Genomic DNA, 72,089 nt, shown 5'->3' with positions numbered 1-72,089 from the left:
TTCCAAAATTTGGGACCTGGGCAGTCACACAGATAATTATTACACAAAGAACCACTTATTCAAGATGGTGCAGTGTCAGGTAATGATTAAAAGTACAGGATCCATGGCTTTACACAGTGGCTCACGCCTGTAATACCAGCACTTTGGGAGGCTGAGGCAGACGGATCATTTGAGATCAGGAGTTCCAGACCAACCTGGCCAATATGGTGAAACCTCGTCTCTACCAAAAAAGACAAAAATTAGCTGGGAGTGGTTGTGGGCACCTGTAATTCTAGCTACTCAGGAGGCTGAGGCAGGATAATTGCTTGAACCCAGGAGGCGGAGGTTGTAGTGAGCGGAGATCTCACCACTACACTTCAGCCTGGGTGACAGACTGAGACCCTGTCTCAAGAAAAAGAAAAAAAAGAAAAAAGAGTATGGGATCCAGAATCTGTGTGGCCTGGGCTCCATGTAGGCAGGGGCACTGACTCCTTGGGGACTCCAGGCACAATACTACATTTAGCAAAGATTTTGTTTCCTCGTCTGAAAAACTGGGGTGTATTTGCCATTCTTTCTTCACAATGTCATTGTGAGGATTATGTGATGCTTGCAAACAGCTTAATACATGTGATGACAGTGATGATGATGAAGAGCCAACCAAACTATCAGAGTGGGGCTTGGCCACGGGAACCCTTTGGGCCACTGGTTTTCAAAGTTTCAGCATACTGGCATCACGTGGGGCAAGGCCAACTTTGTGGGTATATGGTCTGTGTAATCCCACAGGGCCTCATTCAAAAAAGGGCCCTGCACTCAGTTTAATGGTCTGCTGTTACCACCTTTAACGCTCTTAAAATTTTAATATAAGAGCTCCATATTTTCAGTTCTCAATGGAACCTACAAATCTTGTAGCTGTCCTGCCTGCAGAATGTTTAAAAATTTTCATACCTGAGTCCCACTTTCCATCAGTTAAACCAGAATCTCTGAGGTTGAGACCACAGATTCTTATTTTTTAAAGCTTCACAGGAAGCCTTACATATAGCAAAGTTGAGAAGCAGTGCCTTAGTTTTCTGGTTCATTGATAGCAGTCCAGGAAATTTCTTGCCTCAGTGACCTATATAACCTTGGTGGGAGAAACATTGTTTTGATATGAGTTTCTCAATGCAAGAGAATTAACATAAATTATCCAACTTTGAAACCCATCTAGCACTAAGCTACACACACTGGGATGCCCACCATTCGCCACCTGGTGACAGATCTTAGAAAACTTTACTCTCTTTAATCTGCGAAATGGGTCTGTAACACCTACATCCTAGGTGGTTGTGAGAATTAAATGAGATAATGCATATTAAATGCTCACCAAAAAACCTGACACATAGTGTGTTCAATAAATGTGAGCTATTGTAAATGTTATGATTCCTACAGGTTTCTTTTGGTTTGATTTATACACAGATCCTTGGATGACCTAAAGACTCCTATCATGGGAATATCAAGATTATTTGTTTCAAAGGACATTCTTAATTATTCATCAGAGTATAGAAGTATAGAAGGCATTTAGTCAGAGGAAGATGTATAATGGTCCGAGGCAAGCCACATCACAGCATGGGGGCAAGTTGTGAATAATTTACTTATGCTGCCAAGCTGTCAAATGACTATAGGGTTTTCCAAGGCAGCATCGGACCTAGTTTCTCAGACCCTCCTCCTTTAAGGAAGACATGGCTAATTGGAAGGAAAAAAAATGTCCTCAGTCCTCATGCTCTGTGCACATCAGCACATGCCATCTGTCACTCTTCTTCTCTCAGGCACTACCCCCGCCAACAACATCTATCCGTCATCAACTGATGCACGTACACTTGTTCCTTGATCATTATTTTCCTGTTTATTCTTAAGTTCTTCATTTTTAATGATAAAACAACAAAATGGATCCTATAAGTCACTTTGTTTAGAGCCTCAAATACTGCTATGATGCACATAGATAGGTTTTAAGCCTTAGAAGGGAATGAGGACAAAAGGAAATAGAAATATTATTGTCTCAAGGCATAAACAAGCCATAAACTTATGGGCTTAATTTTGCAGTAGGAAATTTTAATATCCTATTTCCCTCCATTTGAGAAATAACTGGCATTTTTTGAGTACCCTAGGGAGAAAAAAGTTATGAATGACTTTTACTGGAAATTATAAAGAGCTGTGTAAACACTAATTTAATTAGAATGCAATAAGAAAGCCAAAATCCAGAAATTATTTGCCTGACACCTGGTTGACATGTTTATTTGGCATGTTAATTCTTAAGCTGGCAAAACTTCAGAATGACTTGGCAAGCCTTTAAAAAATCATTTAAAGCGGTGGGTCTACCCATGATCAATTAAATTAGAACCCTTAGAGATGAAGTCTGGGGCATCAATATTTCAAAAATATTTCCCCAGTTGATTCTAACATGTAGCAGGGTTGACGACATGAAATCCCCACTAGAAATGAGAGAGGTCCTTGTAGAAACATCCGGGGGTGCTGCATGCTTTAAGAACCTAGGAAAGTACAAAAGCAGTAAAAACAAACAAATGAACCAACCAACCAACCCAACCAACCAACCAAACCAAAGAACCTAACAATAAAAAATAGCCCTATTTGATATTATGGTTGAATTGTATCTGTAAGCAAACAACAACGGTTGTATTTGGTTTCAAAAAATATATACATGAATGTACTTCCAACCTTGTAGGCACAAATAAAAATCCTTTCTTAGTGGAACTTTCTCATACTCAAAGCAACTTCAGGGTTCCCAGCTCCCTGACCCTAAGGGTATCATGACCTTAGAGAAAATTCAGGGCAAAACACATTGTGGCTTTGATTATTCATAACTTTGTCTCACAGTACTAGACTTCCTCCACTTAGCTAGATGTTTAGAAATCCCCTTGCGTACCTCAGCTAGACCTGAGCTTCCCTGAAAAGCAGCTTCATTAATCCTCCTTTATTTCCCAGCCAAGCGTGGGATGCTTTTTTTCACTGTTTGTGTAACACAACCCCCCACCCCAACTCACTGATGCATTCATGTTCCTGGGTGACACCATACTCCTCCCAGGGATGTAAGTGTGTAGCATGTTCTTCTGAAGGAAACTCTTGCCCTGAGTCCCTACCTTTAGAAAACTGCCTGTACATTGTAGAGGGGATTGCAGAGGACACGCTTACCCTAATTCCTCAGAGTTTGATCAGTCTAGAACCTGCCAGCTTCATCTGCTGTGCCTTTTCTGGCCCCTGTCGGATTCTGGAACAAAGCAGTCCCCTAAGCTGCAAAGGCAGCCCTTCTAGGCTGACTCTATATAGAGAGACATTATAAAGGGGGAGAGAGAAGGGAGGAAGGACAGAGGAGAAAAAGCATTTAATCACTCAGTAACCCCTGACAGTGGGCTACCCAATATAAACAATCAGATTAACACTGTTTGAAGTCTTTTCATTCAGGAGCGAATGATGCTTAGTTACTTAAGTCAGATCATGTCACTCCTCCTCTCAGAAATCCCCAATCGTCTCCCAACCCACTTAGAAGACAGTCCAAAGTCCTTACCATGGCCCACAGACTCCAGGGGGTCTGTACTCCCTGTTTCTTGGTTTTCATCCCTTCAGCGTCCCCGGCTGTTCAGTGAAATTCAACCTTGTTGGCTTCCGCTGTTCCCGGGAAGCGCCAAGTGCTTTGGGGCCTTTGTGAGTGCTATTCTCTAGGTCTGCAAGGATTATCCCCCAGAATTCAGCAGGGTTTCTCTTTCCCTTCCTTTAGGGATAGAGAAGCTGAGCCTCCTTTATTTTTAAAACTATTTTTTGGCATTTTATTTGCAATAATTATAGATTCACAGAAAGTCACAGATAGTGATTAATTAAATTAGTCTCTAATAAAGTTAAATATGATGTGTCGGAAGATCTCTAAAATGACACTCCTTAGCAGATTTTTTCTCTAAAACACCAAGAACAGCTGTCCTACATTTCTGCTTGAATATCTCAGCATAATAATTGATTGTAAGATCCAACAGGGCAAGGATTCTATCTGCTGTTTTCCACGCCAATTTCTCCCCGCACCCATTTCTCCCCAGCACCCAAAGCAGTGCTCAATATACATTTGTTGAATATATGCAAAATTGAAACCTTCCCCCTTCTTCAGCCAACCATCAATTTGGAAGTTAATCCTGACTTTTCCCTTTTCTTTATGACATACATGGAATTATATAGCTATCCTTGTGGATTGTATACCATTGATATCTATGAAATCTGTCTCTCTCCAATCCTATGGTCATCAATCTAGGTTAGGCTTTGAACATCTCTCACTTGAATTATTACAAATATCTCCTACTGATCTTCCTACCCTGAGTTTAGCTCCCCTCTAATTCGTTCTTTAGCTTGCAGCTAGAGTTAAGTTTTTTTTTTTTAAAGTAGATCTGATTGTATTATTTATTTATTTATTTTGGCTTAAAACCTGTTAAAGACTTCCTATAAAGTCCAAACTCTCTAAGATGGCTAATATGAATTGAATGATTGGATGAAATACTATAAATTCAATACTTTTCCTTTCTCGCATCAAATTCTGTACTTCAGACATACTGGCATTGAGCTCTGTCTTAGCTTGGAACCTTTGCAGAGTGAAGTTTTTCCTGCTGTGTGACGAGGCTTATTCCCTCGTCCACATCCATACGAGTAACTACTACTACTTGCTCTCATCCCCTCTTCAAGACTGGGCTATGTACCTTGTTGAAGTGCCTCCCCGAAACATACATATTAGTTTGTAATCCCGGTGAAGGTAAGGGTAGTGTCTAACTTGTTCTCCATTGTCTCACTAGCACCTAATACTGTCCCTGGTACATAGCAGGGATTTAGCAAATGTTTTCTGATCAATTGACCCTTGTTCAGGTATAAGGGAATGATTAGGGTATGTGGTGCCTAGGAGGGCACGCTGTGTTGTTTAAGTTTAAATACTGATACGGTTTGGCTCTATGTCCTAACCCAAATCTCTTCTGGAATTGTAATCACCTGCCGAGAGAGAAAAGTGATTGGATTATGGAAGTGGTTTCCCCTGTGCTGTGGTCATGATAGTGAATGAGTCTCACGAGATCTGATGATTTTAAAAGTTGCAGTTTTTCCTGTGCTCATGCTCACTTCTCTTCTGCGGCCTTGTGAAGAAGGTTCCTTACTTCCCCTTTGCCTTCTGCCTTGATTGTAAGTTTCCTGAGGCCTCCCCAGCCATGTGGAACTGTGAGTCAATTAAACCTCTTTTCTTTATAATTTACCCAGTCTCTGGCATTTCTTGATAGCAGTGTGAGAATGGGCTAATACAAATACCTAGCACTTAGAACAAGCCCTAAATATACATAACAGTTTGTTTCCTTAGGCGACTGTGTAGACTGCATGCATGTATCCCCAGGGCCTAATACTGGACCTAGCACATTGTAAATGCTTAGAAAATGTTTGTGAAATGAATGTTGTATATATTATGGCAGCACTATTTTTAGCCGCATTCTAGCTCAGTTCTGATAGAAAGACAAAATAGTGGCAAGAATGAGAGCTTATATAAAGGAAAAATTCAAATTATTTTGCTTTCTTTAATGTGGACAACTGATTGTAGTAGAAATGGTTTTAGTACCTCATTTACCAAGTAATCTCCAGTTTTACCAAATTTTCCTTTTCAAGATATACTAAGTATTTTTTAAGGGACACACAATGTAAATATGGTATTCGCAGGTAACACACACACACACACACACACACACACACACACACACACTATTCTAGAGTTTTAGAAAGGTAGTATGGTATAGTGGTTAAGAGGCTGAGCCTAGGAGTCAGACAGACTTAGAATTAGATGTTGCTTTTATCAATTACTAGAAGTGGAAACTTAGTTAAATTACTGACTTCCCCAAGTCTCATTTTATTAAATTGTAAGATGGGAATAATAATAATATTACCAAAATTTTAAAAGGATCAAGTGAGATAAATGCTATACATAGCACTTGGTATATTAAATACATAGTATTTCAGTAATTGCACCTCATATTATTATTTTCATTATTATTTAAAGATATTTCAGTTACCCTTCATGTAATTGAATTCCTGTTAAGCAATAGCTCATCCTTTGTGTTTCTGGGTTTTTGTTTTGTTTTGTTTTGTTTGAGATGGATTCTCGCTCTGTTGCCCAGGCTGGAGTGCAATGGTGTGATCTCAGCTCACCGCAACCTCCGCCTCCCAGGTTCAAGTTATTCTTCTGCCTCAGCCTCCCAAGTAGCTGGAACTACAGGCATGCACCACCATGCCTGGCTAATTTTTCTATTTTTAGTAGAGATGGGGTTTCATCATATTGGCTATATTGGTGTCAAACTCCTGACCTCATGATCCACCTGCCTTGGCCTCCTAAAGTGCTGGGATTACAGTCATCCTTTGTTTTAATACCTCCCTGAAGCTATCTAGGCATCCATTCATTCACTTTGAATTGCCTTAATACCAACTTGCAAAATGTCTAAGATTTTAAGGAAGAAAATGTGAAGAACTGGCCTATAATAGTCCTAGTCAACAGAACTTCTGATGCAGAAACACAAAGATTATGCATTCTGGAAACAGAAACCCTGTGGAGATATCTGTAATGGAAACTTTAAAGTTATCAATATTGGAAACTTTATGGTGTGGGTTTTAGCTGTTTTCACATAAACAACAGACTAAGATTTGTTTTGCTATGGGATAATTGTGTAGATATTTTGTGAATACTACCTCAGAAGATGAATGCTTAGGAATGACCAGTGGATGTATTATGCATGAATGATGACAGAATGCTACACACCATTCTGTCCCTTTCACTCTCTTGAGAAAAGTGGAAAAAGCCAAAACTCGCCACATAAAATGTATTAGATATATGCATATATTCACACTATGAAATTGTATACATTAAATATACACAATTTTTATATATCAATTATATACCAATAGGGCTGTTAAAAAAAAAAAGAATTTTCACCAAATTAAATTTTAAAAATGTGTCAACTGATGCTCAGCAAGAAAGAGTAAAGAAACTGACTTCCCAAAAGGCATTCTCTAAGTATCGAGTAATGAATCATTTAGAAGGAACATCTGTTGCATCTTGAAATGGACTACTGGGAGAAAAACATTCTCTGGAAAACAGAGAATTTGAACCTGTGTCAGAGAGTTTTACAAACAGTTTCCAAGACTACAATAAAAAAGAGAATTAGATTTAGCACTCATGGCTACCAAACCAACATTCTATGCCATCATGGCAACATTATGGTTTTTATTCTATTATGAGTTCTGATCTTTAAAATTCTCCTGAAATAATCAGAAATGAACGTTTAATATTATCTTGTAATTTTTAAAATTATAATTAAATGAAATCTCCTGACAAATGCCCTCGAGTCAGGACAGAGACAGAAAGTGTTATGGGTAGAAATGCATCTTGCAGTGGTCCTTTAAACTTGTGGGTGGCTAGTGTCAAATTCTGTTTTCTGATGAATGGTATTTCAGAAGGGATCTAGCGTACTTGAATGATCAGCTTAGGGGAAAAAGTTCATTAATCTTTTGTTTGAAATTTGATTTGTCTGTAAATAACCAAATGTGTAAACATAATTAAGCCTGTTATTTATTGACACTTCCATGATCCAGGCACTTTTTATACACACTATTTCATTTTATCACCCCTAATTTATAGATGGAAGCTCTGAGATGAAGAGCTGGATTTTAAAACTAGTGGCAGAATCAGGGTTTAAGTCCAGCCTGTTTGATTCTAAAACCAGGCATCTTTTACTTCATCACTTTGCTTCCTCAAATCATTCCTTTTTCACGTGTGTGAATGTTCAAGGCTATAGCATTATTTAACAATTGCTAATCAGTATATTCATATTATAATTCTACATATTTACTTTCCTTTGCTTTGTCCTATGTTCATTTTTAACACCTGCATAGTGTCTTTAGAAGTATACATTAAATATCTACAGCTGTATATATCCTATGTCAATAAAATGGTTTACAGATTAAATAATTAGAAAATGTGATCCGATTTTATGTCTAAGTTACCCAAACTCATGTTTCTAAGTTATATTCCTCTCTCCTTCCCTTCCTTCTTTCTTTCCTCCTTCCTTTTCTTCCCTCTTTCTCTTCCTCCCTTCTTCTCTCCTTCCTTTGGTCATTCTGATCCATTAAATGTTACATATGCACGTACAAACATGTATGTCTAGAAATGTAGCAAAGCACTCCAGCTGTGCATGTTTACAAGTGTTAAAGTGTACCGTGTCATGGAAGGACACTTTCCAAAAAAATCGCAGGTTCGTAGAACATGAATAAATGATACATGGTTGGCTGGGTGCACTGGCTCATGCCTGTAATCCCAACACTTTGGGAGGCTGAGGCAGGAGGATTGCTTGAACCCAGAAGCTTGAGATCAGCCTGGGTAAAATAGTGAGACCCTGTCTCTGAAAAAGAAAAAGAAAATAACTCGGCATTGTGGTGCCTGCCTGTAGTCTCAGCTACTCACGAGACTGAGGTGGGAGGATTGCTTGAGCCTAGTAGTTCAAGGCTATAGTGAGCCTTGATCACACCACTGTACTCCAGCCTGGGCAACAGTGAAATGCTGTCTCAAAAAAATAAAAATAAAAATAAAAAATAAAGGAAGGAAGGTTGAGTTCAGAGCTTGGCTTGGAAGGGAAAGTAGATAATTGCCTATAATATGGTATAGGACATTGGAGAGCCCATTTAATTGCCTCCACATTTGAAATGTCTATATTAAAGTTTTTCTCCTTTCGACTAAGCTGTTGCTGAATTCTAAAGCAATTTAGTGAAACAAATCATTCTGAGAATAGTCTTTGTGGTGCAAGGAGTAAAGCCCCATTCATTTAAAAAGGCCTGAAATCTGAAACATTAATTTTACAAATATTTATGGAGCCCGTGCTATACAGTAAACACTGAGTATTCAATGACAGAACTGATCCCTGTCTTTATGGAGCTTACAGTCCAGTTGAAACAAGTATTTTTAAAATTTAGTCAGAGGGAGGAACCAGGGTGAAACTAGAGAGCTATTGTATTAGTTTGTTTCCCGCTGCTGATAAAGACGTACTCAGGACTGTGCAATTTACAAAAGAAAGGTTTAATTGGACTTACAGTTCCACGTGGCTGGGGAAGCCTCACAGTCATGGCAGAAGGCAAGGAGGAGCAAGTCCCATCTTTCATGGATGGCAGCAGGCAAAGAGAGAATGAGGAAGTCACAAAAGCAGAAACCCCTGATAAAACCATCAGATCTTGTGAGACTTATTTGGTACCATGAGAACACTATGGGGGAAACTGCCTCCATGATTCAATGATCTCCCATCAGGTCCCTCCCATAACACATGGGAATTATGGGAGTACAATTCAAGATGAGATTTGGATGGGGACACACAGCCAAATCATATCAGTTATCGTGGTTGGATGGCCATGGTTGGGGTCCCTTTGTTGGCATGGACAAAGAGAAGGAGCAGAGGGGAGGGACTCTTGGGGGAAGATAGCAAACTGATGCTAAGACGAACATGGCCTTCTTCCTAGTTTTACCTGTTACTAGCTCTGACCATGTGACACACATAGTATAAAATACGAACATGCATCTCTGAACCATGGTAGACTGGATCAATACTGCTTCCTTGTTCACTCTGTGGTTGGGCACTCCTGGGCCGGGCCAAGAGTAAAAAACCCTTCTACTTTTAGATGTGTACTATCTAAAGGAAATAAGTTATGTCTAGTAAGTTGACTGGAAGCTCTTTACTCCTTTTCCTTCTGCAGAAGCAGATATTTATTATTGAGATAAAATATACATATATAATTTACCATCTTTATTACTTTTAAGTGTACAGTTCATTGGTAATAAATACATATATATACTCCCCACTCCATCCTCTCTTCTTCTTCCTTTCCCCAGCCTCTTGTAACTGTCAGTATACACTCTATCTTCATGAGATCCACTTTTTATAGCTCCTACATATGAGTAAGAACATGCAAGATTTTATCCAGTTTTCTATTTGGAAACATTTCACTAGCCATTGAACTAGAACCTTTAGGGCTTATTCATGACATACCACATAAACAGTTGAAAAATACTCTCAAATTTCTGGAAAAGGTACAAAGAGGGAGAGAATTGCAATGGAAAATGGAAAAGAAGGAAGGGTCAACATATGTACAAACTAATTGTAAAAAAAGCAAAATGAAATGGATTCCAATGAAAATGGATTATCATGGATATCTGTGCTCTGGTTCTGGGCTAAAGTTTTAGAAAAAAGAAAAATAACCTTTTTCTTCTGATAAATAATTAGGAGGACATACGTTAAAACTTGAAGAAATTAAGGTATTATTGAAAGGGAATTTTCTCTTGCCTTTTTCCATTAGAATATCTGTGTAAAATGATTTACTAGGATCACTGGTACAAAGGGTTCTGATTCTTTGTGTTTGGTTAGAAATTTCTTTCATTCATGTAAATATCACCTGAAAACTAAATAATTAAACTTTTATGCAATAAAAGACATCATAAAGGCCAGGCATAGTGGCTCACGCCTGTAATCCCAGCACTTTGGGAGGCTGAGGTGGGCGGATCACCTGAAGTCAGGAGTTCGAGACCAGCCTGACCAACATGGAGAAACCCAGTCTCTACTAAAAATACAAAATTAGCGGGGCGTGGTAGCATATGCCTGTAATCCCAGCTACTAGGGAGCCTGAGGCAGGAGAATCACTTGAACCATTGCACTCCAGCCTGGGCAACAAGAGCGAAACTCCATCTCAAAAAAAAAAAAAGAAAAAAAAAAGATATAAAAGCACTTTAAAAGACTACCAAATAAAAGAAAATATGCTACAAATATACAAGGGATATTTAAAATATACCAAAAAAAATTCTATAAAGTTTAAAAAAATCTCAAGCAATTAAAAAAATGGACAAACGTCGTGAAAAAACTTACAGAAAATATACAAGTAGAGGATAGGGAGAAATAAAGAAGCTGCAATTTAGAATAATGTGCAGTGGCTCATGCCTGTAATCCTGGCATTTTCAGAGGCTGAGGAGGGCAGATCACTTGAGGTGAGGAGTTCGAAACCAGCCTGGCCAACATGGTGAAACCCAGGCTTTACTAAATATATTTTTAAAAGTTAGCTGGGTGTGATGGCAGACACCTGTAATCCCAGCTACTCAGGAGGCTGAGGCACGAGAATTGCTTGAACCCAGGAGGCAGAGGTTGTGGTGAGCCTAGATCACACCATTGCACTCCAGCATGGGCAACAAGAGGGAAACTCCATCTCAAAAAATAAATAAAGTAATGTGACTTTTGACCTTTCATTTAGAAAAATCTTAAAAGACTGATACTATCTAGGATGGGTGAAAGTATAGAGGAATGATTACTCTCATGTATTCTTGGTTGGGGGTATGAATAGATGTAGTGTTTTTGGAGGTCAATTTGGCAATAAAATTAAAAATGCATATGCCATTTGATTCAGCAATTTCTTTTTTAAGGCTTATATCCTATAGGACTGCTGGAAGAAATGCAAGAAAACACAACAAACTTCATGAAAACGTTTACTGAAGCATTGTTTGTGGTAGTAAAATGCTAGGATAACCCATGTGTCATTGATAGATGTATGTAAGTAAATCATGGTGCATCCACACAATAGAATAATATGCAGTTGACCAATGTTCTTCAACCTGAGTGATGTATGGATCTTCTCTAAGAGATTTTTAAAAATTATTTCCAAAGGAAACATGAAGACTATCTTTAAGTACAGACATTAGATACTATAAAATTAACTTAAATAAGAAAAATCAAGTTACAGATTTGCGTGTTTGGTACAACATTCTTTAAGAAAGCAAACAAGCTATATATCTATTCTGTTTCTCTCTCTCTGAATATATAGAAAAGGCTAAAAAGTGCATATCACACTGTTAATAGTAATTACCTTTTTTTGCTCTACATGAGTCTGATTTTTAAAAATTTATTTCAATAATATTGTGTTCCTCACCTACTTCTTTAATTAATTAACCAATTTTTAAAAATTAGAGATGGGGGTCTCACTATGGTCTGGTCTCGAACTCCTGGCCTCAAGCGATCCTCCTGCCTCGCAATCCTCCTGCCTCAGCCTTTCAAAGTGCTGGGATTATAGGCGTAAACCACCATGCCAGGCTGTTATTTAATTTTAAAAATGAAAATATTTTAGAAAAAGAAACAAAAACCCTCTTATCGTAGGATTTATTTTAAAAATTTACCTTGGAATGAAATTTATGGAATTTAAGAAGTAGACCAAGCCATACTTAATCCAAATACATAAATGTAAAATGAATTTTTCATTAGTGATCTCTGAAACCAAGTATGACTCAAATCAATGTGCACGAGAAAGTCAAACATTCTTTGTTAGTTTTTTTGAGGCATTGTCATGCTAGCTTTCTCTAAAATATTTATTCATTCAGCAATTTATCTGTATTACATTTCATGTAGTGCTGTGGACAGAAAATGTTCAGCATTTGCTATATTTGTATAGGAAAAATGCTCCATGAGATAGTTTAATAGTAGGAATCAAGGTACCTCAAAACTCAATATAGTTCAGGCCCCAGGAATAAACCAGAGTAGAGGATAGGAAGGGTTAAATCCCATGTGAGCCTTTGATTCTGACATCACAATTAAATTATACAAATTCCTAACTTGTGTTAGATTTTGGAGTTTGCAAAAACCTACATACACGTTATTCCTGTTTGTGTTCCTTGCAATCTTTTAAGATAAGGGGCGTAAGAATTAATATCTCCATTTTACAACTGAAGCTGAAAAATTAGAGGACGTCAATGAATGAAAAATCTGAGTAGCTTATCCTGCCAAGTGGCAGATTAGTCAAACACCAGGAATCTGGGAAAGAAGTGAAGTGTACTCAAAGAAGGATGCTTGGACCAATCTGGAAAAAAAAAAAAAAAAATCAGTTCAACTGAGTAACATTTCACAATAAGAGTTAGGTTATATCAAAAATTCAGTCAATTTTTCAATACAGACAAGGTTAACACTAGTAGTGGTAGTGATGTGGTGGGCAGCTATCAACTTGTGAAGGGATCAGATTTGCCTGCCCAAGGAGGTTTCTTCTTTCATAGTTTCTGAAAATTCCCTTGGAGTCACTTATATTGTCATTGTCTCCAGGTGGATGTGACAAATAAATTAATGGCTTATTGGATGGTATGAAACCTTAATCACCTTTTCTCCTTTTTAAAATGGCATTTAAAACTTGTAGAAATATTGCAAGAAGAGAACAAGAAATTACTGTACCCATTTGAGAGTATGTTGAAGACATCATGCTCCTTTACCCCTAAATATTTCATCATGCATTTCCTAAGAATGTAAATTGTCTTAAATAACCATAGTACATTTGTCAAAATGAAGAAGTTTAACATTGATACAGTACTTTTAATTTTCTGAAGTGCCCTCAAACTGTCATACAGATTTTTTTAACCATGTCTAGGATTCAGTCAAGTATTACCTTTACCTATTTTTGTCTCAATAATAAATCAGCTATTCCAAAAATGTTCCAGTCTTTGTATCCATTGAGTATTTGTACAAGGTATCATAACACATAAATACAGACTAGTGTCCAAATCCCTCCTCACAGTAGATGAAAGGATGGCTAGGACTGGTCCCACCAAGGTACCCTCTTAGGTGCCAGTGTCACAGTTTAGAGAATCAGTATTTGCTAAATCTTAAGGCAAGGATTCTACCTGCTGCAGCATGGTCAGCAATCATTTTGTGAAGCAGTTAAGGTAGATTAATATCCATCATCTACAGTTGAAGAGAGACCTAGATATTAAGTGACAAAAAAAAGATTTCAACCCATGTTTTTAGTATCTCAATCCGGTTGCTTACTGATTTCCACATCACCTGTCTATTCCTTTCCTAAAAATATCTTAACAAATTTTCTACCCATTAACATTCTGTGAAGTTGTTATACTTCTTTATATTTTATGCTTTTGTCCATGAAATTCCCTTTTCCTGAAAATACTTTCTTTTGATTCTTTTCTCTTTCTCGAGATTTTATTCATTTTAAAAACCTTTCTCGAACGTTGCTTTCTCTGTAAAGACTGTCCTGGCGTCTTCAGAAAGAATGTACCACTTAGTCTGCATGGCTCTAAAGCACTTTGCAGATCTCTGTGTTTAAAAAAATTATTTCAGTGTTAACTATATATATGTCAATTCACAATAGAGAATGGAATGGCCTTGTTCTAGTACAGTGCCTGGCATATCATAGGTGTTTAATAAATTATTACTTAATAAATGAACTTTCATTATTTATACATTCACTGACTCCAGTTGGTATGGGTCTATGAACTGGAGAAAGTGTAATCTAAACTAACCCTCAGAAGCTAATACTCTCAGGCAGCTGACATCTGAAAGATTTATAAACTAATTCATTGCCTTAAATCACAAAGTCTTATAAGAAACTGGCCTTTAAAGTCCAGCATGGCATGCTTTAATCAGATGACATCAATTTGACCATTTGGGAAATGGAGTTTAGCTTGAACAATCATTTACAATAATTTAGACTTGGTTATATGCAGTCTATTGAATCATTCAGATTCAATTCTATTTTTAATGTTGGAGGCTGCTAACCTAGTGGGGGTCCTAGAGGGAAACCAAATTTGTGTACACATGGGGAGTTAAGTTCATGGACATGCAGCTGTGACAGGGTAGAGTCACCAGCAATTGATTTTCATGAGGGAGGGGCCTAAAAGCCTCATTGTAGTCAGCTCACACACAATGAAGGAAAAGTTAAAAGATGAAATCTTTGCGTGAGTGCACTGGGAGTATTTTGAATTTAGCAAGAGTGTAACTTTTGGCTCAACACTCCTGACACTGATTCAGTAATCTGTAAACTCAATACGACCATTTTTTTTGGTCATACTACTTGTATACTGATGACAGAAATACTTTTATACTTTTAGAAAGTTGCTCTCCCAAGTTGCACCAAATATAACAGTGACTCTGCAATTTTCTACATATGTAAGCTACTCCCAGGTAATTCTTAGGCCACTACTGTTACTGATGTAGGAACGGGCTCCTGACTTTAGTTAACTCAATCAGACTAATGTGAAAGACATATTCTATCCTTGAACAGTGATTCCTCTCTCCTCCTCTGGATATTAACAAGAGACCATATTATTCCAGTGGCTGCTGGTTGCCATCTTATGAGTCAACCACTTCAGACAGCAGACAAGAGAGCAATCAGGTAAGAGAAAGGAATAAAGAGCATCCAAATCAGTAAAGAGTGAACTTTCCAAATCAGTAAACAGCAAATTTTCACTGTTCGCCAATCATATGATCACATACCTAAAAATCCCTAAAGACTCATCCAAAAACTCCTAGATCTGACAAATGAATTCAGTAAAGTTGCAGGATATAAAATCAATATACACAAATCAGTAGCACTGCTATATACCAACAGTGACCAAGTTGAGAATCAAATCAAGAACTCAGCCCTTTTTACATTAGCTGCAAAAATAAAATATTTAGAAATAATACCTAGCCAAAGAGATAAAAGACCTCTATAAGGAAAACGACAAAACACTGCTGAAAGAAATCATAGATGATACAAACAAATGGAAACACATCACATGTTCTTGGATGAGTAGAATCAATATTGTAAAAATGATCATGCTGCCAAAAGCAATCTACAAATTCAATGCAATTCCCATCAAAATACCATTAACATTCTTCACAGAACTAGAAAAACAGGCCTAAAATTCAAATAAAACAAAAGAAGAGCCCTCAGAGCCAAAGCAAGACTAAGAAAAAAGAACAAATCTGGAGGCATCACATTACCCAACTTCAAACTATACTATAAGGCTATAGTCACCAAAACAGAATGCTACTGGCCTGAAAATAGGCACATAGATCAATGGACCAGAATAGAGGACCTGGAAGTAAATCGAAATAGTTACAGTCAGTTGACTTTTGACAAAGCAAACAAAATCTTGAAATGAGGAAAGGATACCCTGTTCAACAAATGGTGCTGGGATAATTGGCAAGCCACATGTAGAAGAATGAAACTGGATTCCCTTCTCTCACCTTATACAAAAATCAACTCAGGATGAGTCAAAGACTTAAATCTAAGACCTGAAACCATGAAAATTCTAGAAGATAACATTGGAAAAACCCTTCTAGACACTGGCTTAGGTAAAAACTTAATGAGAAAGAACCCAAAAGCAAATGCAACAAAAACAAAGATAAATAGATGAGACTTAATTAAACTAAAAAGATTCTGCACAGCAAAATAAATAATCAGCAGATTAAACAGACAGTCCACCGAGTGAGAGAAAATCTTCACAAACTATGCATTTGACAAAGGACTAATATCCAGAATCTACAAGAAAGTCAAACAAATCAGCAAGAAAAAACAAGTAATCCCATCAAAAGGAGGGTAAGGACATGAGCAGACAATTCTCAAAAGAAGATATACAAATGGCCAACAAACATGTGAAAATATTGCTAACATCACTAATTATCAGGGAAATGCAAATCAAAACCACAATGTGATACCACCTTATTCCTGCAAGAATGGCGATAATTAAAAAATGAAAAAATAACAGATGTTATTGTGGATGTGGTGAAAAGGGAACACTTTTACACTGCTGGTAGGAATGTAAGCTAGTACAACCACTATGAAAAATGATGTGGAAATTCCTTAGAAAACTAAAAGTAGATATACCATTTGACCTAGCAATCCCACTACTAGGTATCTACCCAGAGAAAAATAAGTCATTATATGAAAAAGACATTTGCACATGCATGTTTATAGCATCTCAATTCACAATTGCAAAAATACAGAACCACCCCAAATGCCCATCAGTCAACGAGTGGATAAAGAAAATGTGTGTGTGTGTGTGTGTGTGTGTGTGTGTGTGTGTGTGTCTGTGTGTATGTATACACCATGGAATTCTACTCAGCCATAAAAATGAATGAAATAATGGTATTCACTGTAACCTGGATGGGGTTGAGACCATTAAGTAACTCAGGAATGGAAAACCAAACATTATGTATTCTCACTTGTAAGTGGGAGCTAAACTCTGAGGACACAAAGGCATAAGCATGATACAGTGGACTTTGGGGACTTGCGGGCAGTGTGGTAGGGCGATGAGAGATATAAGACTACACATTGGCTACAGTGTACAGTGTACACTGCTTGGGTGATACATGTACCAAAATCTCAGAAATCATTACTAAAGAACTTATCCATGTAACCAAACACTACCTGTTCCCCAAAAACTATTGAATTTTTATTTTAAGCAGTGGCTATAGAGTCATTCAGAACTGGCTCAATTGGTGCCTCTGCTGGAGCTGGCCAGTCCTAAATTGAAAGAGCAGATGGCATGCATGTCTTTCATATTCTGCTTCCTCTAAATTCTACACTTGGATTCCCAAGGACTATTGTCTTAGCTAAGTCAATGTTCCCGAGTGCACAACCACTGTATCCCAAAGGGGTGGTTCCAGAGAAATTTACAAAATCAGCAGCATGCAGTGTTAGAACCAGCCTTTCCACATAAACTCTTAGGCTATGTTCTTAAGACTGGGTCAAAAGCCTAGACAGCTACGCTTTTTGTCAAAGTAAATTTATTTCAGGTGCCCTGTTCCTATTTCTTGCCAATGAAACCGGATTGGAGCAATTCCAGAAAGCCCCATCAGACCTTCTTCCTAAATTCTTCTTTCAGGCAACAGTGTTGAGGCTGTGTTCCTTTGACTTTCAGAAGTTCTCTGGGTTCCCAAGTAACTCTTCTGAGACCATGATCTGCTCCAGTTGCAAAAGGTTTTGGTTTCCTACACCATAACAACCGAAAGGGCTAAGGGCTACTCAACTGAGTCCTGGTTTGATAAAAATAAAGGGCTTTAAAAATTTCTATACAAACAATACAACCTCAAATTACACACATATGCATGTATTGCATGTATATAAAATCAGAATATTACACAAATGCTGCTTTATATCTTAAGTATTACTACTATATAATTTTAGTGATCCCATAATTTTCCATCTATAGAATTATCATAATTTACTAATCTTCTAATGTTGAATTTTTAGATTATTTCTAATTGCTATCTATTATAAATATTCCTCCCAATGAACACCAGAGGCATATGTTTAAATGCTCTTAATTGTATCTTCAAAGACCTCTTTAATTTGAAAGACTGAACTCAAGGAAATCCAGAACATTGCAAAATAAATTTGGAGATTGGTTTGGAGTATGTCACCAAGTCTAACAGGGAAATTGTGAGCCAGAACCATGCAACTATTCCTCTTTGTTGCAAACAATACCCAAGTAAGGGGCCCTAATTCCTCTTCCTTGGCTGTTCATTTTCCCCTGGTATGTTGGATTCCATTTGCCTCTCAAATCCCCTTTCTCAGCCTTTAGTTCCTCCTCCATGCTTTCGCCAAGGGGGCTCTTGACCAAGACCTTCCCCATTTCTGCCAGGTAGGCATGGGGCATTTCCGAGAGCCCAGTTCAGTGCCTCCCTGCTTCTTTCTCAGCCTTTTAGAACTTCCAATTTACACCAGCCCTGATTTCTGGAGAAGCACAGAAAGGTGAACACAGAGAAATTTGTAAATGTTCCTAGTAGGGTAGGAGTTAAGAGCAGGATCAAGAGCAGTATTGAGGTCAGGGAGTTGACAGTCCACTTTCACAGTAGAGATCCCACACCTTTCCTATGCACCTTCCAGCCATGACAGTTTATTTCCTATCTCTGACTCAGGCTATGCTTCAGCACCTGCCCCGGTGCTGCACATTTCATTTATTTTTATCTTCTGTTTGCAAGTGTACGGGCTCCTATGTTTTACTGAGATCAATTGGATTCTGACCCTATTCCTCCTTCTAACCCTTCTCAGATCTCCTGAAGACCCAGGAGCCTGTTCTGTCTCTGGCTGTCTTAGTAATGAAGAGGCTGTGGTGTTGCTCAGTCATTTATTCAGTCATTCATATTCATAGAAAAGCATAAAAACAATTTTCTTAATTACAGTACTTGATGCTGCGATGTGTCTCCCAATTTTCTGTGTGCAGTTTCCTCTGTGTAACAGGCACTCTGCATGAATTTGACACCTTTAATTGCTGGAGAAATTTCTCCAGGAGAGGTAATAAACAAAGAGGGAAATAAGCTTCCAGGATTCCATTTAAAGAATGTTTACTTGACTCTGGTCTTACTGGGTTGGGGAAGCCTGGCTGAGCTGCTGCTTTGTGATTTGCATATACAAACTTAAGCTTTTGGTTTGCATTCTTCATTTGCTTATGAAAGTTCTGTTTATTTACCTGCAGGTGGAGATTTAGACCTTACTCTCTCCTGAGATCACTGTGAAAGGAGGGAATAAATAATTTGATGGTCTCTAAAACATGGAAAGAGAAAGGTTGCAGCCTTTCACCACAAAACTGAATTTTGTGAATCTATCAGTTAACAGCTGTGGAAAGTGGAGTGTGGGTTCTGTGGCTTCCCTCCAAATGCACTAAAAAAAAAAAAAAAGTCAACAGGTCTAGGTTTGTTGGGTAGAATGGTTTGTAATCTCAGTCCAGTCTACAGGATTTCAACATAACATCTGGAAGGCAGAATAAAGACCAGTGAATACGTTTGTTTTTAGGATCTTAACAGTTAAATCTTCCTGTTTGATTTCAAAATTCCACCTCACCTTTATCAGATGTTAGTTGGCCAACTAAGTAGATTACTTTTCTTTTTAGTCATTTGTAGTCTAATGACAGCCAAATATGTTTTGTTTCATTTTGGCTCTGCCCCTCACTCATGTCATCTGAATGCTTGAGGCTGTTGCTAATTGAAAGACATTCTGAAGTCATAAGTGATGATGTCTGATGTTAGATGGTGTTAGTACTTCTTGTTTGGGTAGGGTTGAACTCAGATTTGAAGTAAGCTAGGGATCCCTTGAGTTTTTCTTTCCTTTGACATTTACTCTTCTTCCAGGTTCCAAAAAGAAGAGGGAAACTAGCACATCTACTTTGTTTCTCAAACAGCCTGTTTTCAATACAATTGTAATTTTCACTGAACCAATACTGCAATTCAGTCTGCTGTTCTGGCGAGCCAGTGCCTGCCATTATTTACCTTTGTGAGTTGACTTACATTAGTGGGGAAGATATGCTAGAGATGGAAGTTTTTTGTGAGTGAGTGTCTGAGAGCAGAGGTAGAGGAGGCAGAGGACAGGGTGGACCCAGGCTGGATTCGGTCTTCTAGCAAGAGAGCATTTGTAGGTGGAAACTGAGAGCCTATTTTCATAAGAGTCATTCTTATACACAGTACAAAAGCAGTGACATCAGGACCAAGGTTATGACAAAAGATGGTATAACATAGAAGATAGGGGATATTTACATGGAGCAGGGAAATAAGTGCAGTTCTTTATGACAATGGAAATTTTTGCAAGTTTTGAAGTCAGAAGAGATGATTCCTTGGGCAAAGCTGCATTATCATGAGGGGAACCAGAAACCATAGCAGCAAGAAATGCTGTTCTTTTGTGGCTTTGAGTCAAAGAGGAGGCTGAGGTTGAAGAACAAGATAAGCCCTGAGCAGTGTGATACCCACCCTGTAGGAAATACCTGAAGGGGGGCTGAGGTTCTCTGTTTTAGGTAGGGAGGTTAGCCACCCAGTGAAATTGCATGTTAACCCTAATGTGAATTAGTTTGTGTCCATAGGCTGGTGAAGTCCAGGGGAATACAAACTACATTTCCTCCTATTTCACACAGTACAAATACACATTTGGGGCTTCAGATTTCAATTCACTTGAAAACAGAGGCATTAGATTTTGCCTTAGGGCACTTTGCATTAATGCTAAATTATTGGCAGAGATCATTCTTTTTTGCTGTATTTCCATTATTTCAGCACATTTGCATCGGATGATTTTTTCTAAAGTCTGACGAGATATACTTTTCTATTTTGTGTTGTTTCAGAAATGGAAGCTTGCAGAATGTGAAATCCTACTGGGGTAATAAACAAATGCAGAAATTGCTTCTGGCAGATGATAGTGTGTGGAATGAGTTAGTTGCCTTTTTTTAACAAGATGGGTGAGAGTGGAAGATGAGGGATGTCTAAAAGGCAACTTGTGAACTTATAGAAATTTTGATGAGACTTCTAGAAAGTGAACTTATAGTGAGAACAGTAGGGGGAAAAAGTGTGCCAAGAGTAACCCTAAAAGCATTTTTAAAGAGCATTTAAGTCATTGTTTAGCAACTTAAATATTCAAATAATATCTGCTTATCTGTCTGGCTGGGTTGATCTGTTTCTCTAGCTCTCTATCTGTTCATCAATATATCCATTAATCCTCCTTAAATATATAAAGTCAATCTTTAATTGAATAAAGATCTTTACTTCAATCTGCAATAACAGATATAGAGAAAGTATAGTTTTATGTTTCTGCGTTTTTAATGTTAAAAATTGTAAATTTAAGTTCTGACATAGATTGCTTTTTTTTGGTCAAAGCAGTGATAAATTGAATAAACTTTTAGAATCTTTTCTGGGAAATATTCCCTAATTAGGAAAATACTGCTTGATTAAAGTAAGAAGAATCTCTATTAATAAGCCCACTTTGTCCCTCCCTGATGTTTTAGGACTATGTTTTAAATAACGCTCTGTGAAGGATCAGAAAGAGAATGAATAGGAAAAAAATAATGATAGAGAAGGAGGTAGAGAAGAAAGAGAAAAATGATGAGAAAGATCAGAAGACATTTTAAAGCTGCCTTGAGGCCATGATGGTAAATAAGCTTGTAGCTCCTGTGACATTTTGATGCAGCAGCTTGTCCCAGTAGTTTTGGAGCAGGCACTTTTGACTCAATCTAAGAAAAGAAAATTATTAAATCATTGGTATATTTTATTACCAAAAAAAATGTTTGAAACAAATATTCTCACCGCATCTTTAAGTTTTACCTCTTTGAGTTGTGTATTGGGCATGAGTTAGGGGTTGAGATGGTTTGGAAGAGGAGAATAAAACTCAAGGCTGAGGAGAGGAAGAGAGGGCTATTAGACATCACCTCTATACAAAGCACATAAAACCAAGACAGAAATGCTTATTAATTTTCCATTCTCAGAAGGCACAGTCATTTGTTTTAAGCACAGACACGTTTTAGTCTTGGAGAATTCCCTAGAATTATAAATGGTCTCCATCTGACTACTTATTTGTTGCCTTCAATTGATTATGTGTTTGACATTTTCCCTACTGGATTGAATTCTTTCTCTGCTTCCACAGATAGATGACCATCACCTCAACACTTTCCTTTTAGTGTCTGCTTTACGTAGGCAGCAGTTTTGATGCTAGGTCCCAAATCCTGTAGCTCTTCTGTTTGACTATATCTTGTCAATCATAATCCATGGCAATGTTAATTTTGATAAAAATCCCAAACATGCAACTGACATAAGAAATTAAAGAATAGCATTTTATACTAATCATCTTCATTGCCATTTCTGATCAACAAGCAGAATGGCATTGTGAGATACAGCCTAGATGATCAATAAGTGATGGCAAACTCAGCAACCACCCAATTTGCCCAAGTTGTAGTTTGCCATCTGGCCATAGAAATCAGTGTTTTCACATCCTTCATATCTTGGCATTAAAAGATGTGTTCAATATTCCAAGCAAAGGGACAGATTCTGTCAATTGTCTCAGATCCTTCTGGTGGCCAATTGCATTCCTCCCCAAGAAAATGACTGATTGCAAATGAAATAATGGTACTCATGTGAAATATTTAATATTAAACTCTTAAAAACCATTCCCCCAATAAATCTAACCCAGAATATGCTATTTGGGAGACTTCTTATTGATCTTTTTTAAATTCTATTTTTCTTCTCTTTATCTGTCTGCTGGGATAATGTCTCAAAATAGTTTTGTACACATCTATCCAACCATAACAAATAGGACTTAGAAGCTAAACAAACAACTATTCTAATTGTTGGATTATTGCCTGTTCTTCAGGGTTTTTTCAGCTCAAGAGTTAGTCTTCCTTAAAAGTTAGAAGTTGTCACAACCATGTAAACCTGTCGTAATAGCCAAGGTCATGAGACATTTAACATTCAAGGTATGGAGTATGGGGTGAAAGTTGAAATCCATTTAATTATCAGTGATAGAGTTTCTCTGAGGATAACTTGGCAAAGCCAGAGTCATTAGGAACTGTTAATGAAATGAAATTAGAAACTGCTAATGAAATGGGGTCAATTTGTGTCCATTTCATATTGGAGAAGCATAACCAAAGTCATGCATGGTAGGTAAGTTATATATTTTAGTTGATGAGTAAATGCGTGTATGAAGTGAAGAAAGAAAGATGTTTGTGTTCACTCTGTGCTTCCTATGATTTAGAATTCTGAAAATTCTGTAATTTGGTTGTGTGTGTGTGTATATTTGGAGTTGAGATGGACTTTTCTGGCTTTTATTGCTACATAAGAAAATATGAAACTAACTGACTTCAGGGATAGTCATTCAAAAAGATCCTTGCAATAAAAGCCCTGCTACACTCGAATTATGGTTTAAGAATTATGAACATTGTTAGTCATTTTGAAAAGAGAATTTAAATAATTTTGCCATTTGGTTAATTAAAAAAAAAACTTTAGTGCCAAAACAATCTGGGGCCTTATCAGAGAAATATTCTAGATCAAACTACTTTTCTTGTGGACTTCTATTACCAACATTTATTTATTTAGTAAACATGTTCTTTTGGAACAATTTTAGATTTATAGAAAAGTTGCCAAGATACTACTACCATTATTCTAAACCAGAAAAAAAGTTAAGCAAAATAGTGTTATTATTACTATCATGCTTTATATTTTCAGAAAAAAATTCTTAGTTTGAAAACAAGACATAACCCAGCTAAATTTATTTCTTTCTTAATTTCTTTCTTTCTTAATTTCCTTTCCTTTCCCTTTCTCTCTCTCTCTTTCTCTCTTTTTGTCTTTCTTTCTCCTTCCTTCCTTCCTTCCTTCCTTCCTTCCTTCCTTCCTTTTCTTTCTTTCTTTCTTTCTTCCTTTTTCTTTGTTTCTCCCTCCCTCCCTCCGTCTCTTTCTTCTTTCCTTCCTTTCCTTCTTTCTTCTCACTTCTTTCCTTCCTTTCCTTCTTTCTTCTCACTTGGTCGCCCACACTGGAGTGCAGTGGTGCAATCATGGCTCACTGCAGCCTCAACCTCCTGGGATCAAGCTATTCTCCCATCTCAGCCTCCTGAGGAGCTGGGTCTACAGGCACATGCCACCATACCTGGCAGCTTTTTAAATTTTTGGTAGAGATGGGGGGTCTCACTATGTTGCCCAGGTTGGTCTCAAACTTCTGAGCTAAAGTGATCCTTCGGCCTTTGCTTACTAAAGTGCTGGGATTACAAGAGTGAGCCACTGCACTTGGCCCTAAATTTCCTTTTTGAATGAGCATTACTTGACTTTAGCGCTATTCCACTCTTGATATTCTATTGTAAACAAGTAAATTTTCCAGTTTCTATCTCACTTCTCTGTCTCCACACAATCTTATCCCTTCTCATTACTTTAGCTCAGGCATTTTTTGAATGTCTCCTTTCTGCCTACTCCACCCCATACCTTCTCTGCCCTTTCACATTTCGCTACCATTTAACATTCAGCACATATCCCACTGCCTCCTCAAAGTCTTTTCTTGCTAGCTGCTATGTTCTGAAGATTTGTGGCTCCTTACCACCACCAAATTCATACGTTGAAATCTAATTACCAGTGTGCCAGTATTAGGAGGTAGGGCCTTTGGGAGATGATTAAATCTTGAGGATAGAGCTCTGATGAACAGGATTAGTGTCCTTATAAAATAGGCCCAAGGTAGCTCCTTTGGCTCTTCTGCCATGTGAGGACATAATAGGAAAACACCATCTATGAACCTAGGAAGCAGCCCTCACCAGACTCCAAATGTACCAGTGCCTTGGAGTTGAACTTTCCAGACTCTAGAACGGTGAGACATACATTGTTGTTGTTTATAAGCTTCCCTGCTCTAATATTTTGTTGTAGCAGGTAACAAAATAAGATACTAGGTTAGACTGGAGTAATTTATCTCTCTCTTCTGAAATTTCATGACCATTATTGTTTACGTTAATAATTGGGGAGTTTATCAGGTACTTCCTTTTTTCTTCTCTTGGTGTCTTAGACTGCTAGTTAAACCTTGTACTGTCACCTAAATTTAAAATGTTTGTATTTGGTCTCTTCAGCCAGATTGTAAGATTCTTGAGGACAGTTCTTATTTCCTCTTTTGTCTTATTGTAGCACTAAGGAAGGTGCCTTGTACCCAGCATTTATCAACAAATATTTATGGCTTCAGATGGTTGGAATTCTTTTTATTGAGTTTAATTAGTAATTGTTAGGAAATGTTGAGTGCAAACTATGGGCCTTGTATCTTATAACTACTTTTAAAAGTAATTTAATTTAATTCTCATAATTCATGAATTAGATGTGTTTTTATCTCTATTTTACAGATGAAATTACTACATTCTAAGAGTAAAATACTTATAAATTACACAGGGGAGAATTTGAACAAAGTTGAGCTGAAATAAGAAGATCCTTTATGGTTCAGGGATATGGAGAAACAACTATATTTCTCTGCAATTCATAAAATTTGTTCTATATTAAAAGTGTTTTAGCTGACATACATATGCGATGTTACCTCTTCAATAGTTTAGAAGGCAACTTCTGATTGGAAATGCAAAAGGTCCCCGACTTTCCATAGTTTGACTCATAATACTTATGATTTTTTGACTTTACTGTGGTATGAAAGCAATACAGATTCAGTAGAAACTGTACTTTGGTACAATATCCAATAAATTACAGGAGATATTCAGCACTCTTTCATAAATAGGCTTTGTGTTAGATGATTTTGCTTAACTATACGCTACTGTCAGTGTTCTGAGCATGTTTAATGCAGGCTAGGTTAAGCTATGATGTTCAGTAGTTTAGGTGTATTAAATACATCTTCATCCTAGAGTATTTTCAACTTTGTGAAAAGGAGGAAGTTCAAATAGTGGGACGAGAAAGGAGGAAAAGTTGGTGAAGGGTATATGAGTTGGCTTCCAGTATGAAGAAATAGGGGCTCAGTAATGCTGAGGACCTTTTGAAGAATCATTTGGAAGATGCCTCAGAAATATTCTATTAGAAGATAAGAGCCTGGAACATTTTTCTATTGGTTTTTATTTCCCACTTTTTGATTGGTGTCCCTAGGGGCATTAACTCCCTTGAAGTCCTTGGCTACCTGTCCTTATACTGAGTGGTGTAACACAGCTTGGGAGAACTCTGCCACTTCAGTTTGCTGAAGATGGGAGAATGACAATGCATATGGAATGATCTACCACAGCTGTGCTGAAATCATGGGACCAAAGAGGAGATGTGGCATGAGGAGCCACAAGTGGCTACTACCATTGGTTTATTTGTATAGATTTGTCTACATTATCTCGGCTTTTAGAATAAATGTATCAGTAGAATGGGAAGTTATGTGGAGTGGATGGGATGGACACATTCAATTTATTATTAAAATTAAAATGTCTATTTGCATATTACTTACAATTATTTCGAAAAACCACCAATGGTACATGTGGATGGCACTGAATTAAAATGAAGTCTTTGGGGAAAGTGGTTTAAGGCCCAATCACACCAAAAATGAAATAATTTGGAAGAAAAAGAAAGCTAAAGAGCCAGGTCTTTCAGTTTGATGCTTTATTGCTCACCATACAATATTGGAACAGACACACAGTTTCTCACAGTAAAGCACATAATACTGCACTTTCTTAAAAAAGAGTGTTTGCCCCACAAGGACACAATGATTAATTCCCAGATGATGAAGTGAGTCGGCATACAATTTTCTAAAGCTGATAGAAGGAAGCCAAAACATTCCAAGGCACATTATAAGCAACATGCAAGTCAACAATGTTATCACAGTAGCCTGAAGCTAATCACTACGTGTTTCTCAATTTCATGTTTAATGTTGAAGTTTACGTTCATGAAGAGCCTAGGTCCCTGAGCTAGCTCTGATCTCTATGTGTAGTGTAATTGGATAAATCCAGAGTCATTTAGGACCCCTGAATAATATACACATATATAAATATTTTAAATATGTGATGACAATATAATATAGAAAAAAGATAAATATATATACATATATTTTTCACTTGGAAAATTAGGACTATAAGAATACTTTTAGAATTACAACATAAGACAAATAGTATACTGTATTTTCTATAGATAATGAGATTCACAAAGGTTAGAAAATATACATAGCAGATGTATATACATTTCTACTTTATATTCTTGTGTATGAGTGAACATTTCCTCACCACATGTAAGTACGGGTTGGCCCCTTACTTCCTTTGTCAGGTTTTTTTTTTTTTTTGGACTAGCTGCCTTCCTTAATCAATCCCTGATGAATGGATTTGCTCTGGATACACAATCTTAATATCAAGAGCCTTGCTTTAAGATTTATTTATGTCTCCTTTCCTTTACTCATCTTATTTTTCTCACATGGCTCATCTTTAACTGTCTAAATCAAATCTATCCTTGAAGGACATCCTACCTTCTCTACAAAGCCCTCCTTAACGACTCCAAGCCCCATGGATGCCCCCTTCCCTCTGAAGAACTCTAGTGTTTATAGTCTGAAATCATATAATTTGGCTTCCAATTATGTGTTATATTTTTTCTGGCATATATCTGTGTTAATATGTTATCACTAAATTGTAATCTCCTTGAAAGCAGAAACAATGTTTTAGTCTTCCTTTTTCTCATTAAATTGGATGATGGACATGAGAGTACCATTGAAATTGTCATGCATGTTACATACATAAGGAATTGTTCTGACCATCGTCTGGCACACTTCATGCAGTGCCTTTCAATGAGCCAGGAGAACTATCTAAAAAATAAAACAAGCACAATGAGTTATCTGATTATGAAGATAGGGCTATAGGCAAACTGGATATTATCAAAAGTTTAGAATGTATTTCTGAGCTGGGATTGATTTATTCATTCATTCTACAGATATTTAGGGACATCATCCAATAGATAATAAATAAGTAAATAATAGTTTAGATAATCTGTAGAATATGAAGATGAAATAGACTTACCCTCAAGGATTTTTCCATTTAGTTGCTTATTAAGAATTATGTGATAAGCAAGAGCCTTGAAGGCTCTATCTAAGGGCCTGAACTCAGTGATTTTCAAGGTGTACTCAGAAGACTATAGGTATCAAAATCATCTAATAAATGAGAATTTCTTAGGGCAAGACCAAAAGAAAGTGCATTTTAAGATAAGCTCCCAGGTAACTCTTATGTATATGAAAGCAGGAATGTTTTATGATTCTTAGCTAGGGATTAAATATTTGGCCTCCTTACTACAGCATCTTGTGCCATTTCAGGAATATAATGTTCTTATTGACTTCTGAATTCAGAACTCTGATTAAATGGAGTCTTACTCTGCTGCCTTGTATTTATTTCTTTTTTTTTTCTTACAAAACTCAGCCTTTATCAATATCAGTCCATAGCATTTTTGAGGAAGTTCATACTCTCTTTTCTGGAAGTCAGAGAACAGACACATGCGTAAGAATTAAGTTCATTATTCTGTGAGGAATGAAACAACCACTTACAGGTGCTGCTTCAGGGCTCAAATACACTGAAAGAGCTCCAGCTCACTCCTCTTTATCCCACTCTTTTAACTTTCATAATTTGCAAAGTACTTTCATTTCCATTATTCCAGTTGAGAGCCTGTAGTATGGACTTAACCCAGATGCTTCTTCATGAGGCCAGGCAGGCAATCAGTGTGAATTCACTGTTTATCGGCCATTAAAACTATCCTTTGTTTCCTTGCTGGATCCAGGTTTGAAAATTCTGGACAATGTACTGCCTTAGCTGTATTATTTCATTTAGCTCTTTTATTTTTCCAGATGTCACTTCCAAAATATGAATTAATAACTTTATGTTGGCTTTATCATGAATGTGCTTGGTGTAGAAGAATGTAAATAGGCCCGACGATATTGTACACAAACATTCCTGATCCCTCTTTTCAAAAGAGGTTACAGTAGTTGCCCCTTATACACAGTTTGGTTTGGTTTTCTGCGGTGTCAGTTACCTGCAGTCAACCTCTACACAAAAATATTGCATGGAAAATTCCAGAAATAAACAATGTATAAGTTTTAAATTGAGAGGCATTCTGAGTGGCATGATAAAATCTTGTGCCATCCCACCCATAACGTGAATCATCTCTGTCCAGTGTATTCATGCTGTGCACTCTGCCTGCCTGCTGCTAGTCATTTAGTAGCCATCTTGGTTATCAGATCGAAAAAACATAGTATATACAGAGTTTGGTACTATCCATGGTTTCAGGCATCCACTAGGGGTCTTGAAATGGATCCCCGGAGGACATGGAGGAGCACTGTGTTTGAATATTAGAAGCAGAACCCTGTAGACTTAGTTTATGTCAGCAATGTCATCATTTGGTGTTAACCATGTCAGTAACAAAATTGTTCTCCAATATGAAACTCCTGTAAATGAGGTTTGCTGCTGAGTAATGAGATTATACTTATAGACTAAACATATCAGAAAAATAGTACAGGGTCTTATCTGAACTTATTTTCCTGTGTAATCAGTGAAGAATTAACAGATACTTCTCATTAGAGTCCATAAAGTAGAATGAGAATATGTAAAATTGATCCTTATATTAAAAGTCATCTTATGATATTTCAAATGGACCATTAACAATTGCTTCTTTAAATTATATTTCTTGACATCTCAGATTTGTATTCTAAATACTGCCAAACAGTTATATCTTCAGGTGATGACATGTTGGTCTTCTTCTTCTCGTAGGATTGTGAGCTTCACAAGAATGGGAAGAGTCTTTTGTCTGCTGAAACAAATTTCTGCAGCAATTTTGCACATATTGAGTGTTCTTTGATTAGTTTCTGACCAAAACCTCCAAAATGCCAAGCTTGTACTTTCTTCTGTGAGGGAAAAAGCCATATTAAACTTTTCAAATCTATACATGATTCCTACCATGTCAATGAGGACATAAAGAGAACTCTAATTTAAAGCATCAGTTTTTCTATGTTTAAAAGTGATTTCATGAAAATGAAAGTTTGCAAAATAACGGCATACTTTTATACATAAATATGTTTGAAAGAACATTTGTATTTTTACTTAAGGTATGTCATATCCAGGTTTAGTCTTGAATGAAGTTAGATGAATCTTCCTCCTATGAGGAAAGTGATGATTGTGGAGTGATGAGAGTTTGATGGGGAGAGGGAAAAGAGAGAAAAATACTTATGACCACAGAGCTCTGTAAGATTCCTTAATGTGTATTATTCTGAAAGCTTGTGTTGACTCAGTCAAATCTTGGTTTTGATGGCTATTTATTGTAAACAGCTACGGATACATAAGAAATAAATTGCAGATACATAAGAGATATTCATGTTTGCTTCCCCCTAGGGGAATGAGTGACTTAAAACATTTGGAAACATTTTGTATTGACTCTGGAACTGACTAGTTCCTCTTAGGTGTACTCTCATTCACATTGAGTTTCCCTACTTCATATATAAATATTCCAATTCCTGTTTTAATTGCAAATGGAAGATGATATTAAATATAATATTCATAGAATTCATACATTGGTGGGTTAGCCACATAAAATCTTTTCCTTCAGAAAGTTAATGTTTTCTCTTTATCATGTTTACAGATTTAACATAGTTTAGGATGATATAAATTCTTGTATTCTTTAAGAGCCAACCAAAACTATGTCGACCCAGCTTTTACTAAGACATATTGTTCTTATTATTCCAACATAATCTTCTGAAAATAAAACACTTCAAATATCCATTAAGACTTAGTTGCACTAAACTAAGTTTTATGACTGTAGCTTTTCCTTTGACATTGCTAATTGTTTAGCCAAATCAGCCATTGATTTTGGTATATTATCAAGGTGTGTTGTTCTGTACATTCAATTTTGTTTTAAGAATGACTATAGAGTTTGGACTTTTCTTATTTTTCTTCAGCATTTAGAATATTTGCCTTGAATGTTAAGGTCTAGAAATATACTCACAGCCCTTAGTTCCTAAGAGGGAATTTATGTTTGTTGATTTTATTCATGATCTGTGCCCTTTACTCAATTACCTCAGGTGTGAGATCTAACCAAAGACCCTCAGCAATTAATGAAATTGGAAGTTACAAAAGAACACAGGGAATTTTTATTAAGGAGGGCTCTTAATAACATCATTTCACCAGCAAATTTTAATCTAGCTCTTTATTTCTCATTTAGTGGTATATTAAGTTTTGATTATTTATGGAAATATTTTATGATTGAGTATAGTGTGATAAAGAATATTTTAAAAAGTTATGTCTCTTCTGTGTAAATTCAAATATCTATTGGACATTACACAGGAACATTTAATTTTAAAATGGCATTTGCTTTAGAGTTAAAACACTGTGAACTGAGTTCTTATGAATTTCCCATGTGGTCTAAAACTAACAGATTATTGGCAAATAACTTTTTAAAAATTAGAGTAGAAGAATTCAGCCCATACATTAAATTTCCAAAGATAAGAAGGGCATCTTTGTATTCTGTGTATATCATGTTAAACTAATTGTATTTTTTAACACTTGATATGATCATTCTGCAAAATCCATAACTTTTTATTAATTAGGAATTAGGTCACAGGAATACTGGTCTTATCGTCAGAGAAATCGCAGCTGTAGTGAAATTGTGATGAAGATAATGTTGATTGACTACCTACCAGCATACCTGAGACATAGTAGATGCTCAATGCTATTATTTCCTTTCTGTAATGAAAAAATCTCACATATTACAATCCCCTTTTTCACCAATTTATGAACATGTGGGTATGTGTTTATAAACACTTACACATGTGCTTGTGTGATTTGGGGTTGCGTCACTCTGGTGCTCTATTTATACGATGCCAAGATTAATATTTATACCAGAATGAAAAGTCAGTTAACATAGATTGCTTACTGTCATGCAAGTCTGGTTTTAGGGTATTTCCTGCAAATATTTGCTTGCATTCGTTTACTGTTATAGTAACAGGATAAAAATGTCTTGCTGGAGTAGATAAGGCCAATTTTCAAAAAAAGCATACTCTAGAATAAGGTTCTGGACAGCAGAGTCTCCATGAAACAGCACTTAAAAACAAGTTTCAAAAGTAAAATGGTATATTCTTTATTAAGAAGGTGGGAGGTGTAATTATCATTAGCAATTAGGTTCTAGAAAAGTCCATAAAATAGGGATATAGGCTGGAGAGGGAAAATGCCAGCCTATGGGGCATGTACAGGTATGGGTATTTTTGATCTAGTCATTAAAAAATCAGTGATGACTGAACCATCACCAAGGGCAATTTTTGCCCTTGGAAATTCTGGTTGGCCAAATCTAGTAGGTAGGAGATTCAGGTAGGAGCTGACAAGTGTCTTGGACAGATTCATTCACAAGTCTCTAATAATCACTGGCATAGCAGATATCAGTCATAAATATAAAGATGATATATTGATAATATGATGAAATCAGTTTTAACTCTGCTGAAAATAAAGCCAACAGAATTTTGCATTGCTTTTAGAATCTGTAAACAAAATATCACTAGCATTTGAGAAGAACAAAAAAAGAACCTACAAACGACAAGCAGGAAGGAAAGACAATTGCAGCCAAGGTAAAATCCATAGACTACAATTCTCAGTGGGAGGTCTTCATCTGGAAGAGGGATACTAGGATTTTGGCTGACTTAGAAATTCTAACAATGAACGTTTGAAAATGTTTCAGACTTTTGAGCTAGATTTTGCTTGAATGATTTGCTTGACATGGCTGAGTAGTTTATAAACAAGAATGTTCAAAAAGACTTTCTTGCTTAAAAGCTTCAGAGAAGAAGCAAAATCTCATTATAAATACTTGCTTTTGTCTTGGCTATACTTTTGAAAATTAATTGTACGTTAGTTTGTATCTTCACAGTTACTTAATCTGGTTTTTTACCTTGTTCCATACATCATGTGGGAGGCTGGAAGAGTTGATAAGAGTTGGATTTATCTTAAAGTCTACATTTCTCCTTAATTAATAATTTCAGATATTTTGAAGTTTATTTTCCATTAAAGTTGAATGATGATTTTCTACCTTCTAAGATATAAAAATCATCTCAGAATTTTATAAACATTATGGCAATTTTTAAAATACAGTTAACATGTATGTCCAAAATCTTATTTTTACTCAATACAATGTTTCTGTAATATTTTCCCCTTTACTTTCAGATATTCATGAACTAGCCCTGTACTATGTTAAAATGAATACTAAATGCAAACATTTAAAAATCTGTGCCTTGTCAAATTATCGAATGTATAAATAACCTGGGGGGTTGAAAAGTGATATTTGATATGGTTACTATGAATAATGTAGATTGATGTCTAGATTTTATTCAAACTCTGTAAGCCCAGAAAATATAGTGAATTTCTTAAGTTAAACGAAAAGGGCTAAACTTTAAGTTTCCATCATTTAGCTATTTCACAGATATGCTCCATTTTTAGTGATACTAGTTTGTAAGAAGGAAAGTCTGAATCATCTTCATGGGTTACAGTATCTAGGGTCAGGACTTGTTAGAGCATCGACAAAGACTGATCTGCTCTGTCTTCACATATGACTATTGGCCATGTTCTCCCTTTTGCTGATGGCTGTACAGATTCTCATTTTCTTTGTGGTCCATTTTCTTCTAATTCATGAATCAACTTTGGCTAAAGGATACCTCAGAAGCCAAGCAGGTGTCATCAAAAGACACTTTTGTGGCAGACAGGTAAGTGTCAGTGACAGTGATATCATCAAGCTCTGTGCTGAAATGGTCTGACTCCTTGATGACACTGTAATTTAGGGCCACACTGTAGTTAGCAGGTTTCTCTGTTGGCTTCTGCTTGCAGTTGCAGAGCTTTCTGAAGGCTGCACGGAACTTCTGGGACATGAGATTGTAAATCACCGGGTTGATGGCACTGTTGAGATAAATGCAAATTCTGCAAAAGAGCAAAAACCAATTTTCTTGGAAAGGACTGGAGAGAAATGAGTTGACAACCACAAGAGTCCTGTAGGGCATCCATAAAAGGGCAAACAGAATTACAACCACCGCCAGCATCTTGGTGACCTATGGAGAAATAGAGAGAAATGCTGTACAAACACAAATGAAAACAAAACAAAACACCTTTTCTTCTCTCACCCAAACCTTTAGTTCCCAAAATGTAGTCTGAGACAAGGAGGTAGGTGCAAGTCATTTATTGTGGAGGTGATCCCAGGAAACAAGATTAAGGGTTATTAATTAGAAGAGAATGCAATTGACAAGGAAAAGCCAAAGTAGGGTGTGTTATTGAGATAGCTCCCCCTATAGCCAACTCTGGCTCAAGTAATGCAATTGAGAATTGTCTGTCAGAAGTAAGAGAATGAAAGACAGTGTCCATTCATTAAAAGGTATCGTTAAGGACTTTAACTCCTGTGTACTTCCAGGATTCTCTTGCCTGAAAACTCCTAGAGCCTTTAGAGAGACACTTGAGGCCAAGTAGAAGAGAGACAAATGGTACAGTGGATGCCTGAAGTGGGATATTTCCTGCTGCAGGAACCACCTACTGCAGGTATGGCTGAAATCAGAGTCTTGTAAGAGGATATTAGCACAGGGCACCAAAAGTGTCTGTGACAAGCATTAGGAGACTTAGGGTCAAACCTCTTCTTTGCTTACCCTATGTGTGGCCTAAGAAATTATCTTAACCTATCTTATAGCTCATCTGTAAAATGGAGCCAACATTGTCCTCCTAAATCAAATGAGGTAACAGTGGATGAAAAGAATAATGCAATAAAAGCCAGTGTTTATTGAATGTTTAGTGACTGCTATGTGCCAGACACTATCCAAGGTGTTTGTTATTTGTTATCATGTTTAAAAATTTTAAACCTCCTAAAATGGGTATTGTATCCAATACTTTTTCAAATTAGAAAACAGATACAGAGGCTATTAAGTACTTTGGTGGAAGCTGTGGAATCTCGGGGCCAGGATTAGTATCCAAGTGAGCTTGAATTCAAAGCTTTTGCACTCTTTCAGGTTAAAGGGAAATGAAAGAGAGAGAAAGCAAATGCTGGAATTTTACCTAATGTGGAAGCTACTCTTAAGTATAAGCAATGCACAGGAAGTAAGACAATAGGGATGAAGTCAATATCCCACATTGCTCACTGCTCACTGAACTTCATTCTGATTCTATGCATGTAGGATACTAAGGCTACATATTTTACCACTAGGAGTAGAAAAATTGTTCAGTGAAAATATGTGATTTCACATTGGTTCATATAATACCAAGTAAGACATTCCAGAGATTCTGACTTCTTTTAGAGCCAAGGAGAGTCTACTTAGCAAAGGGGTTAACTGAAACATAATTTTTCCTAAGTAGACTTGAAAAAACATATAAGTAAATATTTTAATTGGTCATAGGAAATCAAAGTGATAAATGTTCTAAGCTTTGGAAGGAGAGGTAGTGATTATCATCTTCACTGTCATCATCGCCATGATCTTCATCATTATGAACCACATCCCTGCCTTTATTCTCTGCTTGGTACCCCAGGCTCTCTGAAATCAGATCACTGCTTCACACTTGTCAACATTCTCCCACTCCCTGTCAGGGGTAAAGCATCCTACACTGAAATACCTAGTTTAATTTATAATTAGATCTATACCATCACATTTTAGTCCTTTAAGATGGCCCAGGTAATCTGAAAAGTGCCATATAAACATTATCTTATTTAATGCTTATAGTAATTCCACGAGTAAGCTAGTATTCATTTCATTTTGCATATGAAGAAATTGAGGTTTAGGTAATTTATATGATTTGTCTACAGTAAATGACGGAGCTGTGATTCAAATCTGTCTACTTAAGACAAAGGACATGCTCCTTCCTTTATACTTTGCCCTTTCCATGAAAGTTTCTTGTATTTTCAATAACATTTCTACTGTGTTATTTCCATTATGATCACCCAAACACTTAACTTCTTCAATGTATAAACCCAACAACACTTAATACTGCTAAATTTCAGAAGAAAGGTTGAATTTCATCTACCTTTATCTTTCCCTACAACTGTCAGGTAAAATACTGAATCCACAAGTAACATCTACCTGCCTCTTTTCACTGAATGTCAGTGAAGGGAGCAACTTTCATTGTGTTGGAGAAGAGCAACCTGTTTCAAGGTTAGTGTCTCTGCCGTGCATTTCCACAGTGCCTCCAGGCATACTTTGACATCATTCCCAAACATTTCATTGCAGTGACCTATACTTGTTCATCTCTCCAATAGACAGTAAACTTCTTCAGGGCATGGGTAAATTTCTTCATTTCCCTACTCTCAGGGATTTAGTGCACTATGTGACATAAAGTGGCCCTAAGAAAAACTTGAATACATTTTGGCATGGGAGGAATCATTTTAAAATATGTAACCATGATCATTTACTGTGCATTAATACTCTGCTATATTGTTAGAGAGTTTTTGCAAGAATATATTATTTAATAATTTTTAAACTCTCTTAAATGGAGATTAGGTCAATTAGTAAAATGAGTCTTTAATACATTTCAATTTTTTGTTTAAAATATATTTTTGAAATGTTAAGGAGATGTGAAAAGGAACAAATATAATGACGTTTCTAGGATTAACCCAGAGGAAAGTATACCTCCAGTGAGATGACAGAGACTATCTTTAATCCTACCCATACCTTTCTTTAGCTAATTTCAAATTTTTGATTTAGTTTAATCACTTTTTAAAATGTTCACAAGTTTTTACTGTAGCTATAGCTTGCATTTTAATAGCTCTTATTCAATATAAGAACAAACACCTAGAAAAGAAATATCCTGAAATCGTCTTTTATACTCATGTAATTTCACTGTGGTTTTTGAAATTTTATTTCCGCTATTATTCCTTATCCTGAAAATGTGACATAAATGTAGATTTGAAATACATCTTAAAAACCTCATTGTTTTTAAGCATTTATGTTTTTGACAGAGTAGCACATAGGATGCATGGTGATACGAAAGACAGCTTCTTTACAACAGCCTCTGCCCTAAGATTTAAAGGTCCTTGAGAAATATCATGACACAATCTTTGAGTGAAAATGATCTTATACTACACTTTTGATTGGGAAGGAATCTATCCATCCATTCTAAGTTATGCATTTGCATCCCTACTGTGTATCAGTCAATGTTCTGGCTCTTGATGATTTGACAGTGATCCAGAGAGACATGGCAATGCATTCATGTACCTTAAATCTGATGAACAATTATAATACAATCTGACAACTGCTAATACAGAGGAATGTTCTGGTTCTAAGAGAACCCTTGATATAAACTTGGGGTTGAGAGGTCATTAGCAGGGGCTTTCTGGTGCAGTCAAAATCTTAAGATAAAGAGAGATGAGAGACTGTTCTTGTGGAGATTAAGTATGCATGACAATCTGGAAGTGTAATAGTGGGTATATCATGGGACTAGAAGTAATTTAGTATGCAAATTCCAATTGCAGACCATGTAATGAAGTGGCACGATCTATCTCTTTTTCTAGGTATCTTGTGGAAACCACTACAAAGCCATTACTTTTATATGATGAAGTGACGTCACACTCCATGGAGTGCTTGCCTTCCATTCCTTCTGTCTTCCCTACAGAAAGAGAGATACAGCTGCCAAAAGCGGTACAGGCATATTGAGTTCTGAAAATGTCGGCTCTGTGGAGTCATTTTAGTTAACATAGAAGTAGGCAGCCGTTTTTGTAGAGTGTATTGAAAGCAAGCAAAAGAGATTGCAAAAATTAATGGATTAATTTTTAGTATTTAGAGAGTGAGCTTGCCGGCAGAGATAGCTGAGGAGAAGGGCAGATGAGAACAGGAGGGTCTAGGCTTGGTGGCTTGTCCTTGACCACCCTAGCTAAATGTTATCTTCTTTGTGAATATCAGCTGGAAATTTTGATACCAAACTCTGCTATATGTCTTTCAGTCTTCACTGTATTTAAATATGTAGAATAAGTGGCATAAATCTCTCACAAAATTTGGATTCAGTCCTCAACACAACCTTTTGTCATCTTTATAAAGTCTCTAGATGAGGGTCCTATTCAGGGAGTTATCTTTTATAAATGTGAATTGGACAGATTTCTGTCTTATTGTTAAAATTAAGATTATAGTTCCTCAAGTGGGCTATATATGCAGTTCAATCCTGTGTATATGTGCTGCATGGAAGAAACAGGCTAATTGAGTTCTCTTTTCTAGCATGCTTACGAATCTTCTATTACTCACTACTATCATTGTAACTGCTGCTATGACTCTTACTGCAAGTTCTGAAATGATTAGCTAACATCTGTATATTGCCTTTTTGTTTTTAGAATAGTATTAGATTTATAGAAGAGTTGTAAACACAATGCAGAGAGTGTCTATATACCCCACACCAAAGTCCTTCTATTATTCACCCCTTGCATTAGTATGGCAGATTAGTCACAATTAACAAATCCATGTCAATAATTTTTATATGGAGTTAGTTAGCTCCATGCTTTATTCAGATTTCCTTACATTTTCCCCAAAGTCCCTTTTCTGTCCCTTTTCACATCCAGAATACCACATTATCTTTAGTTGTCACAGCTCCTTAGGTTCCTCTGGGCTGAGACAGTTTCTCTGACTTCGTCGTTTTGATGGTCTTGATGGTTTTGAGGAATACATTAGGTATTGTATAGAATGCACTTTAAGTTGAGGTTGGCTGATGTTTTTCTCATGGTTAGACTGAGGTTATGAGTTTTTGAGAGGAAGGCCACTGGAGTGACATGCCTCTTGAACCTGCTCCAAACAGGCTTGCCAGAATGGGAGAAGATGTGAAGTTAGCGATAGTAATAGCCATAGCCCAGTTAATAGTATGCCATTTGTTAGGGTCTGGTTACATAATATCTGGCATCATTTTGATTATTTGTCAGAGATTAGCTTATTAGTTTGCCTAGGGAGTCATAAGGATTTGATTCATACCTCAATTCCCTAGAAGTTTTAGTCGAAATTTTTGTACTGATTCAGAAAAAATTTTGTGCATGCACATGGGTCTTGCTAGTATCTGGATACTCTTGCTTTGGAGATAAAGACTGTGGCTTTGTCCTTCTCTGTGTTATTGAATGACAATAGGTAGTAGGTATGGAAGAAAGAGTTGGAATTCGCATTCAGCATCTTGGATTCACAGTCCTATTCTGCCTCTGAAGACACTGGGCAGGTCATATGACTTTTGTCTGAACCTTATCTAAATTCCAGGGCAATCTTAAGTTGTGAAAAAGCTCTGTTAGTACTAAAAAGCAAAGTCATATACCAGATGGTCACAATTTTATCATTAAACTTGTATTTGAAGACTATTTATTTTATAATGAGTGATTTTTAAGGGTATTACAAGCAGATAACTTTAATTTGTGAATAGACTCTTTATCAATTTTGGATCCGACTTTGTATAATGCCAAAACCCTTTTTTGACTTCATTCACAAAGTAAATCAACAAAAAACCTTCACTTCATCTCTACTGCACAAAAGGTAGGGAGAAGTCTTTAGTACATACGCCTGGCACATAAGTACTCAAAGCACAGTTAAATTATTACTGAGTAAATACTTATTTTTCACAAATGTTATAATTATGAAGTTATGCATCAATTTAGAATTCTTTAAATTAACAAAAACACTCTAGTTCTTGTATTTCTTCTGGCTGGAATACTCTCCTTTTCAGAAATATACTTCTTTCTGGAAATATTTTCTTGTTAATGAATATAAAACATTTAGTCTTTAATATTCTAATGCCATTCTTCTGAGGGTAACAATACATTCTGTGCTTGGACTCTGCCCATGTTCTTCAGTATTTCTGCATATTAACAAAGTGTCCTGTAACTGGGAATATTTTACTCTCAGATGGCCCTCAGCAAAGTGATCAATGACTATTTAAATTTTGTTACAATAATTGGGCCAGCTGAATGAACTTGACATGATAATTAAACAAATCTGAATTTTGCCAAGCTTCCACACTAATTGGAAGCTCTGGGAATTTCTTCTTGCAGATTATTTTGCTTTGTTTTGACTTATCTCTGGACATTCAGTTTTTTTTTTCTTTTTTTTTTTTTGAGATGGAGTTTTACTCTATTGCCCAGGCTGGAGTGCAGTGGCGTGATCTCAGCTCACTGCAAACTCCGCCTCCTGGGTTCAAGTGATTCTCCTGCGTCACCTCTCAAGTAGCTGGGATTATATGCGTGCACCACCATGTCGGCTAATTTTTGTATTTTTAGTAGAGATGGGGTTTTATCATATTGGCCAGGCTGGTCTTGAACTCTGGATCTCAAGTGATTCACCTGCCTTGGCCTCCCAAAGTGCTGGGATTACAGGTGTGAGCCACCACACCCAACTGACATTCAGTTTTTAAAAGACAGGTATAATCAATGTGGGTGCTACATATCATGGAGTGAGATCATTGATGGGGCTTAAAAGTTGAATGATGGGGCCACAAAAGGTCTTGACATCAACTTGTCAGTTACTGTGTAATAAAAGTGAATAAAGGCTGAGTGATAATTCATGGTGGAGAGACCGTGGACTGACATACTCTGTGTTGTGCATTACTTATGGATTTCTTCCAAGAAGACACCCAGGCTTGCTAATGCATAGGTTCTTGACTTCACTTGTCAAGTACTGAACCTAAATGTTTCATTCAGAATAGCCTTTCTGGCAAGCATTATGGAGTGTTTTCTGGGCTCTATTCTGATGAAAAATGCTCAAGAAAATATTAGCAGGGATTCACAATAGAGAAACTTTGGTTGTATCTGATAAGGCTTGAGGAAAGAGAAGAAGGGCTAAAGAGGAAAAAAAAGTGACACAGGATTTTTATTGTTTTTCTCACAGACAAGGTATTGATGTCACCCAGGCTGGAGTACAATGGTGTAATCATAGCTCACTGTAAACATGAACTCCTAGGCTCAAGCAATCTCCCCATCTTGGTCTCCCAAAGTGTTGGGATTATAGGTGAGGAAAAAAGTTTTTTCTTCACAATTCTAGAGTGTGCTGAGAAAGGCGGAGTTCTTTTATGAGCAAGACATTTGAGGGGGAAAGGAAACTATACTTTATATTTGGGCGTGGGGCTGCATGCACCAGTAGGGCCATGAGTTGACACTGTCATCTGGAGGATATCAGAGCCCAGATGACAGTAGGAGTTACAGGATGACATAAAGCTAGGTAGAACGTGACATGACCCTTCCTCTGTGACACCTTCAGTTCTCTAGGAAAATAACTTAGCATCACCAAATGCAAATGTGAAGGTACTTCTGGCGGAAAATCAACAGAGCTCTGCTTCTCACTCTGATGTGGGATGAACCCTCAAAGCCTTGTACATTCTTTCAAGAAGAAAGTCAGAGAGAGGCACACACACATGAAGAGTGGGAAGTGATGGGACTTTGAGCTGTCCTGGTTAGTGGAACTGGGGTTCAATGCTAAGTTGCACCAACATTTCTCAGTGTGAGAGGCTCCAAGTGATAGTGAGCCTTGCTTTCTGAGAATCAATGACAGTCTATGTGAGATGGGAACTATGCAGTGCTTTCCGAACATCTTTTAATCTAGAATGGAAAAAACTAGATGAAAATTGAAGGTATTCTAATCTAAGTAATAGGAATTTGCAGATTAAAAGACAAGATAATTAAAATATATGAAATACTTAGTATGCACCAGGCAAGGTATATTCTTCATAATGGACCTCCTTTTTACTGAGGATAAGACTGATGTCAGTTTATATGCTGGTGATCAACAGCCACACTTTTGATGCATTGGTATATCAAAGTGATATATTGGACTCCAACATCATCTTTTTCTCTTTACTGTTATGAATTAAATTTTGGGAAGGATTTTTTTCCTGAAATTTGAAAACCTAAAAACAAAACTTGGGCTTAAATGTTGGAATTGGTGGAGGTCGTATGTGGGAGGGGAGCAGGGAGAATGAAAAACTAACTCTTATTTCTACACAACAGTTTATGCATATTGCACCTAACAAAGATATTCCTATTCACACTGTGATACTAAGACCTTATGGAACATATTTTTAAAATGTTTCTGATTTCAGGGTTCTTCTTCGAAGAATGGAAAACAGCTGTGTGCTAGGTAAGATTTGCATCTAGACTTAAGGATTAGATGTAACACTTTCTGCAATACTAGCAACTATTGTAGTGGTGAGATTTCAGTATTGATTACGGAGTCTGGTAATCATGAATGATGAAAAGTTGGTCTTTATTGCTGGGATGTTTTCTTGTTCACAGGAGGTGAAGATTTGGAAGCACGCTGAGAAAGAAAAACTCAACTGGCAGAATTTGATTCAACTTACAATAACATCTAAATTTAGAAAATAAAATGTCATTGTGAATTCTTTTATGAGCCACTGTGGAAAAATGCTACAGTTGATCTGCCATGGGCTGAGTTTGCTGTTTAGCCTTTTCTAAGTATCTCTCTTCTAGGTAAATTACTGGTAAATAGCTAAGCCTTTGGAAAAGTCTGCCCTAATATAGCTTGCTTTAATTTTCTGAACTTTGCTCTCTAGGGTATGGTTACCTCTCCTGGTTATATTTTCATCTGGAACTAGTTTTTAGGAATTCTAACTGGGCATCTTGGCTGGCTCTGAGCTGCTAGCTGTAGCACTTCCCTGAAGACACCAATCTTTCCCAAGGGAGATATTTCACAGCCTCTTTTCTTCCTTGTGCTTCCCTGGCTATACAGTCTGTTAAGGGTGACATTGTAAACAGAACACAGAAAATGATTCCTCAGCTGCTTACCCAGTAGGGGCTGGGAAATCAAAGGGGATATTTTAAAATGTAGAATGCAAATGATGGAGAAGGAGAGAGATGATGGTGATCCTTAAATAGAAGTAAAATTCTCAGAGCTGCCAGATTTTTCAGAGGGCACTTAGTTGTCTTGCTTCTAAAAATCTTAGACAAAGTCCCTCATTGTAGAGCTGGGAGCACCTGGGAGGCTCCCCCAGTGAGATAGCCTGTACTATGCTCAGGGCTGGAGTTACAGAGCTAATTTCCTAGCTGTCCTAGAAGATCTCACAGAGTCAGCCAAGGGGTAGGCACATTTTCTTTCCTTCAGCAAACCATACATTCAACATTTTCCACTGATTTCAGCTTTCTGATGAATTAAACATGGTATTCAAAATCAGAAGCCTTGGTTTTAAATTTCAGCTTTACAAACCATTGCTACTCAAAGATTTTTGAGCCTTAACCTCTGCATTTAATGTGTGAAAATATATGAATGAGGATTCATAAAAACACATTGTAATATGTGCTATACCTTTCTAATATAAGGGACTGTTATATTCTTTATCTTGTCTTGAAATATGCATCCTTGATAAGAGGTGCCAGCTTTATCATTCTGTGTTAACCTAACAGACTGAATGGAGTTTCCTTGCACTTATCTGCTTCTTCACTACTTGACTAAAAACATGATTTGAGCCTACAAACCATGCTGGCCCTGGCTATGAGTTCCAACCATTCAACACAGATTACTACTGCATCAGAGTCTCTTTTGGATGATATGGTCAGAGTTGGTTTGTAGTATTAGTATAGTGATGACGCGAACAGGCTATGGAGGCAGACAGCTGGAATCTAAGTCTAGTTCTGCCACTTACTATCTGTATGGCACCGGACAAGATATTGCACCCTTGTAAGCCTCAGTATATATGTCTGAGAAATACAAAGAGATATGAAGAATAAATGAGGTAGTTTAGGTAATGCACCAGCATAGGGTATGGTTCTCAATAAAATACAGCTAATTTTCCATAATTTAAGGGAATGAGATTTCCCATCACTAGGTAAATGTGTAGTATTTAACCAAATGACAGATGAAGCCTTTGATAATAAATAATAATAATAATATCCTATTGAACACTTTATATTTTAAACATAGAACCAGGGACTTTATTGAATTATTTAATTTTTATAGTATTTATGAGGCAGGTATTCTAGTCTTTTTATTATAAAAATGAAGAAAAACAGATTCTGAGACATTAATAATTCTGGAGAGTGGTAAATATTAATCCTTCTTCAAGTTACTTTCCCTCATGTCTCCCTGTGTATTCATTTGTGCTAATATTCACAACCTGAAAGGATCCTGTTCCTTCACTTGTTTACTTATATATTGTCTCTCATTATTCCATAGAATGATGCCTCCTTGAGGGTTGCCACTCAAGCGGCAACATGAGGCTCTGGCACTTAGTAGGTGCAATAAACATTCAGGAAATGAATGAATAAACAAATGAGAAAAACAGTTCATGAATGCTAGTCTAAGTGCTTCTGCCTCTGTGGAGTTCCATGTTGCCATTTGACATTTCCATTCCTAATCACAATCACAAATGTCATTATTATATTGTGTCTGGTTTCTTTCCTGGTATATAAGAGGGCAGGATATGTATTGCATATTTTTATCTCTAACTTCTAAAACAAGTTTGGCATCAAAAATTCTTGCATTTAAAAATTAGAATCAATGTGTAAAGATTCCTTCTCAGAAAAGGACATGACTGATAGATCAGAATGCAATTACAGTGAAGAAAATTTTTTCGGGGAACAGTCTGTTATTCTGTAGAAATAAAGAATTACTGGCTATACTGTTATGAAGAACTTAGGAAAAATAAAGAGCTGAGGGAATGCTAACTCAATATGATTTATGCTAAGTTCATTTCCTATTACTGAATATTGATCAGCACTATGTTAATATATACCAACCTAAAATGGGATTTGCCTCCAAACGATACAAAGCTTGCTTTGACAGGTATTCTTGCTCTGTTCTATCTGTCAGCTGTCACATTCAATCTTTTGTTGCTCCTCCTTCACTCATGAAGTTGTAGAAGGCTATTTCTCATGATGCCATTCTGCATCTTTAGATTATAAATTGCTATTTTTAGGGCCTGTTGAAATAAGCAGGCTCTAACATAACACAGAAAGCATTTTTTTTTAGGAGATAAAGAGTTAAAATGAAGGCAGGGGATGAACTAGCTGCCAGTTTAGGCTGCCTGTGATAAGCTTGATCTTTCCTGTATTTGGCAATTTTGTGCAATGCAAACATATTTATTTAATGTGTATTTATAATTTATCTATTGAGCAATTATCAAACACCAGTACATGTACTAAGTATATAATTATTTTCACAAATAAATTCTTAAGTAGGAATGGCTCAGGAGTCAGCAAGCTTTTACTGTAAAGGGCTAGATAGTAAATATTTTAGCCTCTGTGGGCCATGCAATCTCTGTCACAACTACTCAGCTCTGCCAGTGTAGTGAGAAAGCAGCCATGGTCAATAAATAAGGCAACAGGCATGGCTTTTTAAGTTCTACTAAAAATTTAATTGGGAAAACAAGCAGTAGAACTGCTCTTGCTCCATGATCGCAGTTTGCCAAACAGTGGAGTAGTTGAACACTTTTAATACAACAGACAAATGCATATCATCTGTTTCAAACTACTGTTGATATTTATGGCTAACTTTTTTCAAATTCTTAATTATCAACATAGCCCATGAGTAATATGAACAATATTATGGTGGCTCTTAGCTTGTGAACCAAAGTTTTGATTTAGAATTTTATTTCTCTTATGACAGAATCATAATTTGCATTATCTCTCTACCAACACCTAAAAGAATTGTGGTATCATTATACTTTTAATGATCGTGAGGGCTCTTTTCCTGAAGATATGTGCTCTCATGCATGGTTAAATCAAAATGTATTGTAGAAACCCATGCGGAAACCTCTTGGAGAAGATGCATGTGCAAATTGATGGTAGTTGGCCCTCTGGGCCCACAGCAAGCCAGTCCCTTGGATTTTGTATCAGATTGTCTTAGTTTACCAATATAAAAGACTCTCCTTTTTTATGGCAGTCCCTCTGGGTATCCTGGTTCCCGCACTCACCAGTTGTTAGGCCTTGGGCCCATTACTGTTTGGGAGTTTCAGTTTTTTCTTCAGTAAAATGGTGACAGAAATTTTCAAAAGCCTCACAGGGTTGCTGTGTGAATAAATGTGCTAAGTGCTTATGCTAGTGCTGGCAACATAGCAAATTTGAGAAAAGTAAAACTATTTTTGAAACTAATAATAGAAAACATCCATTATTTACCATGCACCAAGTTCCGTTCTAAGTATTTCATATATATTAACTCATTTAATCTCCACAATAACACTACAAGGAAGATAGTATTATCTTCATTTTACAAATGAAGAAACTCATACACCACTTACAAATGGTAAAATGAGATTTGAACCAGGCAGAAGAGTCTCTTGTTCAATCTGCCACTAGAAAGGTAAGTATTTCTTATTCCCAGGTGAGAAAAACTGGATAGAGATTGCCATACTTTCTCTTACAAAAATGAAGAGAGCTAAGACCTATTTGAATAAAGGAACATCTATCACAAACTTCTCTTAATTACTGACCTACTGAAAGGTTCTTATTCCACCACTGGGAAATGTTGTTGCAGTTTTGAATTAGAATGTAGAATGTTTTTTCTTTTAGAATAAGTATTATAAAATATAATTAAATAGTATCGCTAATGCTATATTTGTTGCACATAGAAGCCAAATGACTTATGTAGGCCAGCCTGGTGTCTTAACATTGCATCAATCGGAAAGACTCAGGTTTTAATGTATGAGTTTCAGGTATTGATGTATAAATGACATTCACCAGTGCCTGAATATGGATTCAGTACAACAACATGCTCTGAAAATGGGCTGTTTATTTAATATCGCTGACTGCCCTATTTAAATTAGACCCATCTCATTTCAGCATTTAATTATTTTCCTTATTTGCTTGATTTTTCTCCACCATCAGACAGGTCACAAATTGATATAATATGAGCATTTGTTTTTTATTCCCTGTTTCCCCGTTTCTCCTTAGAAAGCTCCATGCAACAGGGATGTTTGTCATATTTGTTCATTGCTGTGTTCCCAAGGTTTAAAAGAGTGCTCGGGATTCAGAAATGTGCAAGTATTCAACATATTTTTGTGGAACGAATGAATGAATTTAATTTTCACACATATAAGATAATGCTCCCATTTTCTTGGGCAGATATATCCTCTATCTCTGCACCTCATTTCTGTGATGCTTATACCGTTGGCAAGTGTGTGAGGAAGCGGAGAATAGTGTTGCCATCAAAGACTTTGGATTAGATTCTAGGAATTAGACTTGCTCTTCCATTTTTTGAATGGGTGACCATGAGCTTAATATCACTAAATCTTATAGCACTCATCTTTAAAAATCACAGGATAAATTACACTTATGTCATAGATACAAATGGGATGATGTGTGAAAATCCCTGAGCACCACCATGCCTGGCACATATAACAGCTCAGCAATATTATCTATTACAAAGGTTAACTAATGATGGACACATATGCAAATGGGACAGATTATTTTCTGGATTATATTGTTAGAAAGATAATCAGACATGTAATCTGTTGCATTAAATATATTTATTCAAGAGATGGGGTATTTCTATGTTGCTCAGGCTGCCCTTGAACTCCTGGGCTCAAGCGATCCTCCCTCCCACCTCAGCTTTCCAAGTAGCTGGGATTACAGGCATGAGCCCCGGTGCTCAGTTACCAAATGTGATATTAACTGAAGAATTTAAGCTAGAATATTTAAACAGTGGTTATTGAACTGGGATGGGGAAGTTTTGTGAGGGTTGTAGAAATCACTTGAGGGGAGTTTCAAAACTCTCCATGCTTTCTGGAGAGTCTGCAATGTTGCCTCATCTTTAGAATTTGTCTTGGGATGTACCTCTGCTACTGACTGGAAAATGTCCTGTTCTTCAGGGTTTTGGGGTGAAATAAATGTTGACAACAACAAAGTTGTAATATATAAATTTACAAGGTATTATATTAAAATACAATACATTCAAATCTTCATAATGACTGTCACATGGCAATAAATATAAAATATTGGCCAGGTAGTACACAAGGAAATCACCACTCATTCCAAAGGCTTTTGTGCATAGCATTTCCCCTAGCAGTACTACATAACAGTTTACCGAGATGTTTTACTTCTGAACGTAGACATTTCTATTTCTCTTTGGGAAAAATGGTTTTGTGAATTTTGTTCTTGCTAATCATCGTTTTTCAAGTTGTCTTTATGATACATTTTTGGTGCTTTTGAAAGAATATTTTATATTGCTCAGTGTTACTAAGCAACTTGACTCTCTAGCATTAATTTTTGGAATTGTGTTTGGTCACTTTAGCTGAAGAAGAAACATGATCTTACTGAATATGTAGAATTCTGACAGTAATAATTTTCTACTGTAACGCTTTAAACATAGTGGGCTACCTGGCAGTGGGCTTACATGTAGGAATCAATTTGCAAAAATTTAGTCTACCTTCCTTAAAGGCTACCAAGATCTTTTTAATGAGCACTAAACATTATTTGAGTTGATAATTCATTTCATCACAACCCAGAAGTTTCTGTTTTTTGATTAACAAGGCATATAAGAACATGAATTTTCTTTCTTCTGGTGCCTCAGTGTTCATGTTTTTTTTTAAAAAAAATCAAGATTGTTTTCTCTACTTGTGGTATATGCATGGGCATTGGTCTGATTTAAAACATGTTGATGATGGGAACAATGTGCCTGGTGTGATTTAATAACCTTTCCCGATTGATTATCCTGAGGAAGTGGATGGAGTTGAGGAGGAGCCAGCGACAGAAACTGTTATTCATTAGCTTAAAAGCTATAATCAGGCAGTTTTCTACCTGTCTCAATTTTGGGTTTGCATTGCATTTTGAGTGGCTGACCCAGGCTTCTTCAGTTGGGAGAGCTCCCCTAAGAAACAACCAAACATTCTGCATGATGCTCAAATGTGAAGAGTGGTTGATAGAGAAAGCCTTTCTGGCTTTTGCCGTTAGTACTCTTGATGGTTTTGGTGAGGCACAAAAAACCTAGTATACTTGCACATGAAAAGAAGAGTCAAGCACCCTTGATTGATCCTGTTTATTAAGAGCATTTGTACCTCACACTATCACATTCCTTTGAGGTTAAGGCAGTAGCAAAGTAAAGTCAAGAACTGTGCGCAAAATGGAGTGTGCTGCTTTTATCACAAGGCTAATTGAATTGCTTCTAAATGGGTTTCTAGAATTCTTTAAAGATAAAGTGGAAACAGCCAAGATATTTGAGGGGAAGAAAAAAAGTGGACTATGAACATAAGACATATCATCAGGGAATGCTGATAAAGGAAAGACCTGGTTTAAGATTGTGAAGATAGAGCTATTACTCATAAGTTGGCCTTGTTCACATGTTTTTGAATAAGGGATGTACTGAGACACTTGGCTTCTATTGATTGGGAATTAGGGCTTTAGATGGAATTTTTTGGCAAATGAAGAAATCCCTGCCCTGTGGATATGCATCCAGTGTGATTCAGTCTGGCCTTTAATTATGAGATCCTTGCTTCAGTGAAGGGGAATAGAGTGCTAAATATGAGATCATACCTGTTGTGGGTGTGTCACTGGCTGCAACAGCAAAGGAAACAACCTTGAGGACCTTGCCAGCTAGCTACTGGCTAATAAAATGGCTCCTCTAAATATGGTTTATTGGGAATGAGTCCCAGAACAGACTTACTGGAAAGTGTTTAGATGTCACAAAGAAATTCAGATCAGCTGTAATTTACTACCATACCAATTCACTTTTTTTTTTAAATGAATGAAACTTAATTTGTTAGCAGTCTACCCATTCCTACTTCTCCCATTTCCCACAATTAACAGCCATGCCTTTTCTCCTTGCCATTACCCTCATTCTCAATCAATGACTTTCCATTCTACCTCACTGAAAAAATAGAGCCCAGCTTGCTAAACTCACAACTTTCTTCCTCATTACTTAAAATTAATCTGCAACCATAGTCATCCTTATTTCTTTTCTTTGCATCTCATTCATTTATTCTTTAATTCACTCATTTATCTATTTATTGGACAAACATGTATTGGATACGTCCATGTACCAGATACTGTGCTAGGTGCTGCAGACAGATCAGTGAATTAGACACAATCCTTTCTGACAAGAAAAAGAAAGATGAGCGCTATCCTATTCCTTTTTGCCTCCTCAGGAACCATGCGCCATCAATATCAAGTCTTGCTTGTGCATCTACAAATAATTCCTTCCACTCTACTAGCTCTTTCCCATCAAAATTTAAACAGACGTAGATTTCTTCTATCTTAAGAAGTAAAGCAAAATACAGCAAACAAAAATACCTTGCCTTGTTTCTTCATGTTATTACTGTTCTCTCTCATAATCAAATTTGTTAAAACAGTAGTATATTATTACTCTCTTTTTAGTTTTTCCTCCATTCATCATTCAACAACATCATGCAATCTTATTTATTTCCCCAACACCTTATGGAAGCTGCATTCACAAACTGGGTGCTTTTCAGTCCTTATCTTTACATGTATCATTGACCACTACTGAAATAGTCTCCTTCTTTGATTTCTGTGAATCTTTCTCCTGGTTTTCCTCCTCCCTCTCTGAATATTCCTTCTCTGTTTATTTCAAAGGCTCTTCATCTCATTCTCCTAGAATTCTAGCTATGCCAGGGTTTCTTTTCTACGTTACAAAATTTCCTCTAGTGATTACATCTACTCTGGTGTCTTCAACAAACCATCTGTATACTAATTACTCCCAAAGCTATATCTCCAGTCTATATGTTTCTTCTGAGCCCCAAATTTACATTTCTATTTGTATCCTGGTATTTTATAGACACTTCAAGTACAACATGGACAAAACTAAACCTGACATGCTTACCCTACTGAAATATGTTTCTTCTCTACTGTTGTCAACATTTACATAAGTTACACTATTCAATTAATAATAACAGTAGCTAACATTTATTATTTCCATGTTCCAGGCACATAAGTTACACTATTCAATTAATAATAACAGTAGCTAACATTTATTATTTCCATGTTGCAGGCACTGTGAGAAGTACTATATATGAAATTTTGCACTCAACACTAATAACTACCTTGTGAGATACGTACTGTTATTCTTTTTACAGATATGCAAACTGAGGCTCAAGGTTGTAAGTTAACTTGTTCCCATCACTTAGTCAGCAGCCAACCCTGGCTCTCACTCCAAGGGGTGAAACTGGAATTCAGGCTATCAACAGTCACACCACTTTCTCTCTCCATGGTTCAAGTAAAGTCACTTTGACTCCTTTCGATTCCACTTTCTACACATCTACTCACACCAAATCTATTGATTCTATTCCAAATGTATCATTTTCTTCCCTATCCTAAATGCTATTTACCTTATTCTGTTAGGCCCTTGGAGATTGATTTATATCTTGCCCATATTGTTCCAGTCCTCTCCTAACAAATGGCTTTGACTTTGGTTCAATTATTTGGCCACATTAAAGACAGAGTGGTCTTCCCCAAGCTTAACTCTGATTATAACACTCTTTGCCTTGTAATCTCCCAATATCTTTCCATAGCCTTTAGAAGCTTGCCCAAATCCTTCATATATATACTAAATAAAGGCCTTATTTCCTGATCTCTGCCTACCTCACTAGTCTCGTCTTTTGTTGCCCAGACTTAAGGAGCTACTTGCCATATTATGGACTGATTGTGTTATTTCTAGATTTCTGGTCTTCACCTGTGTAGTTCCTAGTACATAAACCATCTTCCTTCCATTCACCTACAAAATGCCTATGAATCCACAATGCTCAGCTTAAGAGTGCTCATTTCCAGAAAGCCTTTCTGGTGCCCACCTCTCCCCAAGCCATGTAGATCAGGTGCCACTAATCTATGTGTTTTCACTATGATAACATTTGTTTCTTTATGACTTTATCAGTTTACTATTCTGTCTTCTGTATTAGACTGTGAACATTTTGTGAGCATAAGCTTTGTTTTAATCATTTTTGTATCCTAATGGCTAACAAAATCCCTGACATTTAATATGTTTTTAAATCTATCATAGGTGAGGAGATGCAAATCTGTCCGAATCTATCTGTTCCTTAATTTCACCATTTTCCTGTCCCATGTAATATAACATGCTGGAAGGGATTGTAACAATAGAATTGCTATTTTGGAATTCAGAAACAGACCATGCTTAATTCCAGGATAGCACTTCTACTGTGTACTGCAGTTGCTTTATGCCAATGTATCGATTCGATTGCTTTTAACTTATTCAGAGAGATTTCCAACGGATTCCTAAAGAAATCCCTGGAGGTCCATCCTAGCCCCTTATAATCTCTAGTTAAATATTTCTCCTGTAAATATACTCTGAATCTGAGCCTATTCCTATTTTTCCTAGTAAAACAGAAAATCTACCAGTGAATTACTTTCTCCTGCCCTCCCCTACTGAATTTTATGTGTGCATAATCTTTCAAATGTTTGTCAAGTAAAATTAGTCACAAAGCTGAACTGCTATCAGAGGAAACGTGGCAGGGTGTCAGTTCTGCACATTGCCAGGGGCTTGAGTCACTTAACTATACAAAAATGATCTTTAAAAATTCATGGGGTGCTCTGCATTCACCCTGCCGCTGTCCTCTCTCACTCTCACAGTGGTGCCACCTCTCTCACTGAGCCACTTCCTTATTTTCTAAGCTAAGAGCTGTTGCCCACAGAAAACATGCTGTTTCCCCATAGTCATAAATCCTCATAAAACTCAAACAACAAAGGCCCAGAATGGAGAGGCATAGGATGCTTTACTTTCTTGCAGCTACTATATAATTATGTTCAGAGCAATCTATCCGAGGGTTATAGCCAAAAGTCACCAGTGTTTTTTATGAAAGGGTGCAGTGTTTTCTTTTTTGAAATGTTATCTATTTTTATTTCAACTGAATATGGCTGTCAAATGTTTCACATTATGCATCCTAATCCATGTGCATATGTGTGTGGCCTTGTTTAATTTTCAGAGCTAATTTAGCTTTAAATTTATTCAAGTTCTTCTCATGTACTTCCATGCAGCTCTCAAGTGTGGTGTTTGACTCCAGTGGCAAGACCGTGACTTCTGTTTTAGATAAATACACTTATTCTTTTAACTGCGTTTTCGCTTGCTCATTGGCCCATTTTCATTTCTTTAATTTTTCTCCCAACTGACAGAATCCACTAAAACATGTCTTTGGCCCTCTAGCCATGTCCAAGAGGAGAAAATAGGTCTTTTTATTTCTAGCTAAGTCTCCTATCCCATTTTAGCCTCCTATTTGTAAACATTCTTCTAGACCTCAGTGTTTGTCAGTCTGTTCTTCAGGTTTTAAATTCAACCCCCACCACACCTTCTTTCTATTATTATATTGATTCACAAATCCACTTTATGTGATCCTGACCACTCATTTCCAATCCCATATTTCCAAATCCTCCATAAAACTCCTCCTCTTAATATCTCTCTGTTTAATATCTCTCGCTTACCATTTCTTTCAATAATTCTACCATTTTCTGTTTCCTGAAAAACATCTTTAGAGTCATATTTGATTCTTCCACGTTCTTATCCTGTATATCCAGGCTTTACTAGTTTAGTCATTTATCAATATGTCCCTAGGCACCATGGAGGCACCGTGGACACAACAATAAATAGGATCATGTTTCTGCCACTGTGCGATGCACAGTCTGCTGAGAGAAAGGGGCATTGGAACAAATTATTAACAGCAAAATGGTGAACCACACAGATGAATGCATAAAATGATACAAAGGGAAGGGAGAAACACCAAACCCTGCCAGTGGTGGTCAGGAAAGCCTGCTCTGAGAGGTCACCTACCACAGGGAGGCTAGAAAGAAACAGGTCAAATAAGGGTCTACTGAGTGCTCAAGCCTGGAGGAGTCTGCATGCCGGTTGGCAGGCATGAGAGAGTGTAACAGTGACGGAAACTGCCTGTATGAGGGTGTGTTGGGGGACAGAGGGCAGATGAGTTTGGGAAAGTAAGCAGGGAGCAGATCATAAATGTCCTAATACGCCAATACAGTGACTTGGGATTTCAACATATAGAAAATGGGAAGATTGAAGGATTTCAGGCAGCATAGCAATGGTATCAAGTTTACATTTTAGATTATTCTAGCAGCAAGCACCCTGGAAGAAGAACTGGAGGAGGGCAATCAGGAGGCAGGGTGCGGGTTGGGGGACGTGATGGCTGATGGCTGTAATCCTAGCACTTTGGGAGGGCAAGGTAGGAGGATCCCTTGAGCCCAGGAGTTTGAGAGCAGCCTGGGCAACATAGTGAGACCTCGTCTTTACAGAAAAATGAACAGAATTAGACAGGCATGGTGGCACACACCTGTAGTCCCAGCTATTCAGGAGGCTGACGTTGGAGGATTGCTTGAGCTCAGGAAGTTGAGGCTGAGATCAAACCACTGCACCCCAGCCTGACTGACAAAGCAAGACTGTCTCAAAGAAAAAAAAAAAAAAAGAGGGAGGGGGATTGGAAGGAAGCTTCTTCATATGTGGCAAGGCAGGAGATCAGCCTTCTTGCCTACAGTGCAGAGAGGTCACAATGGGACTGGAACTGCCGTCATAACAATAGAAGGGAGATATTGGGTGTGTGAGAAATTTCAGAGGAAAGAATTCTATGTAAAATGACACAAGAACAGTAGGGAATTTTGAAATAGGCATTTAAGACATAAAAAGAGGAAACTGATTATGGTTCTGCACATGGATAGACAGAAATCCCTGAAGGCCCATTTGGAATGGAAACTCCAAGGGTGAAGAAGCCACTGTCTGTAGAATGTGATATTCTCTGGCATTGCTCAATAGCTTGAAGAGAAAACTGAGAAGGCAGGTGTTGATGGTGGTCTTGGGTTTTGTTTTTCCGGCCTCATTGACTACTTCTGCAGATTGGAAGGTCTTGTATTTCATGTTGGCCTGGTGAATGCCTACTCATTATTCAAGCCTGAGTGTGACTTGTATCCCATTGGGGGCTTGCCTTCAACCTTACGCACAATAAGTACCATTTTCTTGTCTCTTCTGTACACTGCACAGCTTAACCTTGTTTTTAATGTAGATCTTTCATATTCTACTGAATGTTCCAGAAGAGAGTATTATTGGTTCTTTAGACAGTATTTGGCATAAAATTGGTGCTTAATAAATGTTAATTGAATTGAAGAGATAATGGATGAAGAAAGAAAAGTGATGAAAGGGTCATAGTTTAAAGGGTATTGAAAGCCCTCAGAGAAGCTGGGAGATATATATATATAGCTGGGAAAATATATATATATATAAATATATATATATATATATATTTTTAGGAGATAAATGTGTGAAAACTGTTTAAGGAAAATTAGTCACATAGGAGCACTCAGATGGATTTGTTCTCATCTCTATACCTCTGTTCATTTTGTTTCCCTTCCCTGGGCTGTCATTTCTCTGCCTCTCTATGCCTTCTGTCCGAGGTAGCTATCTTATTGTGGAAGGAATTTAAAGGTTCATGGGAAAGCCAACAGGTTGTTGTACAATGAAGTCAATTATCTGAGTGTGCCATGTTTCCAAATCAGCCTGTCCTATTTGGAGGGGGAAATCTTCCTAAAACATCTTCTCTACTAACACAATCACCATCGTGCTGGCTAGTTGCACTTTTGTTATTTTGGGAATTCAAAAAGGATTTAATAAAAGACAAGGAGATTTTAATTAAAATCAGAGAAGAATATGTCACATGTAAAGGATAATTTTTCAGGAAGCAAAATAGAGTTTTGGACTTGACCGAGCCCCTAAGTCTGTATGAATGTATTCTTTCATACTTTCTTTTACTACATTTGTAAAATTACATATTTTATATATATACACATATATGTTTTTATATATACATGCACACACAAACACAAAAGTGTGCTGATAAGTATTTAACAATCATCTCTCCACAAAAAAAGAGGGGACCCTGGCTTGTCATATTTGCTGATTTTGTAAAGTAATTCAACCATGACCAATTTTAAGCCACCAGTGTGATGGCACTGAATGCGGAGTTGGGGAGTGAGACTAATCACCTGCTCTTGCAAAGCCTGTACTCCTTGGCAGCTACACACCACTGAGTGTGTACACTTTTGGGAACCTACTGTATGCCAAACACAGGGCTGAGGGTACCAGAATACAAGGCCCTATTCTTCGGGATGTGAGTGAGAGTGGGAAGACATGCTACCAATTATGAGGACAAAGAATTACTAAAGCATATGTGTATGCAAAGTACTGTGGAAACATAGGAAGAACACCTAACATATATGTAGTTAGGAATGTAGCTATATAAATCTACCTGAGAAATTCAGTTAAGGTTTGATGGGGCGGTTGGGTATCATTTTTGATTTATGACTTGAAAGATAATTGGGGGTTTGCCAGATGAAGGGTGTTCCAGCTGAGAGAATGCAGCAAGTTCAGAGAACTACAAATAATTCAGAATTGCTGGAGCATAATGTGTAAGTTGCGAGAGCCACGTGAGAGGAAGCCGAAAATGTAGGAAAGGGACAAGTTCTTATTTGTGATTCTAAGGAATTAAAACTCCAGCGCTCAGGGGACTGTAAAAATTATGCTGATAGTATTTCTGTGTTAGAGAGATCCCTTAGTGAGTAATGTGCAGAATGATTTGGAGGAGAGTGCCATGGGAGCAAGAGAAGCTGGTAAGGTGTGCAGTGAAATAGGGCAGTGAAAGGCGGTGAACCAGGGCAGCAGTGGTGCAAGTGGAGAAGTAGGTCAGCAGGAGAATAATGAGCTGGAATCACTAGGACATGGTTATTGCTTAGCTATGGGGAGCAGGGGATAACAGGAGAAGAAGGCCCTTAGAAGGACCCCCAGGTTTCTGGTTTGGGAATCTAACGTAGGAAAGAAATAAAGAGGTAGAGGTTTATAAGGCAAAATAATGTGTTTTGTTTTAGACCTATCGGATTTGATGTAATTATGTGATGTCCAAAAAGCAATTGTATTTATGGGTAGGGAGATGTCTTTTCTGAAGCTATACACCGAAGACTCAGGTGAAAGTCGTAAGCATGGGCATAGAAGAAAGCATGTAGAATGACAAGGGACAGGATGGGGAGGAGAGGTGGGAATTAGATGTAGCAGGACCACAATCTGGCTCAGACTTCCTTCTCCAGGCACTTGCCTTCCATAGCTTGCTTCAACAATACCAGATTATTCCCACTCTGAACACGCCCAGTCTTCTCCCATTTACTTCCCCCTTTCTGTTGAACTTTCCTTCTTTTCTCTCTGACTTTACTGCTGCTTGCAGGCATTCATCCCACCTTTATAGGTCCAGTTCAAATACTATGTACTCCAAAAGCCTTCCCCCATTTTCCTTCTCCTTTCATGGCTGCCATGTTTTCTCTCATAGAATTTAGTGGTATACTCAGAATTATTTGTGTACATGGCCCATATTAAGCTCCTTGAAGATAAAGAGTTTGTATTTATAGATCCCTGTAGCCTCTATACCTAGGATAGTGCTAGGGGCTTTTTGGATGTGAACGAATGTTTAATTAAATTAGGGAACATATCGAATAAGAATGACCTGTTGCAAAACTTTTGCTCAACACTGACCCAGCTCAAGCATTATAACTTTTGCTTTTTCCCCCAACTCATTAAAAAAAAAAAAAAAACCTAAAGGAAACTAAGAACATACTTACCAACCAGACTTCATGTGTCTAGAACTTGGAGTATCTGTGTGCATGTTGAAGAATTCATGAGAGGCTATGTAAAGAAGTATAAAGTAGTTTGTCATCTTCAAGTTTAGCTGATTTTATGATGTTTCTTGTGTGAACAGATTGAATTCTATAGGAGCATTGGTCTTTCTTTTTTGTAGGCATATAGAATAATTTATTTTTCTCTGCTAGTGAACTTATGGCTCAATTATTCATAAATACACATTATTTATTCCTAATTTTATATTTGCAGTTTTTATGCAAATATAAAATTAGGAATAACCAATGTGTATTTATCTAAATCAAAGCACACAAAACACACAACTTTAGGAGATAATTTATAGGATATGTACGAAATCTTTTCTTACACAGGATGTGAATCAGAAAATAGATAACCATTCTTTAATAAAAATAAAATGGCACACTTAGCTGTAAGCTGTCACAAAAATTATACATTTTTCTCCTGAACTTAGAGATACTTACACTATTAAGCATATAGTTGAACCCAGACATTGGAATAAATAAAACAATTAAAAATGAAAGATGAACTGGGCACAACGGTGTGCACCTGTAGTCCCAGCTACTTGGGAGACTGAAGCAGGATGATTTCTTGAACTCAGGAGGTAGAGGTTTCAGTGAGCTATGATTGCACCACTACACTCCAGCCTGCATGACAGAGCAAGGTCCCCATCTCTAAAAAAAGAAAAATTGAAAAATGAAAAAATTTAAAAAAATAAAATGAAAGATGAGTCTGTAGCCTCAGTACTCTTGGGAAACCTCTAATTTAGGCCTAATACTGAAGAGTTTAATATCATTAATTTGCCCTGTGAGCTTAATCATTGATTAAGCTACCTGGGGAGAAGAATGAATCTGTTGAGTAAAGGTTCTCTTAGATGTAGGTGGAACTGGCAGTTGCTTACGTTTATAATTTATGAGATTTTATGGTTCCAAATGTCAGCCCTACTGCCTGACATTCCAACAATGTGCCTCCTTTCCTATGTGTCTTGCAGGTTTTACATAGCCTCTCATGAATTCTTCAAAATGCAACCTTGGGGTATCCAAGCACCAGACAGGTGAAGGCTGGTCAGTAACTATCTTCTTAGTCTCCTTTACTTTTTTTTTTTTTTTTTTTTTAATGAGTTGGAGGGAAAGCAAAAGTTCTAAAGCTAGAGCTGGGTCAACATTAAGTAAAATTTTGCAGTAGGTCATTATTGTTCAGTATCTTCCCCCAATTTAATTAAACATTCATTCACACCCCAAAATATGTATTCTTTAAAAAGTAAATAGGCCGGGCATGGTGGCTCATGCCTGTAATCCCAGCACTTCGGGAGGCCAAGGCAGGCGGATCATGAGGTCAGGAGATCAAGACCATCCTGGCCAACGTGGTGAAACCCCATCTCTACTAAAAATACAAAAATTAGCTGGCCATGGTGGCGCATGCCTGTAATCCCAGCTACTCGGGAGGCTGAGGCAGGAGATTCACTTGAACCTAGGAGTAGGAGGTTGCAGTGAGCCGAGATCGTGCCACTGCACTCTAGCCTGGTGACAGGGCGAGACTCTGTCTCAAAAAAAAAAAAAAAAAAAAAAAAAAAACAACAAAGAAAGAAAATGTAAATAGCACTAGAGGTAGGAGTTGGAGCAAGGCAGGGGAGAAGAGGGAAGACACATGGAAGCCAGTTCTTTATCTGAGTGTCTTCATTTTCCATGAGCATTGTATGACTGAGGTGTGCTTAAGAGAGGGTCGGGAGGGTGCCCAGTGAGGTGGGGATCACTGAGACGCATAGGAGAGAGGGAAGAGTAGGTGGCTGGACAGGTGGGAGGAAAGCAAACCTGAATTTTGTCTGTTATATCTCATATGACTTCAGCAACAGCACTATGAGGTCATTGTTTTTCTTATCTTATTGATGAGAAAACTGAGGCTCAGAGAAACGAACTCAATCCTGATCATTTTCTTTTGCTTTGCCTTGTGCTTTCCTTTTGAGAATATTATTCCCAAAACTTTATATGGAAAACCTGGAAGCCAAAACTACATATACATTTGACTATAATTGTGTTAAAAAAAAAGATCCAGTGAAAACATAAGAAAGCAATATAACAAAATGATGATGATTTTGGTCCTTGAGAGGTGGGGTCAGGAGGTAAGAGATGGCTTTTTCCTATTCTAGTTTTCTATATTTTCCATAATACACATGATTGCTTTTATAGCATCAGTGTCATCACCACCAATAACAGCAAAAGGTGTGCATTACTTTAAAAAGGAAAGTTGTGCCAGGCACGATGGCTCAAGCCTGTAATCCCAGCACTTTGGGAGGCAGAGACTGGCGGATCAACTGAGGTCAGGAGTTCAGGACCAGCCTGGCCAACATGGTGAAACCCTGTCTCTACTAAAAATGCAAAACATTAGCCAGGTGTGTTGGTGCACACTTGTAATCCCAGCTATTCAGGGGGTTGAGGCAGAAGAATCTCTAGAACTCTGGGGACGGAGGTTGCAGTGAGCTGAGATACTGCCAGTGCATTCCAGCCTGGACTAGAGGGAGACTCAATCTCAAAAATAAATAAATAAAAATAAATAAATAAATAAATAAATAAATAATAAAAAGGAAAGTTGTTTTTGTTTCTTGGGTTACCAATATTCCTTCTAGATATTTAATAGTTCCCTGGAAACAAAGACTGATATTTTTAAGGCTTGATGAGTCAAGTGAATTCCATAGTAAGAATTCTGCCATTACTCTTAGAGCTTCTATTAAGACTATGTAACATGGTTTCTCTACTAGGTATTCTGTAAGAATTAAGAAAAAAATATTAAAGTAACTCCATTGAAAATAAAACTGGTAGCCTGTTTTATAAATCTATAAAATATTCTGCATATTTCTGCATTCTGTAGAAAGTACATATTTGAATTGAATGTGTTTATTGATATTACATTTTACTAAGATGTTCAGGTGTTTCTGTGCTTTCAAAATACCAGAAATCCAATCAATTACATAGAAATACAGAGTCAATAATAGAGATATTGTATCTACATAATGTGGAACCCCTGAATTGACTGAAATGAGGGACTCTGGAGGCATTGTGTAGATAGAGCTGAAATGAGGCAAATATGAAAATTTAAACAATGCCTCTTTTATATTAAAACAACCAACTATAAAAGCAATGTATTTAGTCAATGAAATAATCCTTTTGGTTTACACAATTCCAAGCCATAAGTTTGGGTAATTTATCTTACTTAATTTACCCAACATTTCGATGGTTTCCTAAAACATAATTGAATCTCTGGAAAAAAGAAAACAAATATTCTGGCCTGGATTTTCTGCATAGAGAATGTTAAGTTAAAAACACATAAGCAAGGAAAAAACTCACATTTGTCCTTTACATGTAAATGCTCTTTTACTTCCTTTATAAATGTGACTCTTTTAGGCTATGCACATTTGAATGTAAGAACTTGGTTAGAAAGACCTGACCCAGATGAGTATTTATTAAACTGTAAATTAAACTTGCCTAAAAGAAAAAAATGCAGAGAAAATATTAAAATGAAAGTCCTTTGGCTATAGAAGGTGGAGGTTTGAACCTTTCAAAGATTTAAGAAAATAAGTATTTTAGAAGAAGAAAAAAGCAGGTCACTAATTTTGTACAAAACTGGTTCCCCTTCACTGTTCTCATTTCTATTGATCAGGGGCACCACATTCTTCTAGACTCAGAATCCTGGGGCCATGCTGAATTGTCCTTTCTTCATCCTTTATGTCGGATATGTTTACATCACACCGTTTCTTTCTTTGAAACATCTTTCTGGTTTACTCTTTACTTTAAATTCTCCTGATAGATGATCTTACTGCCTCATGCCTGTATCGCTACTAACAACTTCCAAAGTGGTCTCTCTGCCACCGATCTCTCTCTCTTCAAATCTGCCTCCCCAAGAGCTGTCAGATTTCTCATCCCTAAATACCATTTCATCATCGCTGCTCCCTGCTCATCACTCACATTCTTTGTCGCCTCTGCATTAAGTTCAAATTCCTTTCTTTGCCCGATTGTCTGGATCCTCCACAGCCTTCTCTGTCTCTCTGTCTCTTTCTCTTCTTTCACTCTCATACACTTCTATCAGTCCAGTCTTACTTTTTACTACTCCCCTATATACATCATTCATTTCAGACAACTAAGTTGCTCCATCCCATAAGTTCCACTCGATATGCCCCTACTTGGCCCCTCTCCAAACCCACGCCATTCTCATCCCAGCCACTATGTCTTGTGCTTTATGCATGGGATACTGTCCTTGACTTCTACTTTTCAAATTATCTTCATCCTTCCGGAGCCATCTCAAAAGCCACCTCTTCCTTGAAGACTTCTCTGATTCCTATAGCCCAGTAATTTTCCTTCTTTTCTCTGAACTCCCATCCCATCTATAATGAGGGTTGAATTACAAGGCACATTGCTTAAATACACTCCTCTTGGCTTATATGTCACTCCATGTTTCTCAGTTAGGGTGTTATTGGTGTTTGCAACAAGGGAACTTCATTCCTTATTCTTGGAGGCTGACAGTGGTGTTAATGTGACAACCCCAAATGCTCAGAATGTATTTCCAAATGCTCTAATTATTAAAACAAACTCCGTAAAGAAGTTACCATGTCATATACATATTTGTTCAACAAGTAATCTTTGTTAAAGCAGTGAATGTGGATTTTTAAGGAAAAACCTGTAGTTCCCTCACAGTTGCCAAAATATATTTTTAAAATTAAGAAGGAGCCTAGTTAACACTCAGGCATTAATCACCACTCCACTTTAAGCATCTTTCAGGAGGTATTTCATGGGTCCTCACACGGATCTTGGATATTGCTACTTATCTCGTTTTATAGATGACAAAACTAAGGCTCACAGAGTTCTGCTTATCCAAGGTTATAGAGTTTGAATGGAATCCTGGCATTTAAGCCCAAGTTTGGAGCCAAAGCTTTGGCTTTTTCTTCTATCATACAGCCTCTGTAAAGACAGCTTATCGGTAACAGTTTTGAAATAAGAATGTGAATATGTAACACAATTAGCAAATTAAAACATATTAATGCTGATAGGTACTAATGACTGTAATGGAAAGAAAGGACATTAGGCAAGACAAACAAGTTTTAAAAATTTATAACAGGAATGCAAATTGGAGTCTAATGAATGAATTTACTCCCTGACCTTCCTCGCTGCTGACATTAACCCATGTTTGGTGTCTAATTGAGATGTACATATTCTTTACTTTCTTATTATATTGTCAACGTTTGTCTTGGAAGATAGTCAATAGATCTCTAAATTTCCATTAACCAAATTTTGGGTAATAAATGGCCAAATAAGCCTTAGAGTAGGTAGCACTGCTAGATCCAAGGCAAAAGAAATCTAAGAGCTGGCAATAGTTGCTTAGGTCATCTCTCCTATCATCTAGTTATCTTAAATAATAAGTACTATATAAACCAGGTATTACAGCAACATTTAAAATGCAGTATATGTTTCCTTTAAGTTATGGCTCATTATTCATTTCATGCATATCTAAAACTCTTAAATTTTTTAGCAGTTTATTTCGCTGTGTCTGGTTACAATGCATATATCAACTAGAATTTATGAAGTAACAGTGGGAATGATTCATATATATACTTTTTTACAAAGTACGCTCAGTTTCTAACTAGGTACACAGAGAGAACTATATTCCTTGCAAGAAATATGAGAAAATTCAACCCATTTAAAAGAATCAGCATGTTGATTTCAAGTTTAGCTTTCTTTTTTAACTATGAGAATAAATATTTATCATCTGTTCATTATATTTACCAAACAAGGAAAAGAAACTTAAAGCTAAGTTTATAAGTAACTTAGAAGAAGTGTATAAACATAGATAAATGTGTAAATGATATAAAAGTATTTTATTCCTATATCATTTCATAAATCATATGTACTGCAATAAAGTTTTGCACTTGGTTCACTAATGAAACCACTATTCAACTAATTATATGGGCATTCAGGTGATCTAAAAGCATAAAAGAATTTTTAGGAAAAAAACCAGATTTTTTAAAAAAATTGAGTCATTCTTTCTGAAAAATTGAGCTTGATGTTGTCTTTTTTATTAGAACATTTCCTGAGCAGAGTGCATTTTCAGCTTCTGCATGCTGGGACACTGTGCAAGGATCTGGAGGAGAGGGTGATAGAATCTTCCCCCACTAAGCCTACCACAAATAAGTCCAAGAACCTTTGCCAGGTATATGTCTCCATTGTGAGTAACTGTAGAATGGCAAAGAAAGTTTCATTTATTTTTTAACTAACCTGTTTTCAAACTGTCCTGTCAAATATTTGTTGTGCAATGAATTTTTAAGGTAATTCTTTATCATGCAATAGAATTCTTTCCTACAGAAGCCAGAAATTGTCCAAATATTCTGATAACATTTCCAGAGGGGCACAAACATATTAAAGGTAAATTTCCAGAGTTTCTGTTTATATTTCTTTGTATCTTAATAGCACCTGAACTGATACCTGCTGATGTGCTATCCAATTTTCCCTATCTATTTTTAGATCTCCAGTTGCTTTAGAGATGGATTTAATATGTTAGGCAGAAGCTTACACTGTGAAACATTTGCATGATTGTATTTCGGTTTTGCCATCAGTTAAACAGGGCAAAGTTGTTCCCATCTCCAAGGAACTCTATCCCACATTTCCTCTATTGACTTGGAGTTTGGGTTTTGCTTACCTGCTTCCTTGAAGATACTGTGCTGTTGAAACATCTATTAGAGGTATTTAAATTCAAATTTGTGTTCTGATGGGTTGAGTCATTTTTCCACGTCTTAGAGTTTTCTTTAGGATCTGAAGGAATGGGATTTAGGAAAAGGATTCTAGCTATGAATCCATAGAGGACGGTAGCCAGGATCATTGGCACAACATAAAAGACACCAAAGTCCATTAGGTAAATAGGTGAGTAGTAATTCCTGGAGATCTTGTAGCCACAGGATATCACAATAGCATCTTTGTAGGTGCTAATATTGAGATCCAGCAAGAAGAACCAGAGCATACAGTAAATAGATGTGAAAGCCCAGACAAAGATGATAATCTTTTTGGCTCTGGAAAACGTGCAGAGAAACTGGGCTTTGATGGGGTGACAGATTGCTATATACCTCTCAATGGTAAAGGCTGTTATTGAACAAGAGGATGCATTAATTCCCAAATACTGGAGGTAAGTAATGCAGAGGCATCCAACATAGCCATAGACCCAGGAACCATAGATGCTGTCTGTTATGTTGGGGAGGCCTGCGGCCACCAAAACCATGAGATCAGCTACTGCCAGGCTCACCAGGTAGCAGTTTGTGGGGGTCCTCATGTGCTTGGTTCTCATGACAACCAGGACTACCATGATGTTGCCTACAATGCCCAGGCCACAAATAATGAGCACGAGTAAGATGGTGACCACCTGGTATTCTAAGGCCACCGCTGCTCGTGGCTGAAGCTGTGTTTGGTTCAGTTCACTGACTGTCTCGTTTTCCATCTTTAGTGGCTTAAAGTTTCTCAGAAACGCTGACTTCTCAAAACATCTTCTTTCCAGCGCTCACCTTTATTGCAGCAGTTCCATCCCCCTGTGAAGGGTCATAGTACATATTCATTAATAGTGTTACAATTTCTGATCAAGTCCCAATCACAAATAACCCTCACTTCCACTCCTTTCACTTCCTATTTTTCTGTGGGAATAGGGCTCATGTGTACTTCTTAAAACTTCCTTTATTGCATCTCTAGTGTAGAATGGAGTAACTGTTTTGACCAGCTCACATTAAGAGGGATCAGTTCCCTCTTAACAGAGAAAAATGCTTAAGAAAAGAGAAACAGTAAAAACTCCTTGTTTTGAAACAATGCCCGATTGAAAAAAAATTAAATAATATCTGCTAACTGAAAAATAAATACTAATACACCTCTTAGATGCCTGGCAAAAGTATGATGAAGAAGAAAAAGATACCAGAGGAAAAAGCCAAGAAGCTCGATAATCAAGCTTGTTACAAATTTAGCTGTTGCCTCTTTTGCTCTCAGAGGGTGAGATGTCTTTGGTATAAAATAGAAAGCCTTTGAGATGACATTTCCCCATGCCCCCTGCCCCACAGATACAAGAGAGGACAATTCCTTCTCTTACCTTATCCTCTGTAGCACTGCCTGATTTTCTGGGTAGATGAAGTGGTAATAGTTCCACGTTTCTAATCTTTCGGAAAATCTCATCTACTCTATTTGAGAGGGAGACCACTTAGCAGTGCTCAGTCTTTAAAACTGCAGTTTCTCCAAAGCCTCACAGCGCTTTCCAACTAATGACAAACCATACAGCCGCAGCAGAAGCAGGAGCAGCAGCAGGAGCAGCAGCAGTGAGGCTGTCAAATCATAGATCGTCCCCTAATGAGAACATACACGCTCGCTCGCTCGCTCTCTCACACACAGACACACACACACACACACTCTCACAAATGCCAGTCAGTCCTCACTGACTCAGAGTCTTCTGCTCTTGGAGGATTTACTATTAAATGTGCTGATGAGACCGTCTTTAATTTGGAAAGCTGAAATCATAAGCCAGGGGTCTAGAAGCAGCTGGCCTTGTCGTTGTTGATCGTCTAAGTTCTGCAGAAACGCCAGTACCTAAGCTGCTCTGAAATACATTTACACTCCTTGTTTGATAGGACTTTGGGGTTAGCAAATCCTTCTCAGTCTAGACACGGCCCTTGAAGCTTGAAATATCTGTCTGAGCTGAAATCAACCTATTTCTCTACTATGAAAACCCTTGTACTGTTTCTCAAGTGAATCAGTACCATTGGCTTCCTCCTCTCATATTTTGTGAATGGAAAATGAGTTAAAATTGATTTCAAACCATTTCAGCTGCAATCTGCTGATGCTTATAACAATTATTTTTAAAAGGCCTCTTTGAGCTAGGAACATCAATTTAAACTGCGTAGGGTCTGTTAAGTTTTTCAACTCCTATTTCTGGACCACTTTATAGAATCTATCGGCCCTGGGTGCTTTTCCCCTTCGCCTGTCCTCTGGATTTCCAATCACATGAACCGCCTAGCAATGTTTTGTCTCAGTTTATTTCTAGGTGGAAAAATCATCTAGTAAAAATCTATACCAGTGCCATTCTGTTACCAAACCTCTGAAATGAAAATTTATAGACACATCTTTTGAAGAAAAGTACGCTTCAGCTTTATTATTTCTCTAAAGTAGCCAGTGGGCAAATCTATACTTTTTTTTTTATTTTAAAGACAGGATCTCACTCTGTCACCCAGACTGGAGCACAGTGGAATGATCACAGCTCACTGCAGCCTTGACCTCCTGTGCTCAAGTGATCCTCCCAGCTCAGCCTCCCGTGTAGCAGAGACTACAGGCACACACCACCACGCTCAGCTAATTTTTGTATTCTTTTGTAGAGATGGCATTTTGTTATTTTGCCCAGGCTGGTCTTGAACTTCTGGGCTCCAATGACCCACCCACCTCAGCCTTCTGAAGTGCTGGGATTACAGGTGTGAGGCACTATGCCTGGTCTTAAATCTGTATTTTTTTAATGGAAGCTCGGAAAACATGCGTCTTTTCTCAAGATAACAACTGAATACATCAAATGCGAATGCTTCTCCACTTTTATTTTATTAACTGACAATGAAAAAATACCCTTAGCTAAATTTCCTGTAAGGTATCTGGTGGATTAAGAATAGACCTGTAGGCCGGGCATGGTGACTTACGCCTGTGATCCCACCAGTATTTTGGGAGGCTGAGGTGGGTGGATCACCAGAGGTCAGGAGTTTGAGACCAACCTTGCCAACACAGCGAAATCCCGTCTCTACCAAAAATACAAAAATTAGCTGGGCTTGGTGGCACGTGCCTGTAATCCTAACTACTCGGGAGGCTGAGGCAGGAGAATTGCTTGAACTTGGGAGGCAGAGGTTGCAGTGAGCCGAGATCATGCCATTGTACTCCAGTCTGGGTGACAAGAGCAAAACTCCATCTCAAAAAATAAAAAGATAAAATAAAATAACAAAACCCTCTAGAAGGGGTCAATAGAAGAGTCTATTTTGAGTAGACGGGACCATAGGGATATCAAAAACATGCCCAAATCTGGGTAATAATGAGATGAAGGTAAAGGTGAAGTTCTGGATGATACTGAATGACTTTGACCCATTGAACCACTGAGGAATCCTTGAATATCCATTTCTCCTTCCCAATTATTTGTAGTTACAAATTAATGACGTGTGAGCCCACATTCAGCCTTCAGACATGTATTGTTTGGTCTGTACAGGGTAGGCCCAAGGGATTTAACATAGTTTATTATTTTTTACCTTTCAAAATAGAGAAATTGAATGTTAAATTGGGATTGTTATCATAAACATTTGAAAGGTCTGGCAATGAGGGGGGCTTGCATTTCCTCACAGAAATAATCATTTATGGCAGAGTGGGTGTTGTGGTCAGGAGTTTATAGGGGTCCCTGATGCAGGACATGTGTCCTGTTCCTCACTCCACACTACCTCCAGCATCTCTCAGTCATGCATCCCTGCCCTCTGCCACCATTTGAGTTCTGATCCCTGCCTCAAACCCAAGTTCCTGAGAGAGACAGGGGAGGGCACCATCCAAATGCACATTCTTTTATCCCAAGCAGGATTTTTGTCTGAGTTCTAGTTTTCTCCTCCACCTGGTTTAGCACGCTGGACAATGGATATCCCCTATGCCTTTCTCCCTGGCCTAGACGACAGAGATTACTCTGAAAAGCTTGTCTCTTGTCTAGCCTCCTGCTTTTCAGAATGAAAAATGCTTCCTAAAATGAAGGTGTTTCCTCCTTACTGCACCCTACCCCCACCACTTCCAAACCAAAATTCTTCTCAAAAAGTCTTACTTCGTAAAGCCCATCTTCCCATCTTGTTCCCCCAAGGAGTTTAGTTAGCCTTCAGGCCTCCTAAAAACAGCTTACTTCAAGTCTTATAGTTGAGTTTTCAAGATGAGAGGAGAGAACCCATATAAGACATACCTGTGGAATGTCTCGATTCCACCTCCACTCCAATTCTTTTCTTATTGCCATTTTTCAACACTTACAGGCAAGGCCATTATTCAGAGTCTCTTTTCTGTGTCTCTGGTTTTTTTTTTAAAAAAAACACATAATTATTAAGCTCCTACTATGTGTCAGGCAGTTAGTACATAAAATTTTGTTTTTACCTCCAAGTAGGTTGTGGTCTATTGGGAGCAGCAGGTTTGTAAACAGTTACAGTGAGATATGCACTAAAAATGTGCACTCACAGGGTTTGGACTATGAAGGGAAGGCATTTGTGGGTGGTCAGGGCAGTCAACTGAGGCACAGAGAGGGCTTCTGAGGCAACGTAACACCTGAGAACAGTCTTGAAGAAAAGCACAGCTTTCCTTTGAAAGGTAGGGAAAGTGAAGACATTCTGACTAGGAGTAATAGATGACAAGAGTCAACTGTGTAAAATGGCCAGGGATTTGGGGAGACAGGAGTGTGATTTTATGACGCAGCTTTGGCCATGAGGCATTTGAGCTTGTGATGAGACAACCGTCCGATGACCACCAGGCAGGTTTTCTAATATGGCATTCTCCCTTGTGCACTGACTCAGACTGTCCTTGGTCCCGCTTCCTTCTAGCCCTAAACTTGTTCTTTCAACTCTGGAGAGGCTACGTTTCTGAGTTTACCACCCCAAACTTGCCTATTCAGTACAGTACTATCAGTCAACTTTCTTCTTCTCAATAAACTTCCAATCAACTTCATGCTTTTTGCAAAATTATATTTTCAAAGCGTGATTTCATAAGGTAGGTTTTCTATTTGTAAACTCAGATAATATCTAATAAATGCTCCCTATGTGCAAATAACTGCACAAAAATGGGAGAACATTTCTTTTTCTAAAAGGCAGGATCAGTATTATGAATTTTGCCTTTTGCCTCAGGCTCCAAGTACTAATCCCTTACTTACATTTTTGATATTTTGTTTATTATGGATTCTTTTCCAATGATTTTGATTTTTAAAGGTATTTTAATAGTACAAATGTTATCTTGATGGCTGAGTTTTTTGGAGCTCCCAGCACTTTGTGCCGTCACTTACCTGATTCTATTCTCAGGCTTCTCATCCCTGGCTGAATTTCAGAATCAACTGGAGAGTTTTTAAAATTACAGAAATGTGGGTCCCTCTTGCAGACATTCTTATCTAATTAGCCATAAAGTGAGGCCGGAGCTTTGGTGTGTACAATGATGTTTGAGAACCACTGAGCCATGCCAATAAAATTTGGTGTCTGGAGATGGGAAATTGGTGGCGTGGGCTAATCCAGGCTGCGGGAGGGCCAGGCAGGTGAAATAAATGGGGTCTTAAGTAACCACCAACGTTCAGAAAGGTGACAGCTGTAGAAAATTTGGCAACAGAGAGCCCTGGCCTGAGACTCTGGTTCCTGTGAGAAATAACTATTCGGGTTTCTGGGTTTAGAAGTGCTGAATGTGGTGCAGTGTATTGAGTGAGTCAAGATTCAGACACAGAAACCACGGCAAAGATTTGGTCACTGGAATCAATATGTAAAGTCTTGGCAACTTCCATTGATGTTGAACCTGCAGGTGTGTAGAAGGCCAGAACTGAGGTTTGGAAACTCTACCTAGATTTCAGAGGATGTGTGGAAGTCTGAAAATCCAGGCAGAAGTCTGCTACAGGGGCAGAGCCTTCATGGAGAGCCTCTACTGCAGCAGTGCAGAGGGGAAATATGGAGTTGGAGCCCCCACACAGAGTCCCCACTGTGGCACTGCCTAGTGGAGCTGTGAGAAGAGGGCCACCGTTCTCCAGACCCCGGAATGATAGATCCACTGATAGTTTGCAGTGTGCACCCGGAAAAGCCACAGGCACTCAATGCCTGTCCATGAAGGCAGCTGCAGGGGCTGCACCCTGCAGAGTCACAGAGGTGGATCTGCCCAAGGTCTTGGGAACACACCTCTTGCATCAGCATTCCCTGGCTGTGAGACATGGAGTCAGAGGAGATTATTTTGGAGCTTTAAGATTTAATGGCTGTCCTTCTAGATTTTCCATTTGCATGAGGCCTGCAGCCCTTTTGTTTTGGCCAATTTCTCCCATTTGGAACAAGAGCATTTACCCAATGCCTGTATCCCCATTGTATCTTGGAAGTAACTAACTTGTTTTTGATTATACAGGCTCATAGGCAGAAGGGGTTTGCCTTATCTCTGATGAGAGTTTGGACTTGGACTTTTGATTTAATGTTGGAATGAGTTAAGACTTTGGGGGACTGTTGGGAAGGAATAGTTGCATATTGAAATATGAGAAGGACATGAGATTTGGGAGGGGCCAGGCACAGAATAATATGGTTTGACTCTGTGTCTCCACCCAAATCTCATGTCGAATTCTAATCCTCATACGTCAGGGGAGGGACCTGGTGGAGATGATTGGATCATGAGGATGGATTTACCCCATGCTGTTTTCATGACAGTGAGTTCTCATGAGATCTGATGGTTTGAATGTGTGGCACTTCCCCTCTCACTCTGTCTCTCCTGCCACCTTGTGAAGAAGGTGCCTGCTTCCCTTTCACCTTCCTCCATGATTGTCAGTTTCTTGAGACCTCCCCAGCCATGTGGAACTGTGAGTCAATTCAACTTTTCTTTATAAATTACACAGTTTCAGGTAGTTCTTTTTTTATGAAGTCTTTGTCTGTTTTTTTTTTTTTTTTTTTTTTTTTTTTTTTTTTTTTTTTTTTTTTTTTGAGACGGAGTCTCGCTCTGTCACCCAGGCTGGAGTGCAGTGGCCGGATCTCAGCTCACTGCAAGCTCCGCCTCCCGGGTTCACGCCATTCTCCTGCCTCAGCCTCCCGAGTAGCTGGGACTACAGGCGCTTGCCACCTCGCCCGGCTAAGTTTTTTTTGTATTTTTAGTAGAGACGGGGTTTCACTGTGTTAGCCAGGATGGTCTCGATCTCCTGACCTCGTGATCCGCCCGTCTCGGCCTCCCAAAGCGCTGGGATTACAGGCTTGAGCCACCGCGCCCGGCCCTTTTTTTTTTTTTTGAGACGGAGTCTCACGCTGTTGCCCAGGCTGGAGTGCAGTGGCGCGATCTCGGCTCACTGCAAGCTCCGCCTCCTGGGTTCACGCCATTCTCCTGCCTCAGCCTCCTGAGTAGCTAGGACTACAGGCGCCCGCCACCGCGCCCGGCTAATTTTTTGTATTTTTAGTAGAGACGGGGTTTCACTGTGGTCTCGATCTCCTGACCTTGTGATCCGCCCGCCTCGGCCTCCCAAAGTGCTGGGATTTGTCTGTTTTTTTAACAAGTCAACACTGACCTGATAAAGTAAGTTGATAAGTCTTCCCATTTCCTATATATTTTGAAATATTTTTCATAGGATTAGTATCATTTCCTGTTTAAGTATGTGGTAGAGTTCATCAGTGAAATCATATGAACATGGAGTTCTCTTTGTTGAAAGGTTTTTAATTAGAAATGTGATTTTTATTTGGAGCTATTCATGTTATCTATGTCTTCTTAAGTAGTTTTGATTACTTTGTCTTTCAATGAATTTATCCTGTTTAGCTAATGTTATCTATTTTATTTGCATTAAGTTTTCAG

The 72,089-nt window shown here is 37.6% G+C and overlaps 1 protein-coding gene across 1 annotated transcript; it reads right to left on the bottom strand.

Annotated features, from left to right (window-relative positions):
* Positions 1 to 32,110: 32,110 nt before the first annotated feature.
* On the bottom strand, positions 32,111 to 65,099 carry TRHR (thyrotropin releasing hormone receptor). Its single transcript, XM_001091307.5, has 2 exons — positions 64,228 to 65,099; positions 32,111 to 34,080 (listed from the first exon to the last, which is right to left on the bottom strand). Exons 1-2 carry the CDS (start codon positions 65,014 to 65,016, stop codon positions 33,673 to 33,675), a joined length of 1,197 nt encoding a protein of 398 aa, XP_001091307.1. The 5' UTR covers positions 65,017 to 65,099; the 3' UTR covers positions 32,111 to 33,672.
* Positions 65,100 to 72,089: the final 6,990 nt, after the last annotated feature.

This window comes from Macaca mulatta, chromosome 8 (genome assembly GCF_049350105.2).
Source record: "Macaca mulatta isolate MMU2019108-1 chromosome 8, T2T-MMU8v2.0, whole genome shotgun sequence".
Taxonomy (NCBI): Eukaryota; Metazoa; Chordata; class Mammalia; order Primates; family Cercopithecidae; genus Macaca; species Macaca mulatta.
The sequence above is the reverse complement of the archived record's forward strand: the minus strand, read 5'-3'. Positions and strand labels throughout refer to the sequence as shown.

Bases quoted from the DNA above. Each gene is read 5' to 3' on its own strand.
- TRHR (XM_001091307.5), bottom strand. From the start codon at position 65,016: ATGGAAAACGAGACAGTCAGTGAACTGAACCAAACACAGCTTCAGCCA. The intron at 34,081-64,227 runs GTAAGCAAAACC...ATTTCTCCATAG, and splicing joins CAGTATCTTCAAGGAAGCAG to GTCACCAAGATGCTGGCGGT.